The 72,089-nt window shown below is 41.8% G+C and overlaps 1 protein-coding gene across 1 annotated transcript; it reads right to left on the reverse strand.

Annotated features, from left to right (window-relative positions):
- Positions 1–27,711: 27,711 nt before the first annotated feature.
- On the reverse strand, positions 27,712–53,001 carry CNPY3 (canopy FGF signaling regulator 3). The gene is made up of 7 exons (XM_075217259.1): positions 52,914–53,001; positions 51,416–51,515; positions 49,722–49,854; positions 37,892–37,988; positions 34,071–34,193; positions 33,661–33,778; positions 27,712–28,638 (listed from the first exon to the last, which is right to left on the reverse strand). The coding sequence occupies exons 2-7, from the start codon at positions 51,504–51,506 to the stop codon at positions 28,433–28,435; spliced, it is 768 nt and encodes a 255-aa protein (XP_075073360.1). The 5' UTR covers positions 51,507–51,515; positions 52,914–53,001; the 3' UTR covers positions 27,712–28,432.
- Positions 53,002–72,089: the final 19,088 nt, after the last annotated feature.

Consider the following 72,089-nt stretch of genomic DNA (forward strand, 5'->3'; position numbering starts at 1 on the left):
AATGTACCCCAAATATTTGGCTTCTCTCATGGCTATGGCACATTTCTGTTTAGCTGTTAACCCTGCTGACCTTAATGAAGCTAAGACCGCCTCAACTTTGGCTAAATGTGATCCCCAGTCTGAATCATTTCTTCAGTCTGTTGTCTCTGCTTAACAGACAATGCTGGCTCTATGGGCACTTCAGACTTTTCAATGGCAGTACTCACTACCTGAGGAGAGGTTTCCTCATCATGCCAAGGTTTAAGGAGATTAACATGATATATTTGCTCCTCCCTTCTCCTACCTAACTGACGGACTCTTTAATTGACAGGACCGACAGGCTCTAGAACTTCATATGGCCCCTGCCAATGGGCGAAAAATTTTGCTTTCCTGGGTAGGAACCAGGACTAGGACCTTGTCCCCGGGCTTAAAAGATCGAACAACAGCACTTTTGTCATAGCTTTTCTTCTGTCGTTCCTGAGCCTCTTTTACATGTTGCTGAACAATGGGCCCTATCTTTCCTAGCCTCCCATACATTTGGGACACAAATTGTACCAGATTTGGCTCCCTGGGACCTTGCTGCTCCCACCCTTCTTTTAACATATCCAAGATATCTCCCAAACAATAACTCAAAGGGACTAAACCCTGCTGAAGCTTGAGGTACCTCACGGATGGCAAACATCAAATAGGGAATAAGAGTGTCCCAATCTTTTTTCTCTTGAGCCACTGCTTTCCTGAGCATGTGCTTTAATGTGCGGTTAAAGCGTTCCACCAAGCCATGTTTGTGGATGGTACACGGAGGTATGAAGCGCCGTAACCCCTAGCAACTGGCCCATGTCCTTCATCAGTATAGACTTTAATGGAGTACCCTGATCTGTGAGAATTTCTTTGGGTATTCCCAAGTGTGTAAACATCAATACAAGTTCTCTAGCTATGGTGCTGGACTTTATGTTTCGTAGGGGAATTGCCTCTGGATACCTGGTTGCATAGTCAAGCACCACTAGTATATATTGGTGTCCATGTGCGGATTTTTCCAGTGGCCCCACAAGGTCCATGGCTATCCGTTCAAAAGGAACTTGTACTATTGGTATTGGAATGAGAGGTGCCCTGTACATGGGTTTGGGACAGGTTCTCTGACAAATGGGACAGGACCGGCAATACTTTTTCACTGCCATATGTACCCCAGGCCAGTAAAACCTAAGCAGAACTCGTTCCCATGTTTTATCCTCCCCTAGGTGTCCCCCACAGACATGTGTGTGCGCTGCTTTTAACACTAGGGTTACATGGACCTGAGGAACCATTAATTGTTCTACTTTTCCCCCTGTACAATAGCAACTCTATACAGGAAATTATTTTTGACAATAAAATATGGTATACCTTCTGCAGGCTGGGCGGCTTTCGCTACCCCATTTACCTCAGTCACACTTTTAAAGGCATGTTCCAAAGTGGCATCATTAAGTTGGTCCGGTGCAAAGTCCTGCAGAGGAAACAAAATTGGTATTGCGGACCAGTCCGTATCCTCACTGACAGGCGGGGTGGGCTCATCTGCGACATCACCGACCAGTGCTAGTTTGGACTGTCCATGTTTCCCCGCAGGTGGATGCTTTTGTGGAACTCCCGCTGTGACACCCAGGATGGCATTCTGGTTTGGTGGTTTCCAAAGATCGATGTCCGGATGTTGTAGATTCTTAGGCGGTTCCTTTAAGACCGGGCTTCCGACCGTTGCATCAGTTGCCGGCAGGTCCGGCCGGATCCGCTCACCGAGGACCTCATTAAACAGTGGGAAGTCTCGCCCCCAAAAAAGTGGATATGGGAGTTTAGGTGCTATGGCAGCTATCACCATAACGGTTTTGTCTTTGAGTGTGACTGGTAGTATTGTTCTTTTATACTCCTCTGTCGTGCCATGTACGCAAAGAACCTTCACCTTGGGCAACCGAGAAGTTATGGTTTCGGGTAAGGCAGAGCTGGAAACCAATGAGAGTTCACTCCCCGAGTCAACCAAGGCAACAAGGTTTTGGTTGATTAGCACAATCACCCGGAACAAACAAGGACTTTCTGATGTAGGACTCATGGTAAAACAGCTTGGAAAAGCAGGCCCAATATGTGCCACGGAACAGTCCATGGGTTCTTGTAGTTTAGGACACTCTGCTGGCTGACCACATTCGAAACACTTCAGATTAGACAGCTTTGCACCTGGCCCTCTGTCCGTAGCAGTTTTGCCATTGGGCCCTGTAGCAAGGATTGTCAAACCTGGCTTTTGGCGTGGCAGCGGCTTTGGCATGAATGCAGGTTCTTTAGTCATTTGCTGTAGCGCACAAAACCTTTCTACCAGTGTGGCAAGCTCTTCATAAGTTTGTGGGTCTGATTGCAGCACCCACCTTTGCAAATCGCGGTTCAGCCCCCGGATGCAGTGATCTATCGCCAGAACTTCAATAATCCGAGAAGGCGAATTCTCCTCAGGCTGCAGCCATTTCTTTAAAATTTTAGAAAGCTCAGCCACTTGCACTCTGACCGGTTTTCCTTTATCATAGCTCCATTGGTAATAGCGCTGGGCTCGGCCCGGCCCGGAAACCCCAATGCGAGCCAATATCTCAGACTTTAGACACAAATAATCAGATGCTCTGTCCTCATCTAGATCCATATTAGCTCGCTGATCTTCCCCAGTCAGATATGGCGCCAGTCTCTCTGCCCAATCTTTAGGAGGCCATTTTGCCCTTTTTGCAAGTCTCTCGAAAGACACCAGATATGCTTCTACGTCATCAGCTGCTGACATTTTCTGCAGAACCAGACCAGGTGGTTCTTTTCTGTCATGTATCACCTGGCTTATCTCTTCTCTTAAGAGCCTTGTGTTTTCCACCTGTGCCTCGGCGACTTGTAGCATCTGAGCTTCCTGCTGTTGCTGCGCAGCGGCCACATTCACAAGGGTTTTCAGTACTTCCTCCATGTTGACGTCTGTGCGGGTTGGGTAGCGGAAACTTGCTTCCCGGAGTATCCCACTCGTGACACCACTTGTGGCAAGAGCCCGCTACTGCTGAAGCACACGCGAACAACTTCTTCTTTTTATGCAGCTTTATTGTCAGGATGATTAAAATGTATTTGACACTGTATGAATTTCACAGCAATTATGGAGACCCTAAACGCTATCTAGACATAGATCAGCTCTCTCAGGAACAGCCAGATTCCCCAGCGTTGGTCTCACTGAACAAATGATACAAACAAGCTTTTATACCTGATACTCCTCCCCCAGCCTTAGCTTGAGGGACAGGTGACACACCCACCTTCTCTTTAAGAGGAAACGCCTTGCACAAACAGACACACCCTGTCTGTTTGCTGAGAGGAAGGAGCTTTCTAATCATGTAAGTTAACCAAACTTTAAACTATACATAAGTTTTTACCTGGTTTAACCTCAATCTAGGTGCATAACTGCGCCAATGTTTTATTCTGCTTGTATGCTTTCTCTGCATCTTGTCAGGTAAATGCCTCCCTTTGTTACAATATATATATATATATATATATACATATACACATACATGTATATATACGTGTGTGTGAAATGCCTCCCTTTGTTACAATATATATATATATATATATATATATATATATACATATACACATACATGTATATATACGTGTGTGTGTGTGTATATATATATATTTATTTATTTTTATTTCTGTGTGTTCATTTGCAAATTTTATAATCCACATAGGCTTTGGATGTATCCTGCAGTGTCTTGTGTAGTAAAGCACAGCAGACCTGCACCCAAATTCAACAGTGCACGTATCTTAAGATCTGTGCTTTGATGCATTTGTGCATGCGCAAAGCAGAAATGTGTGAGTTTTAAACACAGATTGCACTCAGTATGCGTGCCTTGACGTATCAGGCTTTTAGTCTCTACATTATTGTCCCTAGATCTCTGTCCGATGGCCCACATGAACACGCTTGGGAATTAGTTATTGGAGAATCCCCGGACTGCAAGGACTGGGAAGAAATTTGGGAGCACACTGCCTCCAACTGCATTTGTGTAAACATGAAAGAAAACACTTACAAACTGTTGTACTGTTGGTACTATGTTCTAACTCGGTTATGTAAGATTATGCCCGATGCGTCTTACATATGCTGTAGAGGATGCACAGCCCTTGGTACAAGTCTACATAATTGGAGGTCTTGTCACAAATTATTAAGTTACTGGAATGCCTTGAGAGACCTAATTTGTTCAGTTCTACATTTTGACCTCCCACTATCCTCTAAATCCTATCTACACCTCAAGATACTACAAAACATCAATTAAGCTTATGCATCATTTTATTTTGGGTGTCACCTGCCACCTTGCAGAAGTCTAGAAATCACAATCTCCCCCCTCATTTGATGCAGTTTTAAAGAGAATATGGTATGTATACCATAAAGAATACATAACTGTTATTATTAATAATTCTGCAAAATTTTGTTTGAAAATCTTAACTAGTTTGCAGTAGTTAACTTTTTGAACATTGTTTGTGACTCTTTAGAGATGCATATTCATGTTTCACATGATTCTCATTTCTATGTCATTATTTCTACCTATTTTGATATGTTTATCTATGTTATTATACATTTCATGATACCTTTGTTAGGCTGCCAGTCAGATAACGAACCTGCAGAACTGGTAGACGGAGGTTGTCTGAGCCTGAAAACACCCTCAGTCCCTGCTTAATTAATAAATAAGTACTAATTAGCCCACAGGCTAGCTAAACCTTACTGCGCACGCGCCCGGCTGCCTGTATTGCCGGGACGTGGTGCTGGACTGCTTTAGCGTCCGACCGTTGCCTTAGGCCGCACCTGGAAGTGACGTCCCGGTCATCAAGGAGACGGCCGAGACGCCGGGCAAAGCAGAGAGCAAGCTGCGGCGGTTATGGACACTGCCGCGGCCCGTAACAACCTTCTTATGTTCACATGTTACTATAGGAATATTCAACCATACAATAAATAAAGTTGAACAAATTGTAATTATGATTATATTTTAACTGGGCATAAAGAGAATTATTGATAGTATACTGTGATTTTGTATTCATTTTAAGTGTCAATGTGCTATTAATAAAACTTTTAGTATAATACATGGTTTTGAGATACAAATGCAGTTTACACATTTTTGTATACTGATCTAAACTCTGCGATTCTGGAGGGGTGGGATTCTTTTCATTTGCATGTTTTAATGTTACTCCATAGTGAGCGAGTTGAAACATCTGTTGCACAATTACTATTAATATTCAGCGCCTGAACCCAATCCTTTTCCGAAATTTCATTTTGCATATCACTGTCTGCAAGGCATGTATGGGATCAGTAGCTAACAGGGAGTGTTGGTCGTTGTGGTGCCATTTTAGAGGCTTTTGTGATACCACTTGGTAAGTTAGCTCTCAATTTAAAAACACATAATTATATAACCCAATGTAGGAACAGGAGTGGGCAGGGACAGGCAAGAGTAAGCAGAGTTCATTAAGGGCATGTTCACATAATTAGAAGTGGAAACATACGAAGATACACACTTTAGGAGGCATATCTTTTGCAGAGGACTGCAGTGATGATTATGAAGCACTAGTTAGTTGCTTGTGATTGGCTGATTGCCTCTAGTTAGTTGCTCGTGATTGGCTGATTGCCCTCTAGCTGATAATTGTATTGTTTAGAGATGTAGCTATACCAATCCGTGGCCATAACTTCTCATTACTAATTTGTCATTTGCATTTGGACTAATTTAGGATAAAGATTCCAACTGGATTTTTAACAGATGCATGACAGATGTGTGTTGTTTTAGTAAAATTAAATTTTATACACACTCAGCTAAAAATGTAAGCACACTATTTTGTCTTCTGGATATGACACCATTTTATACTATAATAATAATGTTGCTAAAATAATATGATAAACAGTGTGTATAAGCTGTATACTGTGATTGTCGCATTTAAAACGAACACTGTAAACATACTATATTGTCTTGTGGAAATCACAACTGTGTAAAATCTGTGGAAATCCTACGCTCCATCCATTTGTCCCCTAACTTGTGCTCCTTCAAACGGGCACTCAAAACTCATCTCTTCCTCAAAGCCTACCAGCCTTCCACTTAACCCTCTCTCCATGCTCACTCTCATCACCTCGCTTCTCAGAAGAGAGGAGTGCTTGCTCCCTTCCTCTGACCAGCCTCGGACTGGCCCAGCGGGCCCGGCTACCTTACAGCCACACCCCCTTTTACCCGTGGGCAGAACTTACCTGGAGGCCCCTCACGAGGACCCGGCGTCCGCGCTGCTCAATTGCGATCGCAGCTGAGATCATGTGACCCCCCCCCCTCCCCCTGATCTTCCCGCTGCCGCTGAAGAAGGGAAAAGGAGCAGAGAGCCTGCCCTGCAGCAATCAACATATCGGTAAGTATATTCTTTAACCATTTGTTTGTTTAATATATATATATATATATATATATATATATATATATATATATATATATATACATACACTACTGTGTGGCATAACTTTGGGGCACTACTGTGTGGCATAACATTTGGGGCACTATGTGGCATAACATTGGGGGCACTATGTGGCATAACATTGGGGCACTACTGTGTGACATAGGGGGGCTGCCTATCTATATTAAACTATTGGGGGGCTGACTATACTAAACTATAGTGAGGGGGGCTGCACAGAACACTAGGGAGGGGGTGATGGGACCTTTAATGCTGAGGTGGTTTGGGTCTATAATTGAATGTGGGGCTGAGTGTGGGGAGGAGGGCTATCTATTAAATGTGAATATTAATTATTTAATGCTAGGAATGGTCGTGGGAAATGGATGTATTAAATGTATATGCTATTAATTTATTGCTGGGGCTGTTTGGAGGGAGGGTAATAGGTTTATTTATTAAATGGGAATACTATTAATTTAATGTTGTGGTTGGTTGGAGGGAAATAGATCTATTTATCAAATGTGAGCACTATTACTTTAATGTTGAGGCTGGAGAGACCTAATTATTAAATATGGGTGCTGTTGATTTAATGGCAGGGATGGTTGGCATTTCTAAATGTACCCATTATTTTTTTCAAATAGGGCCCTCAACATTCCAGGATCCAGACAAGCCACAACTAAAGAAACCAGCAGCCACAGGTGGTAAAAGTGACAACAACAGGTAGGACAGTCTGTCAAATGATCTGAGTCTAGTGCAGGCTTGGCTAACCTGTGGTACTCCAAATGTTGTGAAACTACAAGTCCCAGCATACCCTTACAGCAATAAGCTGCTATATATTGGCAAAGCATGCTGGGGCTTGTAGTTTCACAACACCTGTAGTACCACAGGTTAGCCAAGCCTTGTCTAGTGGGACAATCCTGATTTTTGGTGACTGTTCTGCCCAATCTAAGGGGCAGGTCAAGACTGTGTATTCTTTATACACACACTGTATGCTTTATATACTACACTAAGGTGCTAGCTGTCCTTTGTGGACTGACCACTCCCCCTCTAGTGTCAGGTCCCGCCTCTATGATGGCTGACCACACCCCCTCTGGTGGGCCCCTAGTGTTGCAGTCCCCCGGTGGGCCCTTCATGCCCCAGTCCAACACTGCCTCTGACTCCATATGTGCCAGCCTTCTGTTTGTCCTCTCTTTAGGATGTAAGCTCTTACGAGCAGGGCCCTCCTCCCTCCTGTTTCTCTACCTTCTCTTCTGCTCCAACTTCAATATATTTGCTTTTCCTGGAGCCTCTGAAGTCTTGGTATTGCCTGTTTATTGTTCTGTACTGGTATTCCCTGTACTGTCCATTGTTTGTACTGTGTACGGCTCTGCGGAAACCTTGTGGTGCCTTATAAATAAATGATGATGATAATAATAATAATAATAATAATAACTGTAATTTACCAGTAAACTTAATTGTTGCTGAGATATTTTTACAAAAATGAACAATGCTGCGCTTTGACTGCATCACGTAACATATTTCTAGGCTGTTCATTAGAGCACAACTGTTACGTTACAGCATTAGAGATTTAAGGAATATTATTAATTGTAATTCTTGGCCATTTTAGGCTTTACAGTTAATTTTGAAAAACCAATGGCACTATTTCTAAGAGAAGCATCTATATGCCCAGAGTTGAAGGGCTGAGGCCATCTGGCTCTACGGGGGACAGGACAAGTCTGCTCAAAATGATAATATTACCAAAACTACTTTATCCTCTTCAGACACTACACTACCACTGCTGCTGAAATGCAAAGGTATAGGAAACATTGGTTCAATATTCTGAAACTTTATTTGGGGAACAAAAAAACAGATGCGGGCTCAATAGTCCAAATCAAATGAAGGGATAAACATGCCAAAAGTTGCCTTTTATAGCCAAGCAGCATATATGCAGTACCTTACCTGGATTCACAACACTGAAGTGTACAGTAAAAACATCGCTAGTAAGAAATTTTATACCTGAGATTAACCTTTCTTGCATTTCTACACCTCAGTGGCCAAAGAGTATCTGATCATATGCAAAGTAACTCTCTAAGCTCATTAGTAAAACATAGGATTTCTACAGGGGTGTTTCCAAATGCTTGGTTTAAAAAAAAAAAAAAACACTACAATAATAATAAAAATAGAAATGTACAATGTATATAAGTGTAATAACATATGTTAAATAGAAAATGAGGCATAAAGCAAGCTTACATTAAAAACCCCACAGAATAAATTATTCTTGACCAAATTACCAAAATAATATAATATAATAACTTACCTCTCTATCTGTATTAATCTTTATTGTTGTATTACTGTGTTTGTTCCCAATTGTAAAGCGCTACAGAATTTGCTTGTGCTATATAAATAAATGTTGATTATGATGATGTAATACAATGAAAAAAACACTAATCTCCCACTCACATCCAATTAAATAAAACTAAAAAAATAGTGTTACTCAATTTGTGCTTCACATCACTCTCAGAAGCCAAGAAACTGCAGAACATCACACATAACTTTATTTTACTGCACTTTACTTTTTTCTAAAAAGTCACAGGAACACTAGAACCACAACTGAGAACAATCATTTTGTTGAAGCCAAAGTTCATTAAGACTTAGGTAGATCCCCTCAAAAATGGGTCTTAGACTGCAAAGTTATCATTTTTTAATGCAGATAGGAGCAGGAGGTGCCTAGAAGCCATTTCCTATATTGCCACAAGCCCCCTTTGCCATCACACACACTACATTGCCACAAGCCCCCTTTGCCATCACACACACACACTACATTGCCACAAGCCCCGTGTCATCACACACACACACTACAATGCCACAAGCCCCCTGTGTCATCACACACACACTACAATGCCACAAGCCCCCTATGCCATCACACACATATTACATTGCCACAAGAACCCCTGTGCCATCACACACACTACATTACCACAAACCCGGTGCCATCACACACACATACTTCATTGCCACAAGCCCCCTGTGCCATCACACACACACACACACTACATTGCCACAAGCCCCCTGTGCCATCACACACACACACTCTACATTGCCACAAGCCCCCTGTGCCATCACACACACACTACATTGCCACAAGCCCCCTGTGCCATCACACACACTACATTGCCACAAGCCCCCTGTGCCATCACACACACAAACTACATTGCCACAAGCCCCCTGTGCCATCACACACACAAACTACATTGCCACAAGCCCCCTGTGCCATCACACAAACACATTACATTGACACAAGTTCCCTGTGCTATCACATACACCTTATTGTGCCCTTTCATCACCATGCTGTGCCCCCTTATGATCACACTGCGCCCTCCATGCTGCTTCCCCCTTTCTTCATCACTCTGTGCCATCCTGCTTCCCCTACTTCATCACTCTGTGCCATCCTGCTTTCCTCCCCCCTTCATCACTCTGTGCCTTCCTGCTACCCCCCTCCGTTCATCACTCTGTGCCATCCTCCCCCCCGCTTCATCACTCTTTGCCATCCTGCTTCGCTAAATGGAAAATCTTCAATGATGTTTTACCAAGAACAGTGAAAACACAAATTTGGAAATGCGCTCGCCACACTATGTAGTGTAAAACCTGCTTATGTGCTCACGGTCCACCCTTGTTAATTAAACCCCATTCATACTGCACCAAAATCCCGGGTTTTTCCCGGGGCGAGCTCAAACGACCCGGGTCTTGGTGCAGTATGAATGGTACAAGTCCAAAATCCCGGGTCTAAAAACCCGGGTCTTCAACCCGGGATTTATCGAGGGGTAATTCCCGGGTCGGACCCGGGTTGCCTGCACTATGAATGGTGCAACACGGGTTTTTCAACCCGGGTTGCACAGAAAACATGATGATTGGCTGTCTGACTGTCTCTGGAGGATGATGTCATCGGTGGAAGCCTGTGGAAGATTGTAGAAGCTTTTTAGGAGAGATGGTGGATGGTGTACTCAACATCAAGCTGAAGCAGAAACGTTTTTTTAGGGAGAAAATTGCTTTTATTAGTTCACAAAAACAGTGTTTATTTACAGCAATTATGACACACTGGATGGAGGAAGAGGTGCGTGAGCTGCTGAATGTCAGAGGGGAGGAAGAAATTAGAAGGCAAGTGACTAGGACTGTGAAGGATGCCACAGTGTACTACAACATCGCCAAAATACTCACACAACGTGGCATAAAGAGGACACAGCAACAAGTCCTGAACAAATTGAAGTCCCTGAAGAAGCAGTACACTAAAGTCCGTGACCACAACAGGCGCAAAAGTGGCGCTGAAAGAATGGACTGGCCCTTTTATGACTGTCATCTTCTAGCAATGTGGATGCGGCTATACCAACACCACCAGAGAGCACACAGACAAGCGAGACCGCAAGGATAATAATAAAAGATTCTATTGAAGACACCCCAGAACTGGAGTGCTCTACCACAACAGATGACACCAACATTTCTTGGGAGGAATTGAACGATTCACAGCCATTCCCTGCTGCGCAAGTCGTTACAGATACTTCGCAAGAAACGCAGCCAGAACCAGTGCCCGTGTCAAAGTCTACGCCAGGTCCCAGTTTACGCTCCATCAGTAAGTATCTTTAATAATCTCACATAATAACCAACTATATATACATATCAATATATCTACATAATTGAAAAAAAAATGAACTGCATAAACAAAAGTGCCAAAAACAGAGAACTATATCAACAGAAATGCAAGCCAAATACCAATAAATATATCTACATAACTTTAAAAAAAAAAATGTTTGAACATAACTGGCAAAAAAAAGAGAACTATATCAAAATAAATGCAAACCAAATACCAATATATCTACATAACTTAAAAAAGAGAACTATATCAACAAAAAGCCCAAAAGACAAATATAATACACTCCAAAGTATTAAAACATTAACACGCATATGTTGCAGTGCAAAAATACTAGGCAAGAGGGAGGAGGCCTGAAGCACATATCAGCTTACAACACTGCTTTTTTGTTCTGCCACATCATATATTCTAATGTATGTTTTACTGTGTTTTTTTCTATGTACAGTTTACAACGTTCCTAAAAAACGCAAAAGGCCCAACAAAATGGAGCAAGCAACTAAAACAATGACAACTGTCATGATGGATCAACTGCGGGAGATGGACAGCACCATGAGGGAACACGAGAATACACAACTGCAGCGTTTCATGGACAATGAGCGGGAACTCCAGGACTCTTTCCTCATGCAAATCATGAACATGCAGGAACGCGTGTTACGCGAAAATCGTGAGTGTATGATGGGATTCATGGACAGACTCCTCTCACGGGTGCAGGCACCTCCTCCAAGTCCTTACTATTATGACGGACATTATCCTATGTACCAGCGGGGGCAACCCATGTTAGGCAACAATAACCCTCCAAACCCGGTACAGAATACACAACATGCTCAACCTATGGGTAACCCCAACATAGAATACCCACCTGGAAACCAAACCACTCCACAACCAGAAATGCCACAATATCGGCAATTGTAATAATCATGTTTTATGGACAAATGTTTAACAGTTAATTGTTATCATATTTTTTTTTTTTACATGCAAGTAAGCACTTTTATATTGTGTCATTTTATATTTTTGTGAAGAGACATATGAGGAAATATGTACAAAACTAAATACAATATGTGAAATAAACATTTTTTTTTTTACTTTTACATTTGTGTGGTACATTCAAACAAGTGAGGTCAAATTGGCAGTGAGGGTGGTCCTAATAAGTTCAGCAGAGGTATTGGTGCGCTCTCCTTCAAAAGTACTGGAGTCCACTGACAGCACTGGCATTTCAGATTCCTGCACATTCCACTCAGGTAGAAATTGCTCTTTTTGTATTTCGCAAATGTTATGTAAAATACAGCAAGCAGCAACCACGTGGGGCACAAGCTTGGTGTCAATGTCAATGCGCTTCAATAGACAGCGCCAACGTCCTTTCAAGCGCCCAAAAGCATTTTCCACCACCATCCGAGCCGAGCTGAGGGTATGTGTAAACCGGATCTGTTCCTGAGACAGGTGATGTTGCTGAGTGAACCCCTTCATCAGCCAGCGCCTCAAAGGGTAAGTAGCTTCCCAATGATGTGTACCGGTATCTCCACACCATCAACAAACGTAGATTTCTGTAAATAAATAACATGCAGTTTCACGTCACCATGTTAAAAATATTGGTCACATAACGCAGTACACTTGGTACTATATGGTGAAAATGCATTTTGCAAGTGGTACATCTATATATAAAAAGGGGCAGTAAATACATACAATATTGATAGCAAACAATAGTATATAAGCTTCAATTACAAAAACATCATACAACATTACACCTATATTTACCTCTCTAGGGAACAGCCAGCCATCTTGTCTTTCCTCAGCAATTTGGTAAAGGTCTAAATTTGCTAAAACTCTGGCGTCATGGGAACGTCCAGGCCAGCCGATGAAAACATCTGTGAAACTGACATAAAAAAATACATATAGCAATGTTTTACAATACGCATTACACATGGCACAGTCACATAAAAAAACCCATAAAAAATGCTTACCAATAGTTGTGGTCAACCACAGCCTGCAGAATGATGGAATGCCAGCCTTTGCGGTTGTAGTAATCCGCATGGTTGTCTGTGGGGGCAATTATGGGGATGTGTGTCCCGTGTATGGCTCCAGCACACTGTGGAAACCCACGCTTCAGGAATCCTGCAATTGTATCATCGAGGCGCTGACCTTGCGGTAAGGAGACGAAGCGATGATACAGGGCTTCCAGCAATGCCGTGGTGACTTCATGCACTAGAGTGCACACCGTGGATATCCCCACTCCAAACAAGCAGGAGATTGTCCGGTATTCTCCAGGGGTAGCATACCACCACAACACAACCACATCCACTGCTGTTCCTCAAACGCTTCCACAGTAGACCAGAAAGCTTCTCCGTGGCTACGCTCTCTGGCACGCATGGTTCGGTTACTGGCAGCACTGAATCTCAAAATTGAGGCAATGCTGGCCCTGAGAAACGCTCTCCTCCTGCGCATATACAGACACCGAGTTTTCTTCTGTTGTGCCATAAACTTCGCCTTCCTCCTCCTGAACTGGGACTGTGCAAGAGTGCACAGTGTCAGCAGCTGCAGCAAACTCTCATTTGCTGCATAAAACAGCAAAAACACACTAGTAAACATGAACTCTGGGCTACACAAAAGTGAGTCGTCGGCCATGATGAAAAGTTATGTGGTAAACAATCACCACCCACTTTTGCATCATCTTTATGCGTCAACAAACCAGTCACCTTTCAATGACATCACCTTTTTTCAGCCAATGAAAACTGCTCTGGTGATGACTCCCACAAATTGCCAGGGCACAGACTTGTGCAGTATGAATGGGGTCAACCCGGGAAATTCCCGGGTCCGAGGTGCAGTATGAATGATGTTTCTGAGCTAGGACGCTCAGAGCCCCGGCAAAAACCCGGCTTGAAAAACCCGGGATATTGCCGGGGCGGCAGTATGAAAGTGGTATAACTGTCTTAACATAAGAGAAACACCCTTTATCCATGTTGTCACTGACGCTCTCATTCTCCTCCGAGCCCAGCACTTTTCAAACACATGCGCATAGTTCCGTTGCTAGGCAACGATACACTCCTTAGAGTTCTATGTTGTCGGTCAAGGATGCCCTGACCGTCCGAATCTTCCTTGGCCAATCAGGCCTGTCTCCTCCCTATATAAGGAAGGCTTTCACACCTCTAGGGTGTTAAGAGTATCAGGCCTCAACTCCTGTGCTCCAGAGTTTCTATTCTGTGTGTGGACAGTCCATTTGGATTCATGGCTTTGATCTTGACATTCTCTTGGCTTTCGCTTTTGGTTAACCCTCGGTTCCTGACTTCTTCTCTTGATATTTTGACCTGTGGCTTGTTTGACTCTCCTTTCAGATTCTGCTTTTGCACTGCATTGCCTGCCTGGTTCTGACCCAGATCGTCTGACCACTCCTTCCGTCTAATTCGCTGGTTATTGTTCTGGATGGCTGTGACCTGCGTGTCCCTAGCGGCAAAATCCAAACTCTCTTGTGTGCGTCCCTGGTGAAGACCAGGAGCGTGTGACACTTTGCTCCTCCAGAATCAGTGGCGCCAAAACGCGCAAGTCTGCACTATTCTACTGCATGACAGATGGACATTGAAGCAAAGAGTCAAGAGGCTGCAAGTTGCTAATATTAATATTGATTGAGCTATTAAGCACTGATTGTTTTGTTTGATTTATTAAATATGTGATACTACTTATTATGACATGTATTATCACATGCTTCAATAAGAAATATAAAAAAAAAGTTAAAGAACTCAACAAAAGAAAAGAAGTAAAACTATCAATTTACGCTAGGATTCACAGGGTGGTTGAGGTTGAAAAAGGGAAAAAACTTGATTGAAAACAAAGTAAGAACCAGAGAGAACCTGTAGATATGAATATGTTCCAATATGTCCAATTTCACCACTATTACTATGGCACTTCTGTTTTTTCAACTTCTGTTACAGTACCTGAGCTTAATAAAGAAGCTACTATTTAACATACATGATTAAACTTGTTCCTCAAAATTGGGGAATGCAACAAATGGGAACAAATAATCATGTCACAGGTGAAATAGGCAATGCTGGAATGGATCTTTAAAGTGTTAAGATATGTATGAGAACGACACTGAAGATAATGGGCTTAATGAGCTTTAACACATAAAGACATTAGGGGCTAGATTTATTAAGCTGCGGGTTTGAAAAAGTGGGGATGTTGCCTATAGCAACCAATCAGATTCTAGCTATCATTTTGTAGAGGGTACTAAATAAATGAAAGCTAGAATCTGATTGGTTGCTATAGGCAACATCCCCACTTTTTCAAACCCGCAGCTTAGTAAATCTAGCCCTAGAAGTCATGCCAATATCAAAACATTATACTGCATCCCACATGTCATGGAATTCCAAACTTAAAGCTAATATCCTTATATTTTGCAGCAGGAGGTACATTATTTCCATAATTTTCACAATATGCTTCCCACACGTCACAGCAGTAGTAGGGGGTACATTATTTCTTAACATAACCATAGTGACAGTCACAAATGAATTAGTTGTGTTATGCTGTGTATTCTGCCCCATGAAGTGCAGTTCCTGCTGGGTACTGAGCTGATCAGGATCATTTTCTGAATTATCAGATCCATTACAGAGCCTATACATAAGACTGAAAACTAGAGAGGCTGCAGACACAAACTATGGCCATCTGGAGTCAGACATGCAGTCTGTATGCAGTCAAGGGCTTAGGGAGAGCCAAAATAAGTAATGAGGGATCTCAATCAATGGCCCCTCTCCGTTCCCTGCTGTACTAGTGATAAAACAGTAGTGCCCTCCCTATGTGACCTAATCAAAAGGTAGGAACAGCAATTTCCTGGTCTGTGAATAGGTTGGATGTTCAGTTATGCTACCAGTCATGCATGAAAAAAATAGTATTCCTTCATCAATCAGGGAGGACAGACAAAGATATGGGGCTGTAAAACATATACTATATTCAGCAACTGGCATTAGACTGTACCATATACATTAATATATATTACAATATATTCTGCGTGCTAAAGGTGAGCTTTCATATATTGATTCCTATTACACACAGATGCTTGTAAACTCTGTCTCCTAGATCTAAGCATACAGTGGGAACCAGCTACTATACTTGTGAGGTAGATGCAGTAAAGCAATGTCTATACAGATATCTTTATTCCAAGACTGCTTTATCAGCAGGGCAATTCAAGTACTCAGATAAGAGGTGACAATGTCATAATACTGTATGACAATATTCTAATTTTTCTTATTTATTATATTTTTTTCTTATTAGATAAATGGTGGAAACCTGTCTCAAAAATAAAATTGGGTCACAACTTTTTGAATCACCCAGATAGTGACTATATGGACCTCTGTGACAGACTGAATGCATTAGTGCAGACAGAGCTCAGAGAGGTATTCCAAAGCCTCTCTGCTCACTACATCATGTGCCATGTGACTTTGGTTGCCACAGTAGTCACATGTGCAAACCCTGCAGAATATAAATCATTAATAGCAGCCTGAAGAAACAAACAAAAATATGGTAAGTATTATTATTTATTATAGACTGCAACAATGTTTTATGTTAAAAAAAAAATCTAAATTTTTCATGGAATAGCTGCTTTAACCTAAGCTCAGCTAGAAAACATAATAACAACAGCAAGAGTTTATACAAGTAATGTATTAGAAATGATCCAGGATGTAAGCCGTTGTGTTAAAATAAACAAGCAAAAAAATATCCATTAGTTGAACAGAGGTAAAAATTAAAAAAGTAATGGGAGGTGAAGTTATAATACAAATGTATAACAAAGAGTGGTAAACCTGCTTACCTTGACAAGTTGTGTATACAACCATATCTGGTGCTACATTTAATGAGCCATACTTGGAGGTCTATATATTAAGTTGTGGTGCCAATCAATATGCATAGCTGTAAATCGCAGTAATGCATAATGAAACCGCTCTGTAAGTTACTACGCCAGGACTACTCTAGGAAAAGAAAATGCAATGGTTATTTTACGGAAATAACTGCTGCATTCTCTATTTTTATGGCTGATTGCACCTTAATAAATAGACCCCTTGGTGCGAAGACTAACATGTAGAGATATTATTGTCATAACTAATATGCAGAGCCATATTTGGGGCCAAGATTAATGTGTACACATGGTGACAAACTAGATACGCGTGCCATACTTGGTGCAAAAACAAGCATAGAGCCATATCTGGTGTCATAACTAATCTGCAGAGCCATAACTGATGCCAAATATAATTTCCTGCTGTTCTGACAACTCTCACTTTCTCATTTAAAAAAAGAAAGAAAAGAAGAGGTGCTGATTTGATATTGGTGCACTCACAAAGGGCTAGATTTACTAAGCTGCGGGTTTGAAAAAGTGGGGATGTTGCCTATAGCAACCAATCAGATTCTATCTGTCATTTTGTAGAAAGCACTAAATAAATGAAAGCTAGAATCTGATTGGTTGCTATAGGCAACATCCCCACTTTTTCAAACCCGCAGCTTAGTAAATCTAGCCCAAAGTCTCAAAATTATTCCACAATTTGATTAAAGAGATTTTCGCGCATTTAGCTGTAAAGGCTTTACAGCGAAACGCGCATCGGCGTTTGCTGTGTGTGATCTGCTCTTCTAAAATTAAAATACCAAGAATATCAATCCTCTATTATTTCAATTATCTATTCATATTAAGCAGAGTATATTTCTCTGCTATTCCTCTGATGTAATAATTTCAAACAAATGGGAAATTATCCCTACGAGATACTACATATTATTAACTGCTGCATTAGGTGGACAACAATCTCCATAGACAACCGGGTGATATACGATCGGCAATGGGCATAAATTGTTGGCTTCAATATCTTTGAGAAATATAATTTATAATTATTATTTTAATAAGCCATTTCTTATTTATTCACAGTGGTAATAAAGAGAATATCTCACATCGCTGATTCACTGTAGGAATATATATGGCACATTGCCAGCCTTGAATGAAATAACTATACAGCAATTTGTAACAATATTAGTTACATAGTAACAATAAGGGGATTGTATATTCATGTAAAAACATTTGGAATCTTCAGACAATTGGGGATTATATATTTTAAGGAAACAGATTATAAAATTACCTTTTCCCCTTATAGATTTATTCCAAACCGACCAATTTATACTAATCAGAGAATAAACCACACACAGCCTTTCTTTTAACAATTTTATTTGCACATATCACTTATTTCGCTGTTTTTAAACAATAAAAATATAAAAAAAAATACATTGACAACTACTCTTTCTCGGAGTATTAATCTTGTTCAATAAAAGTTACGTTTTAACATTAGTTTTTTGATCTCTTTAACCAAATTGTGGAATAATTTTGAGACTGTCACTCACTGGACCGTGAGTGCCACTGCGCTGGTGCGTGGTTCTCTAGCCTTCCTGCCGGCGTCTGTCCTGAGCCGCGGCCGTCCGCCATCTTGATGGACTGCGCATGCGCAGCACCCAAGAACTCTTGCTTTTAATCTAATTGGAGGATCAGGCACCTCTCCCTATTTAAGGCACCTGTGCTCATTACATCGTTGCCTGATCTTGAGTCTCATTCCCTGTGAGTCTCTGAAGGTGTCTCCTGTGTCCTGCTCGTGTTTTCAGTTTTCTGCTGATTACCTGCTCTAGTCATCGGTGGTTCCCATACCCGCTACTGACTCCTGTGTCCTGCTCGTGTTTTCAGTTTCCTGCTGATTACCTGCTCTACTCATCGGTGGTTCCCATACCCGCTACTGACTCCTGTGTCCTGCTCGTGTCTTCAGCTTCCTGCTGATTATCTGCTCTACTCATCGGTGGATCTCATACCCGCTACTGACTCTTGTATCCTGCTCGTGTCCTCAGCTGTCTGTTGGATTACCTGCTCTGCTCACCTGCGGTTCCCATACCCGCTTCAGCTGTTCAGCGCTCCTGCTGTGCCTGCTTATCCTCGTGGACAAGCTTCTCTACTCATCAGCGGTATGCTTACTTGCTATTGACTTTAAACTGTTACCTTGCATATCCGCTTAGGACAAGCTTCCCTACTCAGCAGCGGTATCCATAACCGCTATAGACTATTAGCTATAACGCTGCATATCTGTTTGGAGCTAGTTCCTCTGTGCTCTCATTGTATTCATACAATTATTGACTCTATTCATTCCTCCACTTATCCTCACCTGGACAAGTCCTCACCTCCTCGCAGTGGTACAACTTGCTGTCCGCAGACCACTGACGCCTCCTCTACCTACCTGCACCTGGACAAGTCTTCTCATCACAGCAGTGGTACAACTTGTTGAACGCAGACCACTGACTTCCCGCTACCTACCTGCACCTGGACAAGTCTTCCCTTCACAGCAGTGGTACAACTTGCTGAACGCAGACCACTGACTCTCCCGCTACCTACCTGCACCTGGACAAGTCTTCCCTACACAGCGGTGGTACAACTTGCTGAACGCAGACCACTGACTCTCCCGCTACCTACCTGCACCTGGACAAGTCTTCTCTACACAGCGGTGGTACAACTTGCTGAACGCAGACCACTGACTCTCCCATTACCTTCCTTCACCTGCTCATGTCCACCCTGCTCTCCGTGGTTGAAACTTGCCTTCCACTATAGCTGCAAGTCGCTGACTCATCTACCAGTATAGCTGCAAGTCGCTGACTCATCTACCAGTATAGCTGCAAGTCACTGACTATCATCAATTCCATTGGCATCCTCTCTCCATCTGCAGTTATATACGTTCCACTATTCACCCTGCTGCCAGAGGACCGCTGTGCAAACTCCGCCCCTCCGGTAAGCATAGTCAACTGGTGAATCCTGGGCAGAACTCCTAGTGCCCGTGACAGAGACTTTGTGAGTGCACCAATATCAAATCAGTACCTCTTCTTTTCTTTCTTTTTTAAATGACATTGCAAATTACACTGATGGTTGCACCTTAAGCGAACTTAATGATTTAATCTAACGCTTTGAACAATAGCAATATTAAATATCTGGACAACTACAAGTCTATTCAAGTACTTTACTAGTGCAACATAATAATTCCTTCTAACTCTAACTTTCTCCCCATTCCAGCTACCGCCATGTACCTATTACAGCAGCTATCAGCACTTTCGGTGTTTCCACCCTGCACTGCACTCTGAATCAGACAAAGAGAGCAGCTGGAAGTAGGGGGATTTTAGCGTTAGCTAGAACTGCGGATAGCAATGTTGTCATTCACTAAAACCATCATCAACTGTGTATTTGGTGGGCTTTAAAGCTGAGGAAATAAAACACAAACCTGATTTCAGGACATTCCTACCCCTCCCCAAATAATAAGGTATTTTAATTGGTGGAGTATCAAGGCATAGAGGAATAAAGTCCTGGACAGATGTACAAAGTCACATTTTATATACATCAAATTATTTCACCAAAGTTATAAAAAAAAATAACATTAACCAGGTTAGGCACTTAGTTTTATTTAATCTCCTATGTCTGTTTGTCAAATATGTCCAATTTCTTCTAGCGTTGATCCTCCCAGTTACATCCAGTGTGACAGAGCTCCACCTAGTGGATACTTAGTGACATTCAGAAAGTGTAGAATTCCTTCTCATTACTGTGCAGTAAGAGAAGACATCCTTATCGGTGTCATCCCAGCATAATGATATGTTTATTGTCTTGTCACTGTTTTTATTATGAATTTGCAGAAGGTTAAAACTGAATTGTAAACTGCAGATATGAACTTCCTGTTAGCCTTTAGAAATAGGTTGTAATTAGTTGGAGTTGATAAAAAATGAGTAGCAAGGGTGAATCAGCAGAGTGGAGTTTGGCTGTGGGGGAGAGTGATTAAAATGTCCTGGTTCTCAGCTTCAAAAGTGAGATTGTACAGTACATAGTTGTGCAGTAGTTGTATCTTGGCAGATTTGACTTGTGAATGTACTATGTCATATAGGACATTCTTTTGTTTGAACTGTAAAGGCTGAAGTGTCAATCTTCTTCAATGCATGCTATTTTTAGCTGTCCCTATGCCGATTAAAGTTTTGCAAATAAAAAGGCATTGGAAACATTAATCATTCACTAGTGTGGTCTATATTAAAAAGACCATGTCCACAGACAATATGGAAAGCAGCCTTGAAAACTTCTAAAAATAGCTATGCTCAGTGTGGACTATTATGTTTAGGTCTGCAATCCCATACAATGTGACAACAATCACTGTACTCTCCACCAAACTTCCAGTTTGGTGGAGAGTTTTCTACATATAGCAGGTAGGAGACAGAGCAATGTCACTTGGTGCTATCAGATGATACCACAATACAATATAATTTGCTGTTCATTTTCACTTTTTGAGAGGTAAACAATTATTTTTAATTAAAAGTTGATTCCTCTAGTTTTAGAAAACTAAGATTAACAAGAGTACAATAGTACTCTACTAGACGAAAAATGGTCTGAGATTTATGAGAAAGCTGCCTCCAGTTCCATCTGAGTCAAAATAAAAGATAATGTCTATAAGGTGCTGTTTACGTGGTATTATGTGCCCTTGCGGCTCCACAGGATCCTCCCTCATTTCTCTGATCGCTGCTGGAGGGGGTGTTCCCAGGAGGGAACTTTTCTCCATATTTGGCGGACCTGTCAAAAACTGACCTGCTTCTGGGCTAGTATCAAACACCTGATTCTATCGATCCACCAGCAGAATATCCCATTGGAGTCAAAATTTTTCTTCTCTCACTGGGAGCCCCTTTGGCAACTCGCCACCAGCATAAACTGGCTAGACATATCATCTCGGCAGGGACATGCCAAATTGCAGCGGACTGGCAGCAGCAGTCTCTCCCATCCTTTCAGGCCATAATCAATAGAGTCTGGCAGACACATTGCCTGAAATATATGACCAGCATTCTTCGTAACTCATTGAGATCCTTCACCAAGGTCTGGGACCCATAGCTCTTTTACTATCAAAAAAGAGTCAGCGCTTATCCTTTATAATGCATACCTGTGTTTATCTAGCAAAATGCAAACATTAGGTATTCGTTCATATTTTGATCAAAACATTTAAGCCTGCATCCCAGTGTCAAGGGCAGCTCATAATATGCATATTATAAGGTGCCCTTAACGCTGGGATGCACAGTGGCCTAGTGGTTAGCACTTCTGCCTCACAGCACTGGGGTAATGAGTTCAATTCCCGACTATCTGTGTGGAGTTTATATGTTCTCCCTGTATCTGCGTGGGTTTCCTCCAGGTGCTCCAGTTTCCTACCACACTCCTAAAACATACTAGTAGGTTAATTGGCTGCCATCAAAATTGACCTTAGTCTCTGTGTGTGTGTTAGGGAATTTAGACTGTATGCTCCAATGGGGCAGAGACTGATGAGAATGAGTTCTCTGTACAGCACTGCGGAATTAGTGGCGCTATATCAACATGATGATGATGATCTCCCAACTGTCCCGATTTCAGCCAGACAGTGCCAATTTTAGGGCTCTGCTCCATTGTCCTGCCCAGGGACATATTTGTCCCACGGGTGGGAATGTTGGGTGAAGGGTGATTTCTAATGGGCAGCCATTTGCTGTACAACGCTAGACAGTCACTCTGGCAGCGTTACCACGTCCCATCGTGACATGAGCATGCCCCCATCATGGCATGGCCATGCCGTCTGTCATGCTGCCACTGATATGTTGGGAAGTATGTCATACTGCAGATGACATGGAAGGCAGTGGAAGTTTCACCATTGATGGTGAACAGTCATCCCTGTCTCTTCTCAACCAACACAATCAAATATACATAATCAGCTGTTCAAAACCACAAACACAATGTCTTATCCAAGCCTTCACAGATGTGAAGAGGAGGATGCAGAAGCTGCATTAGGATTTAGCAGGCCAAACCAAAATAAACTGTGTGGTCCCCTTCCTAATACTCTGTCACTTACAACAGAACCAATGAATTTTACTGCTCGTTGCACAAACTCAAATGACAATAAAATACATTGATGTAAAATAACCTTTAAATAAAGCATTGCACAACCATAACAGTTTCATTTACTCATTGCCTTACATTGTATGGCTTGCTTTTAATAAGCTCTGCATTTTAGCAAATGTATCTGGGATGCGACTTTCAGTGAGATCATTAATCCAAATGACAACTACATTTCTGATGCAGACTTCATGTGGTTTGCCCACAGGCAATCAGTAGTGCTTTCATTACTGAAACCAATGGTTGCTGTCTGCTACACTGCTGGCATCAGGAAGAAGCCTGATGGGCTGTTGGTCTAGAATAGACCGATTGAACAGTATATAATACCGCCCCAACTGTCCAGAACAATACAGCACTAGTGTCTTCATTTTACACGGCCCCAAAACATTTTGGTGAACTGCAAGTACAAGAGAGCTACTGAAACACTGAAGTAGAGACACTTGCAACTCTATTGAAATCATGTCCTACAATTGTAATTGTCCAACATTTAATGCATCTTTAAATGTTAGATATACAGTACATTTCAGTCCAGCATTGGCCAGCACATCTTCCACTGACCCAGCAGCTATAATCCATTCGGCTATAATTTTCGTAACTCAGGTGCCCAGTATGGCCTGTATAGGCGGTCTGTCAAACCCAGTCCAGCTGCTAAGGAGGCCTAGTAAATCTGCTGGTGGGGAACCTCCAATCCATCCCCGTAGATGAATCAATTGAACAGCAATTTAATAGGCTCTAAAGTCCGGGAAGGGCAAGGCCTCCGGAAGCATGGAAGTCAACTTAAGTCTTGGCCGCTTCTCCCCCGAGACCAGAGAGGACAAATGTCTAATAAGCCTTCTTTTGCTTTTTAATAGTGAATATTTTTTTTTATTTTCAAATCCACTGTTGGCTATATAGAAGCGCCCATGGTTTGGTGAGGGTAAGAACAAATATGGACTCATCTTCACCTGGCTTAGGTTAAGGCTTAACAAGTCAATCAACAGGAAGGGTGCCCATATATTTGCACATGCAACATATTGTTTTATGCTTTTTAATCTGTTAGATCCAGCCAATATATAGCAAGTGTGCATTAACATGTGCAAATATATGTCATGTTTAAGTGTATACCATGCAGAGGTTATGTCATCTTTTTTCACTTAAAGATTTCATTTAAAATCGGACGCAAAGTCTGTTTTAGGCGCAAGTGTCCAAAATGCAGGCGGATTTGGTGCTTTCTGCACATGCATGATAGTGTTTTTTTTGTTGGATGCGCCTAAAACGAACTTTGCGCCCGACTCTAAATGAGGTCCTAAGTGTGCAATTGGACCAGGTGTGCCCATGCTTTGTCATACAATTTTATAAGAACAGAAAATGTCCAGATACATTTTTCAAGGTTTGGGGTGATCAGATGAATGCCACATTAACATTCAGCAAACATGGATCCAGTATAAAGCACTGGAAGAAATAAGTAAGTGACCTAAATTATAAGGCGATGATATAAAAAAAAGGCAATACAAATTCCACATTGTTTGTGGATGATCTATTTAACCTCCCTGTGGACAACATTATTTCCAGTATCACAGGGGGCCTGATTGATTAAGACATGCAAAACAAACGTATTGTGCATTTTTTTTTTAAAAAAAAGCACATAAATCAGGAATATGCACGTCCATATTCAACAAGGAGCAGATGTAAAGAAACGTCTGTTGATGAGTACAGGTCTACTCTAACAGACAATACACTGCAGGATACGTCCAATACATATGTGGAATATAAAGTCACAAAAAAAAAATGTTATTCAATTAATGTCACCTGTTAATAATATAGCCATTAATGAACATTAAATTAGTTTTTTTTCCATAAAATAAATTTATTAAGTTAGGAGTGTCTACTGTACATGAAATGTATTTTTACAGTTGTTTGTGATTGCAAACACATGTTCTAGCATGCATATGCGACAGTCATCACTGGTATTTGGCACTTGCACCCGAACTGTAGCTGGTGCAAGTGATACGACAGAAAAACACATACGTTTGAGGTGCCCAAAGCTTGAATCGAATGCTGCTGCGTGCGCTTGAGCTTGCCACACTCTTACTGTACATTGATTATGCGCATACGCCCATTCTGCCCCTGAAATTGTAGGCTGTAGTAAGGGTGAAGAGGGATTTTACTCAAAATACGGCATGTAACGGAATTTACATGCCTTAATGAATCGGGCCCAGGATGTCTAATATTTGCGAGCTCCTCTATCTTACAGCTATGTACAATGTCTATTCCAAAATTGAGTTCTCTTATAAGAATGTTTTACAAGGGATTTTGGATAACCCTTCTCAAGAAGACTTTCAAAATATTTTATTGTTCATTATAGGTTTGTAGGGATGAGTCACTCATTATTTCACAACAAAGAGGAAAAGAAAATAATGGGTTTTCTGGGGCACTTTAGGATGGTTTGTATTCCTATTAAAATTATTTACAATGTATGGACATTTTGGCATTTTTGTATATGGGACAGTTTGTAATGCATTACATGTGGCCCAGAACCTCAGTTCAGGTTATAAGGGAGTTTCACAACAAGAAAAAGGAGGAATATGTGTAGCAGGGCACTCATGGGGTAAAAAACATAAATAAAAAAGTTTAAATCTTTATTCAATATCAGTATAATTAGCAAAATAATAAAACCACAAATAAAAAAATTGAACCAATGAATCATATACTGCTAAAACTAGCAAGTAATTGCTAGACTGTGCCTCTGTTAATATGAATATTTATAAGTATTTCAGTACACCACTGGTTAGATTTAGTTTATCTTACATATATTAAACTTCTCAAATACCAGTTCACTGTATCTGATTATAATAACTAGTGTCTCCCCTTTCATTTCAATATATTGCTGTCGAGTAGTGTGTTATAGACTACTATGAGTCAAGGCAGCTAGTGTGGCATTCTAGAGAATTACCTCCATTTATAAACAAATATTGCAACCATCCATTATTGGTATTGGTATCATATATAATATAGTTTTAAAGATCAGACCTTCCCAAATTAAAACACCCTATACTATTTATGGCAGATTCAGGTATAGTGCCCTGCTACCTCACAGATTATAGCCCAATATTGCTGGCATGAGCATTGTACACAAATATTACTGATGGTCAGACACTATCAGGATGAGGCTCATAAACATAATAGCTAAACGCTAAAGCCTCCAATATGAAGCCTAAAGAGTAAGATCTCAAATCGGGAGATGCATAAGTCTGTGCCAAGAAGAATCGGCTGCCTAGACACTATACTCGTATTGACTAAATAAACTTATGGACACAATTAGACACTGATGAGAACAGCGTGCACAGAAACGCCAAACCTATTTATTTATATGTTTTTTGCCCCATGAGTGCCCTACTACACATATTCCTCCTTTTCCTTATTGTTATACTGCATCATATGGGAGGATGCACCTTTCTTAGCGATAAAGAATTAATAGAAAAATACAGAATAAAATAATTTTATACCAATGATGAAAGAATAAACATATCGCTAGGTCAGTGGGCTTACCCAGTGCGGTACATTTTTGTTTAGTATAAGGGAGTTCCAGCAGAGGGCCTCTATTGGTTAAATGGAAGTGGCTGTCCAAAAGTGGATAACCCCTTTACTACCTATAAATTGAATGGTCATGGAGTCATTTAAAAAGGTGTATACACTATAAAGTAAATTGTAAAACCTGTTTAACATGTTGCTCTTTCCAATATCTATTTAATCACATGTTGGGGAACAGTACAAGCTCATATTAATGTCATTGTCCTTGTTAGGCTGCTGGTCTGATAACCAACCCACAGAACTAGATGACGGAGGTTTTCACCTATAGCAGCCGCCTTTCCCTTAGAGCTTGATGCGCTCACCGGTACTCAGATGCCCCCCAGGACTTAGCTCCAGATGTAGTGTGGGTTGGTGATGCAGGGCCACAGCAGCAGGCCAGGAGACTGGTAGAAAGCAGCGGATAGTCAAAACGATAGCCAAGGTCAAGGGTCACATGCAAGCAGGGTAGTCAATAAACACGCAAGAGGTCGGAGTTACAGGCAAGGTAGCAGGGTCCAAGGTACAGGCCAAAAGGATCAGGGTCACGAGCAAACAGGCAGAGTCCAAAATCCAAGCAGGGGTCATACACAGGAAATCCGACAGAGTATCCACAGGACAGGGTACAGCAAACAGGAGCAGGTCAGCAAGACTGGTTCAGAACAGCTATAACTGGCAGTGAGGCTCAGACCTCACTGCCTTAAATACTACTGGCAGCCAATCACAGCCTAGCTCTGCAAGTGTCACATCCCAGTAACTAATTACATTATTTAGCCCGCAGGCTGGAACTTATTTGCGCGCGCCCGGCTTCCTACATTGTCGGGACGTGGCTCTGCACAAGTAGTGCAACGGTCAGGTCCTGCCAGGAAGTGACATCCCGGTCCTCAAGGGCACTGGAAGCAAGTCGCGTTGGCTGTGAGTACCGCCGTGGCTCGTAACAGTCCTTTAATATTTATTTCTGCTTTTCTGCCATTTTCTGTTGTCTCGCTTTATCGACAGCCAAGGTCCCTTTATCATGGCTTTATATGAGCACAACTCTTCATTTCGGATGTATCACCGGAGGTTTTCAGTTTTTCAGGCTAGAAGCTTCATTCTTGTGCAAGCCAACATGGTTTCTAATCTATTTATTTAATGTATTTAAAAAAACAAACACATGTAACATCCGTTAAAAAGAATGAACATAACATTCATAAGAAGTAATAAGACGACATGACCAATAATATACCTTTGTTTCAGACTTTATTTACATTCCATACTAAAAGAGTTTCTGAGCAAAACAAGAGAGGAGGCAAGGGAGGTACGAGATACACAGAGTGGTTAGGACAGTGATTAGAGAGAAGACCGTAGAAAGTATCCAGAACACAGGGATTTGTAGAAAGGGGAGCTGGGAAGTCTGTGCAACATGAGTCATGCGAGTGCCATGGGTTCAAAAGGTGACAGAGACCAGAAGCATTGCAGGTCAGAGAAGGAATTACTGCCATAAAAAAACATTTGATGGCAGATAGGTGAAAGTAACATAGTAACACTGGCAGGGACCAGGCAGATAATAAGCAAAGGACCCACCTGGGTGTCACAAAGTTAAAAAAACAAACAAACAGGGACACTGTTGGCTGGAGAACGATAAGCTTGATCCCTTTTACTCAAAGCAGACATCAAAAAGGGAATATAAAAATAGATCAAAAGTTCAGGATAGCAAATCATACAATATTCTTGGATTCAATAGTTAGATTCCAGGATACAAAGTGCCCATTCCCAATATATTTTAATATTTTCTTCTTGTCCTCCTGTAAAAATCATTTGAGCTGTAGAGGGAGGATGGGGTGTAGTTTTATTAATTAAAGGGAACAAGGACATTTAGGGACTAGAACCCAGATGTATCATGTCTGGAGTGAACAACTATTTAACCTGTCCAAGTTTGTATGAGTTGAAGAGATGGGTCGGCGTCAGAGCTCATCACTAAGTCTATTTTGGGGGATCTCTGTCTCGGGTACTTCCAATTTTCCTGGGATTAGTCTGTCAGAGTTTTTATCATTTGTGTCTTTTGATACCTTCTTGGTTTTCTTTTTTTCTCCTTTCTTGGTCATTTTCTTTTTCCCAGTTGAAGGAGCAGTGTCTCCTTTCTTACTACTCCAATTCTCTGAAAGACAGCCTGCAAACAAAAGATATTATAGCCAATCAAAATAAAGAAACAAGGACCAAAGCTTAATTACAACAAAAAAACAAGACAGATATTACAGTCAATAAATACTCACGGGGTGCATGGGCTGAACAAAGTAGAGTAAAAAGAGGGTCTTCTTATAAGTTAGTTGGCCACTCATGAGTTGTATTATATTCTGGGCTGTATGTTGGTGAATGGCGCTCTGCTATATTCTGGAAAATTTATGGCCTATTATATCCTGGACAAGTGGAGGGCTACATATTATACTGAACAAAATAGACTATTTCTTTATTACATGCTAGTACTTATTTTAAATGTCCTTATTGGCAGCATTTGACACTATTTTGAGTCCCCTTTTAAAAACTTGTGCACGATACACTGAAATATCTGTACTTCAGGTGCAAGCTTCACTCTGGAAACCAGACTGCCTGGAAACTGCCCTTCATAATACACACACAAGGTCTGTTTTACAAAGACAAATTTATGGTCATGTATGATGCTATATAGAGGTATACTGGCTATATGGTCATGTGTGATGCTATATAGAGGTATACCGGCTATATAGTAACATAGTTGATGAGGTTGAAAAAAGACACCAGTCCATCAAGTTCAACCTATTTTGGATCTCCTGCGATCCTGCACTTATATTTGAAATTGATCCAGAGTAAGCAACCGCCAATCTGTTTCAATTGTGAAAATCCCCCCCGACTCAATATTGCAGTCCTATTTTTACCCTATATCCACCACTATCCTTCATTTTAAATTAACGGTCGTATCCCTGGATACACCTTTCCGCTAAAAATTTGTCTAACCCTTTCTTAAACATATCTATTGAATCTGCCATCACAACCTTCCCTGGCAATGAATTCCATATCTTGACTGCCCTTACTGTAAAGAACCCCTTCCTTTGCTGGTTGTGAAATTTCCTCTTCTCTAACCTTAGGGGATGACCACGTGTCCTGTGTATGGTCCTTGGGGTAAAAAGTTCCCATGAAAGCTCTCTGTATTGACCCCTAATGTATTTGTACATAGTAATCATATCTCCCCTTAGACGCCTCTTTTCTAAAGTAAACATGCTTAAACTGGCTAACCTTTCCTCATAACTTAATGAATCCATACCCTTTATCAATTTTGTCGCCCTTCTCTGAACCCTTTCTAGTTCCAAATTATCTTTTTTATAGAGTGGTGCCCAGAACTGTACTGCATATTCAAGATTAGGTCTTACCAACGATTTATACAGTGGCAAAATTACACTGTCTTCCCTTGCATCTATGCCCCTTTTTATGCATGCCAATACTTTGTTCGCCCTTGCAGCTGCTGCTTGACATTGAGCACTATTGCTAAGTCTACTGTCTACGAGCACTCCCAAATCCTTTTCCAATATAGATTCTCCTAAATTAATTCCATTTAATTTATAGATTGCGTTCTTGTTTTTGATCTCTGAATGCATAACCTTACATTTATCTGTGTTAAACCTCATATTCCATTTGGCCGCCCAATCCTCCAGTTTATTTAAGTCCCTCTGTAGAGAAGCTACATCTTGCTCTGATTTTATTACCTTACAGAGTTTAGTGTCATCTGCAAAAATAGAAACTTTACTCTCTAAACCATCACCAAGGTCATTAATATATTAAAAAGGAGTGGTTCCAGCACGGAACCTTGAGGTACTCCACTTAAGACTTTTGACCAATTAGAAAATGTTCCATTTATCACAACTCTCTGTTCCCTATTCTCCAACCAGTTTTCGATCCAAGTACAAATTTTGATTCCTAGACCCAGTTCCCTTATTTTGTAAACCAACCTCTTGTGTGGTACTGTATCAAAGGCCTTTGCAAAATCTAAGTAGACCACATCTACTGTCCTGCCCTGGTCTAAGTTCCCACTAACTTCCTCGTAGAAACTAATTAGATTAGTTTGACATGACCTATCCCTCACAAATCCATGTTGATTCCCACTAATAATTTTATTGTGTACCAAGTAATCCTGAATACTGTCCCTTAAAATACCTTCCAGTAGTTTCCCCACTATTGATGTCAGGCTTACAGGTCTATAATTCTCTGGTTGTGATCTCGTCCCCTTTTTAAACAACGGCACCACATCTGCTATTCGCCAATCCCTTGGTACTGAGCCTGATGAGATTGAATCTCTGAAAATTAAGAATAGCGGTCTAGCTATTTCCGAGTTTAACTCCATAAGGACCCTTGGGTGTATGCCATCTGGACCTGGAGCTTTATTTATCTTAATATTCTTCAGTCGCCTTTGGACTTCTTCCTCTGACAACCAAGTATTAATTAATGGCATGGTTTCATTTCCATTTTTATGTATTACTCCTGCCATTTGTTCCTCTCTGGTAAATACTGAAGAAAAGAACGTGTTTAATACCTCTGATTTTTCCTTAGTATCATTTATCAATTCACCCATCTCACTTCTTAGGGGTCCTATATTATCTTTTTTAATCCTTTTGCCATTTATATACTTAAAAAACTTTTTGGGGTTTGTCTTACTTTCTTTTGCAACGTGCCTTTCATTTTCTAATTTAGCCAATCTAATTTCCTTTTTGCATGTTTTATTACATTCCTTGTACCTACAGAAGGACTCCTCTGACCCTTCAGACTTAAACAATTTAAATGCACGCTTCTTCCTTTGCATTTCTTCCCTTACCTTTTTATTTAGCCACATTGGTTTCGACTTAATTCTTTTACATTTATTTCCCATAGGAATGAACTTATACGTGTATGTTTCCAACAACATTTTAAAGACAGCCCACATTTCTTCCGTATTTTTTCCTTCAAAGGCTTTGTCCCAGTCTATGCTCTTTATAGACTCCTTTAGCATATTAAAATTTGCCTTTCTAAAGTTTAAAGTCCTAGTTGATCCCTTATACCGTTGTTTCTGGAAACTAATTTCAAATGAGACCATATTATGATCACTGTTTTCCAAGTGCTCCTTTACTTGAATATTTGATATTACGTCTACATTGTTTGTTATTACTAGGTCCAGTATAGTCCGGTTCCTAGTTGGTTCCTCTACTAATTGGGACATGTAATGGTCTTTTAGCGTGCTCAGAAACCTATTTCCCCTAGCTGTACCGCAGGTCTCAGTACTCCAATCAATGTCCGGATAATTACAATCCCCCATATATAAAATTTGACCTAGTTGTGTAGCCTTTTTAATTTGCTGTAGAAGTTGGGCTTCCTCAATCGTACTAATATCTGGCGGTTTATAACATATCCCTATCAGCAACTTCTCTGAACTTTTTCCTCCGCTGGATATTTCCACCCACAATGCCTCTATATTATCACCAATATTCTCGTATTTAACTTCCTGAATACTTGGTTTTAATTCTGGCTTAATATAAAGACATACTCCTCCTCCCCTTTTATTTACCCTATCCCTCCTGAAGAGAGAATAGCCTTCCAAGTTGACTGCCCAGTCATGTGTATCATCCCACCAGGTCTCAGTAATACCTATAATATCATACTGCTCATTCATTGCTACTAGTTCTAACTCCCCCATTTTACCTTTCAGGCTTCTTGCATTTGCAAGCATACACTTAAGTCTATTGCCTCCCTTAAGTATTTCTTTTTGATTTAAAAAGGGCCTCTCCTTATCGGCTATGCTTCCCTTTCCCCCCTCTCCACCCCCTTGACTCTTGTTAAATTCCTCCTTACTACTCTCAATGTCTATCCCATAAATACTTGCTTGCCCCTCCCCCCGGAGCCTAGTTTAAAATCTCCTCCAACCTTCTAACCATCCTCTCCCCTAGCACTGCAGCCCCCTCCTTATTCAGGTGCAATCCATCACGACAATAAAGATGGCAACTGACCGAGAAATCAGCCCAGTGCTCTAAGATTTCAAAACCCTCCTTCCTACACCAATCTTTTAGCCACGCATTAACCTCCCCTAATCTCCCGCTGCCTCCCTGGACTAGCGCGTGGCACAGGTAGTATTTCCGAAAATACTACCTTGCATGTCTTTGCCTTAAGTTTGCGACCTATGTCCCTGAAATCATTCTTCAGGACACCCCTTCTTCCTCTAACTCGGTCATTGGTGCCAACATGCACCAAAACCGCTGGGTCATTCCCAGCCCCTCCCAACAATCTGTCCACCCGATCCGCAATATGCCGAGCCCGAGTACCCGGGAAGACAACACACTGTTCGGCATTTTACTGACTGCCTGCCTAACGATTGCTGTTGTTTACAAACACTCTCTAGCAGATGGACTATCTGACATTAACTGTAGTGCTCTTCATAAGCAGGCAGTCACAAAATAGCCTGTTTTGATCAGTGTCACCCAAACACCTAAAAATATATGTACATTCTAATCCTGGCACCCGCTGCCTACAGCTAATGGAATATTGGAACACCACATAGAATTTAGAAATCATCAGTGTCAGCAATATTGGGGCAACACAAATATTTCTTATTGAATATTGATACCAATTATGGGCATGAGTTCAATTCCCGACCATGGCTTTATCTGTGTGGAGTTTGTATGTTCTCCCCGTGTTTGCGTGGGTTTCCTCCAGGTGTTCCGGTTTCCTCCCACACTCCAAAAACATACTAGTAGGTTAATTGGCTGCCATCAAAATTGACCCTAGTCTCTCTCTCTCTGTCTGTCTGTGTCTATATATAAGGGAATTTAGACTGTAAGCTCCAATGGGGCAGGGACTGATGTGAGTGAGTTCTCTGTACAGCGCTGCGGAATCAGTGGCGATTTATAAAAAAAAAAGGTGATGATGATAATGGGATTGCTTACAAAGCCAACTAAATATTAGTGTCAAGATATATTGAGGTACATACAGATACTTAGTGGTAATGACATTAGATATATTGATACCACAAATACAGCTCAATGAATATTAGTATCCACACATACAAATTATTGAATATTAATGTCAGCAGATGAATTGGGACCACACCAATTTACTGAACAGCAGTATCTCAAGATATATCAGGACCACACATATTACTTATTCAATATTGACCATTGTAGAGAATGGGATCACTCACTTTTATCTTGCCCTTTCAACACGTGTTTCACACACAGAAAGTCCGTAAGATCCTCTTTCTGGTGATTTCGATACCAATCTTCGATAACTTCTTCGTACTCCTCCATCATGACATCACACTATGTCAGGTGGTGTACAGCAAGCATCAGGAGCAACAAAAGCAGTAGAGTAATATCACATGCAGAGTGGAAATACAAGAATAAATAACTAAACAAAATCATCACTAGAAAACGGTTTCCATAACTTGTGTTAAGGAAAGGAGTGTAGATGTGATTTTATCTCTCATCACATAACTGTAATAAAAGTATTTTAAATTTCTTCATTTTTGTCTAGCTCCCCATTCTGCATACTGTAATATGTCTAATTTGCATATACTTATCCTACTAAAGATCCTACTTTTCTGTGAATTACCTGCTTCTTCATATCAGCAACCTCAGCAGATGTTTCATTCCAGAGTTCATATGGAATATCCATCACAACTTTCACACCTTTATGGACAAGGTGATGCAAAGTCTGGAAGGTTTCTGACATTCCCTAAGTGACAAAAAACCTTGAGTTAAACATTTAACACATCTGCAACTAATGTAAAAACCAATTAGGCACTTTGAAAATTAATATATAACATCAATGCTGAGTGCATAGTAACAGACTGACCCTACAAAATGAGAATGAAGCCAGAACAGAGGACTTCATGCAAGCAGGGTAAGTAGAGAACATGGCACTAGAAACTCGGGAAATCAGAAAGCAGGAGGGTAGAAATTCAGGTAAGCAAGGCAAGAAACCCTCAGGCAAAAATAGTTATAAGGAGCACATTGGGGAGCATGGCACATTGGGAGAAAAAGCAGAGGTCTGGACTACAGATGCTGGAGAACTGGAGGAGAGGAGCCCAGGCAAGCAAAGAGTGGGAGGGGAGGAGCCCAGGCAAGCAGAGAGTGGGAGGGGAGGAGACCAGGCAAGCAGAGAGTGGGAGGGGAGGAGACCAGGCAAGCAGAGAGTGGGAGGAGAGGAGACCAGGCAAGCAGAGAGTGGGAGGGGAGGAGCCCAGGCAAGCAGAGAGTGGGAGGAGAGTTATGAGTGCTCCTGCCACCACTCTGTATAATCCACCACCACCAACCTTGTTTTTCACCAAATTCCTTCCTTTGTATTACAAAAGTGTGTTTTTTAATTCACCTGTAGCTGCCCCACTGGGGCCTAGCTGAGCACTATCCCTCGCAACATCCTACCTCTCCACCCTCGTACAAGTACTACAGGCAGGTAACACATATCTCACCAAGCTGTCTCCACTCAAACCTTCAAACCTCCCTCTGGTCACCACCTAAAATATCTTTTGAAAACGAACCTGGTGACCAACGTCCTGTTTGGAGTCTCACCAATATCCCATTCTTATTGGCCCTTTTCCTCAACAACTCTTTAAACCCCTACACAAGGACATACATATAATCTCTTTATAACTTTAAGGGGTTAAACACTCCTCACAAATGAGCAAATCTTCTTGTGATCCTTCAAAACTTGAAAGGAGATCAAATGTTCCTGCAAGGAATAAATTTTGTTAAATATGTTCACCTGAGCTCCGTTCCAAGAAATTTCCTACCTCTTTCCATGCATGAGACATTAAGCTGAAGAAACGCGGGATAGTAGCATGTCATCATACATTTGACCCCCTAGAAATCCACAGGGGTAAAGAAGCTAGATCTGATCAGGTTTAGTAAACTGAAAAACCTTCTATGTACACTTGTTTATATTTACGCCCCTAATAACAATCAACATAGATTCTTAAGAAGCTGTATTCTATGTTATCTTTCTATCTCAGACGAGGAGAACTAGTAGTTGGAGGTGACTTTAATGCAGTGCTCATGATTAGCCCAGATAGGTCCTCTACCCAGGAAGGCACATCTGAAGTTAGGGATACCAAGAATTCTAAAGCCCTCCAGGAATTTCTAAAACTCTACCAACTCTATAATTCTTGGACAGTAACCTACCCCTGTCCAGAGACTACGTGTTATGAGTTGGGTAATAAAAGGTATATTCTAGAATTGATGGGATCCTGCTCAGGCATGACCCTACACTAAAGCAGACACTAACCTACTCCCGATGCTGTTGTCAGATCACACCCCACTTTTGCACGAAGTCAACTTGGAGAACCAATGAATCCCTACTAGATGATTTGAACAGCACTACATAATTATGAACAATTTCTGCTAATACTTTGAACATAAGACTACTTCAGAAACAACTCCAATTACACTATGGGAGGCCAAAAAAGAAGTTCTGGGAATCCACCTGAATGCTATGGCCTCCAGAACAAAAAGACAGAATCTGGCCAAAACTATCCAGCTATCTGAGACCATAAAAAAATTATAAAGGCCAACATAAACCCTCGATCACAACACCCTTCAGAGAATCAGAACTGTGCTACTGTCTAATCAGGCTACTAATGAACTTAGATGGCCAATACAAACCTATAACGAGAAGGCTAAAGGGTGAAAAAGCACACATCTCTTAGGACCAGATAGATGCTCTGATGTACGTCCATTTGTGCAGAGTAACTTGCATGAAATAGCTCTAGGTATACTCAGAAACAGACCTTAAGCCAATGAACACAATTGCACGCAATTCATGTCTGAACGCTAATGACACTTACTACAGTCTACTACTTGATAGGCAGAACAGAAAAGGGAAGGGGCTAACTAATGTAGGCCATTTACAGCAAGGCTGTGCTGTGTGACACAGCATAGACTATTTTTTAAAATACACATATGCATTCCACTACATAGCACAGAACATGGGTATACAAGATATAGTATAAAAAAAAAAAAACCATACTGCATGCATTAAAAGCATCTTTTAATGGTAATTTATGCATTCAATATTAAAAAAAATTACAATATTTGATTTTTATAAAGAAAAAAATCAATATGTATTAATGATTACATTGTTTAGAGTTGTTCATGTATTTTCTAATATTACATTTTTTTATGCATTCTGATGTGACCTTATATTGCTCATGCTACAGTTCTTTTTGTCAATGTACAGCAAGTTCTGGGTAGGCAGAGCGTACCTACACCTACACCCAGATTCAATCGGAAACGTAACTTGAGATAGATTTGAAAACAGTAAGAACTACATTCAAGTTCCATGCTCTTTTTTAAAAGGCATAAGTTTCTTAGTGTCTAAACTCTTGTACCCACAATCTCTTGGTCATCAGAGATTCAAGAGGAACCCTAACCTATGACCCAGACAATATTTGATAAAAATTCTAAAAATATTATTTAGAACTATATAATCTCCACGACAGATAAAGGGAAACAGAAACAACTACTCAATTTCCTGCCTGAAAATCTCCCTAAACTATCCTACACATTGCAGGATGGTCCTGCAGCACATGCAATCAGAAGACCTCTCTTGAAACCCTACGCTCCCATATTCTGCCACAGCTAGATGCCTTATTGCTAATTCCTGTAAATAGCTGGAAACCCCATGCCCTTGTTTCTTCTTGTAAGCATTACATCTACTTCACAGCTTGCATGGAAAAAAAAAATCACGTACCGCAACGATGAAAACATCTTTGATCAAGTATGGAATGCATAGCTATTCCAACAGAGCCAAACCACACAAACATGAACATAAGCAAGACTAATATCTCTAAAGCACGCTCCCACCCCAGCATCAATAACTGCATGGCAATCCTATAACAAGATAAGCCCAAGGCCTTCTACATGAGCTTTCAGAATGCACGGCATTATCTATATATTTAAAAAAAAAAAAAAAACATGGTGGCTTCTACAACCTTTCTTATCTCCAAGCTACCTTCACAGGCTTTATATATGTATTTACAGAAATACTGTAAAACCTTGGATCCTGTTAGATAATATACCTTTCATGAAACTATAAAGTAAAATAAGAAAAAAATAACTTTAAACAATATGGTACTAATCTTGAGACAGGAATATAACATTAATTCTAGTGGAGAATTACAAAATTACCGCATTCTGTTTTTTTGTGAAGGGCCACTTCCAGCACACTGATTATGAACCTTAGCCAGGTAATATTATAATGTGATTAATAGTTAGTATATTAGTTTTTATTACAAATAAGGCATGCAAAGAGAGGATTCATGAGAGCCCACCCTACATGGCTTGACGAATCATGTTTTGGGTCCCAACCTATAAGTTAAGAACCCCTATTCTAACACATTAATGTTGCCTTAAGAGTACTTTATATACGGACAATACCTTAGCAAAACGATTGCTGCCAGTCCGTTCTTTATGAAGGTTGTACTCCAACAGTCTTTGACAGAGGCCTTCTGTGACATCAATCAGTCGAATATCTCTGAGGATAACAAAAGTCTGGTGTCTAATAATCTTTGTGTTAAGTTAGGGATAGCTTAACTAAAAATACAAGTTGCGTAGTATAAGAGTTACTCGAGATAAAACAATGATCTTAGGGGAAGATTTGTTACTATGCATAGCAGACTGCTTTTCTGAGACGATAATGATTTGCGTCAATAGCCTTAGTCTGAAATTGCTAAAAACAGCAACTCAGCGGCATAGCCATGTAATACAAAGGAAATATACATCGATCAGCCACAACATCAAAACAATCTGCCTAATATTGTGTAGGTCCAGCTCAAGCTTCCAAAGCAGCTCTGACCCGTCAAAGACCCCAGCCATCCTCATGATGTAAAAGAAAACGAGATTCATCAGACCAAGCCACCTTCTTCCATTGCTCTATGGTCCAGTTCTGGTATTCACATGCCCATTGTAGGTGTTTTTGTTGGAGGACGGGGGTAAGCAGGGGCACTCTGACTGGTCTGCGGCTATGCAGTGCCATACGCAGCAAATTGCGATGCACTGTGTGTTCTTATACCATTCTATCATAGCCAGCACTAACTTTTTCTGCAAATTGTGCTACAGTAGCTCATCTGTGCAATTGGATCAGATGGGCTAGTCTTCGCTCCCCACATGCATCAATGAGTCTTGGGCACCCATGACCCTGTCTCCGGTTGTCCTTCCTTGGACCACTTCTGGTAGGTACTAACAACTGCATACTGAGCACACAAACCTGCCATATTGGAGATGCTCTGACCCAGTCATCTAGCCATCACAATTTGGCCCTTGTCAAAGTCTCTAAGATCCTTACTCTTGCCCAATTTTCCTGCTTCCAACACATCAACTTCAAGAACAGAACATTCACTTGCTATCCCACCCCTTGACAGGTGCCACTGTAACGAGATAATCAATGTTATTCATTTCACTTGTCAGTTGTTTTAATGTGTGACTGATCGGTGTATACACTATATGGACAAAAGTATTCAGACGCTTGACCATTACACCAATAGGGACTGTAATGACATTGTATTTAAATACATATACTTTAATATGGAGTTGGTGCCCCTTTAGCAGCGATAACAGCTTCCACTCTTCTTGGAAGGCTTTCCACAAGACGTTGGGAGTATTTCTGTAGGAATTTGTGCCCATTCATTCTGTAGACCATTTATGAGATCAGGCACTGATGTTTGATTTGAAGGCCTGGCTCGCAATCTGTCACTCACCGGACTGTGAGTGCTTCTTCCCGGACTATTAGGAACCGTGGACGTCCTCTATCCTGAGGGACTGCGCATGCGCAGCCCTTTCCAAACCTTCAGTGTATGTTCCTTTAACTTAATTGGCAGATCAGGCAACCTCCCTATATTAAGCACCTGTGGTCAACACCACGTTGCCTGATCTTGGAGTCTCATTCCCCATGAGTCTCTGAAGGTGTTCCTGTGTTTCCTTGTTCATTCAGCCCTGCTGATTCCTGTGGTTTCCAAACCACTTCTACCTCTGTGGTTTCCAAACCACTTCTGCTACTGTGGTTCCCATACCACTTCTACCATCTACTATATCATCGTGACTGTGAGCTGATTCCTATCCGCTGCCTCCGTGCACTACAGTCTTCTAATCACTTCAACTCTACCATGTATCATTGGGACTGTTAGCTGATGCCTATCCGCTGCCTCCGTGCATTACAGGCTTCAACCACATCCACTCACCTGTTCATGATTGTGACTGCCAGCTGATTCCTATCCGCTGCCTCCGTGCACTACAGGCTTCAACCTGCAACTCGTCTGTGTTTCATCATCGTGACTGCTAGCTGATTCCTATCCGCTGCCTCCGTGCACTACAGTCTTCAACCTGCAACCCGTCTGTGTTTCATCGTGACTGTTTAGCTGATTCCTATCCGCTGCCTCTGTGCGCTTCAGTCTTCAGTCCTTGTCTACTCTACCGTGTTTCCTTGAGTCTGCTGCCACTATTGCTACCCGCTACTCTCCGTGATCATCTGTTCCAGTTCAACTCTGCTCCGGTGTCCCATCGTTACTGCACCTGCTGGTTGCTATTGGTTACCTCCGTGTTCCCGCAGAGACCCGCTGCTGTTACTTCTCAGCGCTACTCATCCATCTACTGCTGATCCGCTCTCCACGCCTTCCTGTGTTCCCTGCTGGTCTACCTACCTGTGCGCTGCACCTGCTAGACCCCTGCTTCACCCATCCAGGGACTTGTATCCTGCTGGCCTCCTGCCCTTCAGGTATCTCTGCACTCCTGTCTGACTGCCTTCTCCTGAACCACGGTATGCATACTTCCCATTGACTGTGCTGTGTATTGCATACCTTGCTGGACTGTGTTGGTTCTCCTCTGGAGTGTACTATCCGCTGAGTCTATTGCCATCATTGACTGTGTTGGTTCTCCTCTGGAGTGTACTATCTGCTGACTCTACTGCCATCATTGACTGTGTTATCTCATGCCGGATTACTTCAAGAGACTTTCTATATTGGCAGTGTTGTTCAGTCATTTATACACTTATATTGTGCATATTACTGTGGATCAAAGTCAAGGTGCCCGTGTATATATTGTGTTGCAGTCTCTCCCCGTGCACCTCCTCACATATATATTCAGTAGTACAACTTGCTAACGCAGACCACTGACTCCCCGGATACCTCCACTTGGATTCCATTCCTTCACTCAGACAGCGGTACAACTTGCTATCCGCAGACCGCTGACTCTCATCACCTCCTCGTTTCTGTTGGACATTCCTCCTCACTATAGCAGTGGTACAACTTGCTACCGCAGACCACTGACTACCTTCACGTGTCCTTTGTCCATACAGTTCCTCGTGTATTACTACCTCCATATTGCCAGTGCTGCTAGTCATAGACTTTCCTGAGCATCTCATCATCTGCTATTTCCTGTTCCGTGATCACCCTGCTACCAGAGTACCATATTACCACCTATACTGCTCTGGTAAGCCTATCACCTGGTGATCCCTGGGTAAAGACTCCTAGTGCCCGTGACAGTAAGATCAGGCCATGACAGACCCAGATACGGAACCTACTGCTAAAGAGATGCTGCAGCATCTGGTCAGCCGTGTGGAGCAACAGGATGCTCGCCAACAGCTGTTACTTCAATGTTACCAATCGTTAACCTCCCAAGGAACATCTGGACAGACTGTTACAGCTAGTATTGAAGCTCCTGTGCTTTCCTCCGTTTCCCCAGTGCCATCCCAGGTGTCTACAGCTCCTACGCTTCACCTGCCTACTCCGTCAAAATATGACGGGGACCCCAAAACTTGTAGAGGTTTCCTTAACCAATGTTCAGTCCATTTTGAACTCCAACCTCAAAATTTTTCTACCCATCGTTCCAGAGTGGCCTATCTTATCTCATTGTTTTCTGGACAAGCCCTGGCTTGGGCCTCCCCTCTGTGGGAAAGAAACGATCCAATTCTACAAGATAGTGCCAAATTCATTTCCACGTTCCGAAGTGTGTTCGATGAACCAGGTCGTGTGACCTCCGCTGCTTCCAGCATTCTTCGTTTGCGACAAGGCTCCCATACAGTAGGACAGTATGTCATTCAATTTAGGATCTTAGCCTCTGAACTTCAGTGGAACACTGAAGCATTAGTTGCCGCCTTCTGGCAGGGGCTCTCCGATAAAATTAAAGATGCACTGACTACCCAAGAGCTTCCTTCGTCACTAGAAGATTTGATCTCTCTTTGCCATCGTGTAGACATGAGATTTCGTGAAAGAGAATCTGAGAAAACAACTTCTGCTAAAGCACCTCTTCGTTTAAACCCTCAATTTCGTCCAGTTTCACCTTCTGTGATTCCCATGGAGATAGGACGTTCCAAATTATCTTTAGAAGAGAAGAAACGAAGAGTAAAGAATAGACTCTGTATCTATTGTGCTGATTCCACACATATGCTCAGTTCTTGCCCTAAGAAATCGGGAAATGCCAGGCCCTAACTAGTTCTGGAGAGGTGAAGTTAGGGTCCCTGGAGTCCTCTCCATTGTCTATGAAATCTAAAGTCTGCGCTTTCGATGTTACGATTTCCTTTGCTACCAAATCCTTTGAGTCACAGGCATTGATTGATTCCGGAGCAGCAGGAAATTTCATTTCTAAATCACTAGTGAATCAATGGTCCCTACCAGTGATCACTTTAAAAACACCCATTACTGTGACGGCTATAGATGGATCACGTCTCATCAATGGTCTCATCACCCAGAGTACGTCTCCAGTAACCCTTCAGATTGGTGTACTACACCGTGAAGAAATTTCGTTTTTAATTCTTCCTGTTACGACAAGTCCGATTGTCTTAGGCCTTCCATGGCTTCAGTGTCACTCTCCCCAGATTGACTGGCGCACCCCTCAAGTTACGTCTTGGGGGTCTGAATGTCACCATCGTTGTCTCTCTCAAGTTATTCCTCTTAAAGTACAGCGATCTTCCATCTCATCTTCCTCCCCGGGACTCCCTCCTCAGTATGCTTCATTTGCCGATGTGTTTGATAAAGCTCAGTCTGAACGTCTTCCTCCTCATCGTTCTTGGGATTGTCCGATCGACCTTCTACCTGGCAAGACTCCTCCCAGGGGTCGGGTCTATCCTCTCTCGTTACCTGAAACTCAAGCCACATCTGAGTACATACAGGAGAATCTCCAGCGTGGGTTCATTCGACCTTCCACCTCTCCCGCTGGAGCTGGGTTCTTCTTCGTCAAAAAGAAGGATGGATCATTACGCCCTTGTATAGATTTTCGTGGACTCAACGCCATTACTATCAAGAATCGGTATCCCATTCCGCTGATCACTGAGCTATTTGATCGCATCAAGGGAGCTCGGATATTTACTAAGTTGGATCTTCGTGGTGCCTACAATTTAATTAGAATCCGTTCCGGTGACGAATGGAAGACCGCGTTTAACACCAGAGATGGGCATTACGAATATTTAGTAATGCCCTTCGGGCTGTGTAATGCCCCCGCTGTTTTCCAGGGTTTCATCAATGAGATCTTTCGGGACTTATTATATGTATGTGTCGTTGTCTACCTAGACGACATATTGATCTTCTCACAGGACCTGCCTTCTCATCACCAACATGTGGCAGAGGTCCTCTCCAGACTACGGAAAAACTCGTTGTTCTGTAAATTGGAAAAATGTTCATTCGAGTTACCCCAGATTCCATTCTTGGGGTATATAGTTTCCGGAGTTGGCCTGAAGATGGATCCAGACAAAGTAAATGCTGTACTACATTGGCCTCAGCCAACTACTCTTCGTGCCATCCAGCGTTTTTTAGGTTTTGCCAATTACTATAGACGCTTCATTCAAGACTTTTCATCCATTGCATCTCCCATTGTGGCCCTAACTCGGAAAGGGGCTAATACTAAGCAATGGTCATCTGAGGCTCTCCAAGCCTTTCAAATCCTCAAAGAGGCCTTCTCGTCTGCTCCCATTCTGCGACAGCCTGATGTGACACTCCCCTTCTTCCTAGAAGTAGATGCCTCTAATGTGGGCTTAGGAGCTATTCTCTCCCAACGCTCGGAGCAACAAAAATTACATCCTTGTGCCTTCTACTCTCGGGGTCTTCTGCCCGCAGAGAAAAATTATACTATCGGGGACAAGGAGTTGCTGGCCATCAAAGCTGCATTAGAGGAATGGAGATACTTGTTGGAAGGAGCTCGCCATCCTGTGACGATCTTCACGGATCATAAGAACTTGTCATATTTGCAATCTGCTCAATGCTTGAACCCTCGTCAAGCAAGATGGTCTCTTTTCTTTTCCCGTTTTGAATTAATTATAACCTTCAAACCAGCTGCTAAGAACAAGAAAGCTGACGCTCTATCTCGAGCTTTTGTGACGTCCTCTGATGTAGAAGAGGTTCCCAACCATGCTATTCTAGACCCCAAATGTATTTCTCTGGCTGCGTCATCCACCAAAATGCTACCATTTGGGAAGACCCTCGTGCCTCCTACTCTGAGGAGGAAAATCCTTTCGTGGTTCCATGCCTCTCGTTTTTCTGGACACGCCGGTGAACATAAGACCTTTGAGATTCTCTCTCGTAGTTACTGGTGGCCTTCAATGAGGAGAGACGTCAAAGAGTTTATTGCTTCCTGTGATTTATGTTCTCAGTTCAAATCCTCCCGCAGAACTCCAGCAGGGTTGCTGCGACCACTACCCATTCCGTCCAAGCCTTGGACCCATATTAGTATGGATTTCGTTACTGATTTGCCACCAAGTAAGAATCACAATACTATTTGGGTAGTGGTAGACAGATTTTCGAAGATGGCTCATTTCGTCCCTCTGTCCGGTTTACCTTCCTCGTCTACTCTGGCTGAACATTTCATTAAAGAAATCTTCCGCATCCATGGATGTCCGTCTGAGATTGTGTCAGATAGAGGAGTACAATTCGTTTCCAGATTCTGGCGGGCCCTTTGTAAAACCTTGGGCATACGATTAGCACTCTCATCGTCTTACCATCCGCAATCTAACGGACAAACGGAACGAGTCAATCAAGATCTTGAGACTTTTATTAGGATGTTCTCTTCAGCCAACCAAGACAACTGGGTAGAATTGCTCCCTTGGGCTGAATTCGCCCATAACAACATGTACCATGAGTCATCATCCAAAACTCCATTCTTTGTGGTCTACGGTCACCATCCGTCTTTTCCGGAATTTCCTGCCCTCCCGCCCACCCAAGTTCCTGCTGTGGAGACTGCTTGTCAGACCTTCAAAAATATCTGGTCTCAGGTCAAAACCTGTTTAAAGAAGACATCTAACAAATATAAGTCTTTCGCAGATAAGAAGAGGCGGGCTATTCCACCACTAAAAATTGGAGATCGTGTCTGGTTATCTACCAAAAATATTCGTTTGAAGGTTCCATCTATGAAATTCGCCCCTCGTTTTATTGGTCCATATAGGATCATTCAAGTTATCAATCCAGTATGTGTTAAACTTCTTCTTCCTAAGAATCTTCGGATTTCCAATGCCTTCCATGTGTCCTTGCTCAAACCTCTCATCATCAACCGTTTCTCGACTCCTCCCTCAGCACCGCAGCCAGTTCAAGTTCATCAGGAGGAGGATTTCGAGATTACTGAGGTATTGGATGCAAAAATTTCGCGAGGAGTCCTCCGTTTCCTCGTTCATTGGAAGGGCTTTGGTCCTGAAGAGCGTTCATGGATCAAAGCTGAAGATCTTAATGCTCCTGCCCTTCTGAAGAAGTTTTATTCCAAAAATCCGGACAAGCCCGGTTCCAGGCGTTCTGTGCCCACCTTTAAAAGGGGGGGTACTGTCACTCACCGGACTGTGAGTGCTTCTTCCCGGACTATTAGGAACCGTGGACGTCCTCTATCCTGAGGGACTGCGCATGCGCAGCCCTTTCCAAACCTTCAGTGTATGTTCCTTTAACTTAATTGGCAGATCAGGCAACCTCCCTATATTAAGCACCTGTGGTCAACACCACGTTGCCTGATCTTGGAGTCTCATTCCCCATGAGTCTCTGAAGGTGTTCCTGTGTTTCCTTGTTCATTCAGCCCTGCTGATTCCTGTGGTTTCCAAACCACTTCTACCTCTGTGGTTTCCAAACCACTTCTGCTACTGTGGTTCCCATACCACTTCTACCATCTACTATATCATCGTGACTGTGAGCTGATTCCTATCCGCTGCCTCCGTGCACTACAGTCTTCTAATCACTTCAACTCTACCATGTATCATTGGGACTGTTAGCTGATGCCTATCCGCTGCCTCCGTGCATTACAGGCTTCAACCACATCCACTCACCTGTTCATGATTGTGACTGCCAGCTGATTCCTATCCGCTGCCTCCGTGCACTACAGGCTTCAACCTGCAACTCGTCTGTGTTTCATCATCGTGACTGCTAGCTGATTCCTATCCGCTGCCTCCGTGCACTACAGTCTTCAACCTGCAACCCGTCTGTGTTTCATCGTGACTGTTTAGCTGATTCCTATCCGCTGCCTCTGTGCGCTTCAGTCTTCAGTCCTTGTCTACTCTACCGTGTTTCCTTGAGTCTGCTGCCACTATTGCTACCCGCTACTCTCCGTGATCATCTGTTCCAGTTCAACTCTGCTCCGGTGTCCCATCGTTACTGCACCTGCTGGTTGCTATTGGTTACCTCCGTGTTCCCGCAGAGACCCGCTGCTGTTACTTCTCAGCGCTACTCATCCATCTACTGCTGATCCGCTCTCCACGCCTTCCTGTGTTCCCTGCTGGTCTACCTACCTGTGCGCTGCACCTGCTAGACCCCTGCTTCACCCATCCAGGGACTTGTATCCTGCTGGCCTCCTGCCCTTCAGGTATCTCTGCACTCCTGTCTGACTGCCTTCTCCTGAACCACGGTATGCATACTTCCCATTGACTGTGCTGTGTATTGCATACCTTGCTGGACTGTGTTGGTTCTCCTCTGGAGTGTACTATCCGCTGAGTCTATTGCCATCATTGACTGTGTTGGTTCTCCTCTGGAGTGTACTATCTGCTGACTCTACTGCCATCATTGACTGTGTTATCTCATGCCGGATTACTTCAAGAGACTTTCTATATTGGCAGTGTTGTTCAGTCATTTATACACTTATATTGTGCATATTACTGTGGATCAAAGTCAAGGTGCCCGTGTATATATTGTGTTGCAGTCTCTCCCCGTGCACCTCCTCACATATATATTCAGTAGTACAACTTGCTAACGCAGACCACTGACTCCCCGGATACCTCCACTTGGATTCCATTCCTTCACTCAGACAGCGGTACAACTTGCTATCCGCAGACCGCTGACTCTCATCACCTCCTCGTTTCTGTTGGACATTCCTCCTCACTATAGCAGTGGTACAACTTGCTACCGCAGACCACTGACTACCTTCACGTGTCCTTTGTCCATACAGTTCCTCGTGTATTACTACCTCCATATTGCCAGTGCTGCTAGTCATAGACTTTCCTGAGCATCTCATCATCTGCTATTTCCTGTTCCGTGATCACCCTGCTACCAGAGTACCATATTACCACCTATACTGCTCTGGTAAGCCTATCACCTGGTGATCCCTGGGTAAAGACTCCTAGTGCCCGTGACACAATCTCTGTTCCAGTTCATCCCAAAGGAGTTCGATGGGGTTGAGGTCAGGGCTCTGTGCGGGCCAGTGAAGATCTTCCACACGGAACTTATCAAATAATGTCTTTGTAGTCCTTGCTTTGTGCACTGGGGCACAGTCATGTTGGAATAGAAAAGGACCTTCACGAAACTGTTTCCACAAAGTTGGAAACATTGTCCAAAATTGCTTGGTATGCTGAAGCATTAAGATTACCCTTCACTGAAAATAAGGGACCTAGCCCAAACCCTGAAAAACAGTCCCATACCATTATCCCTCCTCTACCAAACTTCACAGTTGGCATAATGCAGTCAGGCAGGTAACATTCTCCCGGCATCTGCCAAACCCAGACTCACCCATCTGGCTGCCAAACAGAGAAGCATGATTCATCACTCTGCAGAACACGTTTCCACTGGTCCACCGTCGGTGTGCTTTACACCACTCCATCTGACGCTTGGCATTGGTCTTGGTGATGTGAGGCTTGCATGCAGCTGCTCGGCAATGGAAACCCATTCCATTAAACTCCCGCCACACAGTTTTTGTGCTTACATTAATGCCAGTGGAAGTTCGCAACTCTTCAGCTATGGAAGAGTCTTGGTGAATTTTACGCACCATGCGCCTTAGCGTGCGTTGATCCTGCTCTCTGATTTTATGGGGTCTTCCGCTTCGTGGATGAGTTGCTGCTGTTCCTAAACGCTTCCACTTTCCAATAATAATCACTTACAGTTGACCATGGAATACCCAGCAGGTACGAAATTTCACAAACCATCTTATTGCAAATGTGGCATCCTATCACAGTACCATGCTTGAAGTCACTGAGCTCTTCAGAATGACCCATTTTGTATCACAAATGATTGCAAATGGAGACTGCATGGCAACGGGTTTGATTTAAACACCTTAATTCCATAATTAACTGGAGTAGCAAAATACTTTTGTCCATATAGTGTATATTAGGAACAATTAAGGTACAGATCGGTGACACAGCAGTTGGCACTGCAGCCTCACAGCATTTGATCCTTAGCTGGCTAGCTTCAAAACAGGGCTCTATGTGTGCAATTTGCATTCTTTTCGTAGGTTCACATGGAATTACTCCCACAGTCAAAAGACAAGGTGGCTCAGATTTAGCATGGATCATTTATAATGTGCAAAATTAATCCGCTACATTATGTTCACACAGCTTAGGGTATAGTTAGGCTTGTTTGTGTTTAGTTAGTTAGACATAGAATGTATGTCTATATCTTGTGTTTGTAAAGAAAAACCAATAAAAATACTTTATTCAAAAAACATGGTGGGCCCGAGTCATTAAGGAATGCATACTGACCGCATCGTGCGTTTGTTTTAAACAGCACATAAATCGACTCTGAATACTCCTGAAGTAAACAAGGAACTTATCTAAAGATATGTGTGGTTTTGACAACGGGTGTAGGTTTACTCTGCTCGACTAGTCCAGACACTGCAGGATACCTACAATACCTACATGGAATATAAAATCTCAAAAGAATGCACATAAACAAAATATTAAGCAATTAATGTTACCTGTCAATAATAAAGTAATTTATACATGGAAATTTTTTATTCTTATTTTTTATTCCCTCCTTGGAAAAACATTTATTAGGCTGTAGTTAATGTCTACTGTACATACAGACATTTTTACAGTTGCTCCTGATTGCAGACAAGATATAATATGCATACAATACTGACATAACTAGGACTCAGGCTAGCTCTGTAGCTGGAGAAAGAGATACGGGTGAAAAACAAGTAGCTTTGAGACACCCAGAGCTTGAATCGGACATGACTGCATGCGCTCGAGCTTGGCACAGCATTACTGTAAATTGACTAGAGCCAAACGCCCCTTCCCAGCCCTGTTCCCTCTCCAAAATCGTAGGCAGTAGTAAGTGTCCTTTGCATACTAAGACAGAGTGGACAGGGCTATGCTTTCTGGCGTACGGGCCAGCTGCGGGCATGCGCAGAATGATTTTGCGTATAAAATCAGCAGATACATAATGACTCAGGCCCGGTATGTGTGTGTTGGAAATGGGTAATAACATTTTTGAGTGCTTTTAAAAACTGCAACTTATATTTTGAGTTTAATGATCCTTTAAATTAAAATTTAAAAGAACTTACTTATGTTCTCTTTGAATATCACAAGTTAAAACCATTTGATCCCCAAACGATATAAGATGGCCATACACTGTAAGCAACACTCATGTAAGAAATAAAATACTGATATAAATGTATGGTAGACCTGAGCCACAAGAGAACGGTGTAGTGTAAACTAGGTTAATACCACATGACAAAGAGACAGGTTTCACAGTGTAACAAGATGAAGGTGCAGTATAAGATAAACTAGAGCCACATGAGAAGGGACCTGTTCACAATAGATTAGTGGCACAAGATGAGGATGCAGTCTATACGAGACTAGCACCTAATGAAAAAAAAAAAAAGTGTACACTATAGTCACAGGATAAAGGATAGTAATGACAGGCCAGTGTTACAAGACAAGAGTAAAGTGAGACAGGTGTAATATAGTGAGGTTGCAGTGTGCGTTATGCTACATTTACATGACAAGGGTGCTATGTGCACTAGACTAGTGCCACATGTCAAGAGTACTGAATAATCTAGGACTGTGTTATTTTTTAAGAGTATAGTGGAAGTTTAGTTAAGGGTAACTCACGAATTTGTGTACTTAACACTCTTTTGTTTTTTCTTGTTATCATCCAGTAACCCATAGCGAGTATCGATCACTTCATGTGTCCGAGAGGTCTCGTCAAAGGAAGATTTCAGCTCCACAGCAACATACTTACAAACTACAACAGAGGAAATATTAAATAATTATCTTTTATTTATAAGGTAGTGACATATTACATTAAGAGTCATCATGACACAAACAAATACCTACATTGGCATGAAACAGAAGGCAAAGATTTGCCTTGCCCAAATGAGCTTACAATGTAACAGGTGTGGGGAGACTTGATACATAAGGTAGCGGAATAACAATTGTGGCATCTGGCGGGCAAAGTGCTTATGGCTACCGTTAGGCAAACACATTGTCACTAATACTGAAGCAGTCATTGTCAACTAGCATTTCTGTGCAGCTATCGTTGGTGTGGCACAGTTGCATAAAGGATAAACAGTAGAAGGAAAAAGACATGAAAGATGTACTAGTCACTGTAGAAACATTCATCTGCTGACAACCTTGACTATCCTTCACCATTTATCTCAACTGATCTTCTTTCCTCTTCTGATTCTGGAGAAGGCTTTTGCGTTGTACAGCCGCTTGTGCTTATCCGCCATCTCAAAGTAGTCATGTACCCAGTGTTATTCTTTAGCATCATACTCGATGTTGGGCACAGAGCCAGAACACTTGTTCCCCATGTTCAGCAGCGGAGATCACCAAAAGGAGGAACATAGATGGCAGCAGTAATGACAGCAAATAAATAACTGATAGTTTCCACTAAATAAACCCGTCCATTGTTACTGATGTAGAAAAAACAAAAAGAAAAAACAAACACAAGTGGGTGCCACATAGAGGAGTATAGTAGGGTCAGGGCAGGTAGCAATGCTGGCTTGAGCGATTGAGATTTTCAAATGGGTACTCACAATTAACAATATCCAAACACAGGGATATTACATTTTCAATGTCCATATTTAGTGGATGGTGGGCAACAACTTCCTTCGATACGGACTGTAGCGGCTGAAACTCTCAGGACTGTGAACAAGTATGCCAAAAAAAAACAGAGGGCACCCCAATGTTCTAGCGAACTGTAGCAAAAGTGCAAAGATACGTATGCATAATGCTCACCGAGTGTCTTTGTTGACTAGGCATTAATGTCTCAGACACCATGTAAAGCTTATAGTGAGTAGAAATAGCAGTGCACTTGGTCGATTGGTCGGCAGTGTTTCTCTGGAACTGAACAAGTACAGAACACAGCAACGACATTCTTTCAAATATCTTTTATAATAAACTATACTTCAAATCTTATCATCAATGTATATTTTTGGCATCCAGTTCTAAGAAACACAACATCTGATAAAAAAAACCTCAGAATAAACAGGCTGTCCAAACACTGTTATATGAGACTGACCGATTGGGAGTAAGCGCTACAAACAAGAGGTGCAGCATATTTCATTGCATTCCATCTATGTGTTCCTAAAAGGAGGACTTAATTTGCTTCATCTTCCACTAAATTTTGTGGGTTTACAACAGCCTGGATATATACAGTATGCTATAAGGAAGAGCTAGCACTAGATGATCCCACCTGTCAAGCCCCCATATCTGGGCTGCTAATTATAATTTGACAGTTTTTTTCTTCATACGCCACTGTGAATCCTGTAAATAGTCTAGACATGTGTACACAGTGATCATACCTTCACATTTATTAGGAAGATGTACCCATTCACTTTCCATTGTGCTGGTCAGTCTGACAAAGAGTAGAAGGAGCACGTGCAGGAACCACATGATGGATCACTGAAAGAAAACAAATCAGTGGTAGAAGCATCCTTCGTAACGTCTATGCAGTAACTATAAAAATGTGTGTGGATAGATATATGAATAGAAAGGAGACACACACACACGTGACAAGAATATATGTACATATTCTATAAAAATATATTCTTATATTTAGTGAGTAGTGATGTCCCTTGTGTCACATGACTCATTGTAAAAGTGTTCAGTGATGAAATGTATAAATGTCAGTGAAAGCAAACTGGATAGGAGGTTCCCCTCATACAACTAACTAGCTCCGTTTCATACTGAAACTTGTGTGTTATAAGAAATAATGTCCCTCCTTACAGCAAAATATAAAGGAAATTAAAGGTCACCTTAATGTGAAGTTATTTTTTGTTTTTAACATGCAAGAGATGGCTATCATTTAAACTTGCAGATATAGGTGAAATACATGCCCTTGCGCTAATTAGTCAGTGCTTACTTAGTTTGCTATAAATTGATGTTATGATGTGAGGTCTGCATGTAACTTGCAGCATGCACATATGCAGAGGATTGAAAAGCTGATCATTGTGAAATGTAAAGGAGAAAAGTAATCACTAGAAACAGGGTTCTGCAAAAAGTCAGATCTAAGGCATCCTAAAACAGGTAACATAAGCTCAAAAGATAATCAGTTAATTTTAGAAAAATAAACAGCAAACAAGCATAAGAAATATTTTACTGATTTAAATAACTACTCATGAGATGCACAGTAAATGATTAAATACTTGACCATAATAATTACACTACCATGCATTAATGTTTACACAGTCACATTATTCTTATTCTTTATTTATATTGCAACACTATATTGTGATGTGTTGAACAAAGGCTGTTAATTTATTTACACCAGTCTGTTCCCCAGTAGAGTTCACAATCAAATGTGTCAAATGTATCTACTACAAACTATTGCACACAGGGTCAATTTAGTTACAAGCCAATTAACCTCCTCTATGTTTTTGAATTGTCTAAAGGAAGCAGAGGAAACCCAATTCCACCAATAAACGTATATGAACTTAGCACTATGGGTGATATAGATGTATATCCCATATCTTCCATCTGTCCCCTATTATGTCCCAAATTCCCATGCTCCATATTTCTTTTTAAATAGTCTTTCTTGGGTCTGCTGCATATATCTGTATGGATAAACTCCTCCATGAGAGTGTCTATGACCATATGAAAAAGTGCATGTGTTTGTACAACAAAGTCCGTGTTTAGCCTTTCTGTAATGCTGGGATGTGTATGTACGGATTACATAACTGTAATTCAAATAGCCAGAGGGGAACACTATTTAGAGATATTAAAATATAATATAAATGAATGTCACATTATATGCCTGGAGATGTAATAAAATTATTATAAAATAAATATTCATCATCTCACCCTTCCTTGCTTCTCTCCGGTAACTTCTGCTTTTTGGTATCACGTGGCCCTGCAGCCAATCATAGAACACGAGATGTCCTCCAATCACAATGACATCGTGAAGGTTTAGTTTCCATTTGCCAGAGCTGTAAATAGGTATACCTAACACAAGTCAAAAATGTCGTCAACTCTATCTCAAAGAATAGAACGGCGGCCATTTCTTTGTAGTCTACAATATTTTATAAGCCATGTTTTGCAGGTAGCAGGGTGAAAATTAGTCGGGCGACTTGTGAAGAATGTATAATATGTGATGTTTGATGTGTTAGCCCTGGATAACATTGTAATCTATTTTGTTATAAAGATAGGTACAGGGACGTTACGTGTATAATGTCTGTGGGCAAATACAGACTTCTTTTTTACAAAATACAATTTTTTTTTAATATTTCATTTAAAAAAAACTGGTGACCAATATTTTTGCCACATTATTTATAGGATTCTAAAATGTATCAAAATCTGAAAGTATTAGCGTCAAGAACAGAGGTGCTGAAAGAACCAAAAGTTGGCTCCCATAATTTGTGTATGTGGTCAGATGTCCAATTCTAATGGGAACTACCTCTCTTGGGTATTCTGTTCACGCACTGACACTTTGTGCTGCAATGGTTGAGCACCACTGATGTACGGGAAAATAGATTTGTTACCCTTTTCAGTACCCAGAACATTGATGCTGTGTATTGTTTAGTAGTGTTAGATGGTGTTATATAGTTTACTGATCTCTGTTTTTTTTACCAGCAAAAATGTAATCTTTTTTTACTCAGTAAATATACTGACAGTTGGCAACCATTGCCATAGAAAATGACAAACAATATTAAATGATTATTATAAAATCTCAAAAATTTTATAGACTTGTCACTAGCTACTCTTACTGCCTGCACTAACAGAATAGGTTGGAGTGAATGTTTTGTACACAATCCTCTAACAATAGAAGTCTTTATTTTATTCTAGCCACCATAATGGTGGGGAGTTATTGTACACTAACCATTAGGAATGATCACTTTGTATTGTACACCTGTCATCATTGACATCACACTAACAGCCACAATTGTGGATCTATATTGCATATTAGCAGAGCATCGGGGATAGTGATTATGCCCTCTCCTGGAACAGGTTGCTGGTCATTTCCACAGTCATCTCCTTAGCAGGATCTATCTTGCTGTTACCCCTCAGCTCCATCATGACTAGCTGGGCAGCCGAGAGTGTAGCAACAGCGAAGCACTCGGTCCTCAGGACAGGGGTGATCTCCCTCCTGACATAAGTCAAAGAGTCACGTTGGCAAGGTGCCTTCCAGAACTAACACTCAGCCACCATCTCTCCTTCTTCCAATTCAACATATGGGAAGATGTTGGGTGCCTCTTCAGTCACCAGCCGTTCTTCTACCGATTGCTGCCAGCAGTATGCCCATTTCACTGGGACCACTGTCTTCTCCCAATAACCAGATAGAAAACCAAGGACAAGCGCACAGATCAAATAAACTTATATATTGAAGAAAAAAACACACACATAGATGCAACTGTCGATGAGGGAATTACCAATCCCAAAATGTACAAGAAAAAAACCCCAAAGGGAAATAGCGCAAACTATATGTATTCTTACCTTACACAAAACCTTATATGTATCAAAGTAATTACGGAATATACAACTCTGTCTCCAAAGAATGTATTTAAAAACACTTATTATGCATCATAATCACTCTAAGTAATAACTAAAATGCAGCCTAAAATTGCCAAAATAACAGATATGTCATAATACAGATTCAGTCCATTCCACATATAAAAAGAAAAATATTAAGGTACCCAAGTCCCACGGTTGAATAAGGAATCCGTAACAAATCCACATCCAGTATTAATCAGGCTGCCGACAACAGTTGTATTAACTTGGAAATCTATTTCAATTCAATTATTATCTATTTCAATTCAACTGAATTATTATCTATTTCAATTCAACTATGGACCTGTAATAATTGTAATAGTCTCACAAACACAGATAGGTCTTTTTCTGGGATAGGATTATTAGATATCTGCTTTGTTCAAAGCAATAGATTGTAATAGTGAATCTCTCACCATAGCAGCACTGATTACCTCCCAATGCTCCAGCTGGCAAAAACTGTTTTTTAATATGCCATGCAAAAGACAATCAATAGAGAACTCACAGTCTGCAATTCACCTCCTCAATGGCCTGTCTCTGTTAGTAAGAACTTGCAGTCCTAGGTCCCAAAAGTGGTCAACAACAATTAAGAACACCATGGTTAAAACATCCTGACTAGTTTTTTCAACAATCAAGCTCATTTCATTAAAGGAGAGGAGTGAAAGGGGACACTTTCTAATATTTATGACCCTCCTAGCCAATCACAATAGCTAGATTAATTTCACACACATTCCTAATTAAAACCATACTTGCCAACTCTCCCGGAATGTCCGGGAGACTCCCGCATTTTGCGAGAGTCTCCCGGAATCCCGGGCGAGTGTGGCAATCTCCCACTTCCTAGTGAAGTGGGCAGAATTAAATCCCAAATGCAGCGATTCCCAGTGAATCGCGGCGTTTGGCCCCGCCCCCGCTGTCAAATGACGCGTTTTGCGTCATCACGTTATGGGGGCGTGTCCAAAATGATGCACATTTTGGAGCCCCACCCCCCGTTATGCCCACCTCCTCCGCAGGCTCCCGGATTTGAAGAACAGAAGGTTGGTAAGTATGATTAAAACACCTGTTACAATAATTTGGGTTACCACTCAAATCTTTTAAAATCAGCCCCAGAAGTGCTGATAGGAAACTTTTGTTGATACCAACATAAAGATTAAATAATCGTTCAGAAAAATCATCATTTAATTCCTGTTCACATCAAGTGCAATGTATTATAACAAGAAGTTTGCACTGTTAAAGCTAGACAGTGTCTTAAACGCATTACTACCTGATAAGCCAACTGTGATTTTTAGAAAATCAGACAGGTTAGCTCGTAGTTTCTTTGAAAATAAGAGTAACCATCCAGATGAGGGAATGAAGGGGAACCCTAGGGCTGGTCACTTTTGGATACCGGCTAAACCGATAGACTATTTTAAGTGCAATAAAAATAAATGTATAACCTGTAATTACATTAGACATAGGAGACACAATTTTAGATCATTCACAGCAGGTGATGGGCTTAAAACTGAAAGTTATATTAATTGGCAGTCAAAATATGTCATTTGTCTCAATGATTGTAAGTGTGGGCTACAATATGTTGGCCGCACAACACGTACTCTTAACATACAGTTCCTTGAACTCCGGCGTGAAGTCCTGAAGACAGGAGTGGGAAGAGGTAATAAGTGTGGAAGTGAGGCAACAGTTGTTGGCAGCAAAGGCGTTGCCAAGGAGTGTGGGTAGAGATGAGCTTGGAGATGTAGGGATGGGTGGATTGGCTGAGAGCTTTGTAGGTGGGAGTGAGTTTAAATTTAATTCTGTAGGCCACAGGGAGCCAATTTAGAGACTCAGGGAGCAAGGGCACCCACTTCTGATGGAAACAAGGTGTAGCAATGGTGGGGCAAGGTTAGTCCCTCATTTTATGCACTGGTGATTAACAGTGTTCAGAAAAATAGACCTGCGGCCTCTGCATTGGAGGAACATGTGTTGTGCCCCTATATTGTCCTACAGGATCTTGATTAGAGAGAGACTGAGCTACAGCTGGGTGATTGCTTGACTTTCAGTTGTTGGTCCTGCTAATATTTGTATTTATTCTGTACGAATGGGGCATGCAGGCGGAAGTTAGAAATGGCTTTACTTTAGTTCAGCTCTATACCCTACCTTCCAGATATTCATAGCTTAACAAATATAAAATAAATTTGTAAACACAGTGGGAAATTTCAAGATGGTACCGAGAAGTGTCAGCACACCCAAGTACAGGGTTGTTTTGAAGATCTACTGAAATACTATCTCAGTTCAGTTACTGTCCCCAGTGAGTTCATCTGTCGTTTCTGTTGCTCTTTTGGTGATCTATGTAGTATTGGTGGGGCAGCTGTCACCACACGTTCTGTAAACATGGGGAACAAGTGTTGGCTCTGTATCCAGCAACATACTGACAAATATAACAGACACACAGCGGGGGATAACCCCAGGCGCCCATACAGCACAAAAGAGAAAGCCTTTTCCAGACCCAGAAGAGGAAGGAGGTTCAGTTGAAATAAATAGCAAAAGACAGTCATGGTTGCCAGCAGCTTAATTCATCTTCCATGTCTCCATCTTCCACTGTTTCTCTTAATTACAAGTGTACCACTTCACTCGTAGCTGCACAGAAATGCCAGGCACCAGCATCTGCCGTAATATTGGTGGATGATAATGGTATTACCTTACAGTAGCCACCCAAACTCCCCCCCTGCCCGACAAGATTTAATTGCTATTCCACTACCTTATGTATCAATTGTTCCCCACATCTCTCTACATCCCTGATTTTCGTGGGTGGTAGTTTCTAAATTGGGTTCTTGTGCATGCAAGTTTGAAACAAGTGAAAAGATATCAACAGATCAACACAGTTCACGGTAAGTTGCTATAATTGTGGCCACAAGGTCATTTCTCAATGCGATTCACACTTCATTTACATTTCCTTTACAATTGTATATGTTGTAATGACATCTCACAATGCGATTGTGTTATTCCCAAAGAGCTAAAGCTGGGTACACACTACAGACATTTCGACCAACTTTTTATGCCGAGCAATTTTACATGCGATCGATGGTCCGATCGCTTGGTCCATGGACTGCATACACACTATCCTTGTTTAGGACAAGAAAGGGAAGAGTGGACGTCCCTTTAGCGACTTTTTACAGCCATGTTGTCATGAACAATGATTTAAATTTCGTACACACTGCAGCGACATTTGCGGGAAATGTACGAGATACCAAAGACATTAGCATAAAGGGGCAGAGCTTTAGCTATAGTTAACTCCCTTAATTTCTATGAAATAGAAGTTTAGTAATATACATTAAATTTAGAAAAACATTTAATTGCTAAAGTGGAATGCAATGAATATTCCCTAATAATAAAAACCCCTTCGTATGTAATGGAATGCTCCATTCTCAGCGTGCATCATCGCTGATTGGTCCACAGCAGAAACAAACGCCCATGTCTGTGTGTATAAAATGACAGAGGAACCTGTTTGGCGCCCAGGAGCATCAGAAGATCGCGAGTGAACAAGTGGCAGTGGGGGTTGCGGGTGAGGAAAAGATGTCAGTGGGGGTTGCGGGTGAGGAGAAGATGTCAGTGGGGGTTGCGGGTGAGGAGAAGATGTCAGTGGGGGTTGCGGGTGAGGAGAAGGTGTCAGTGGGGGTTGCAGCTATGGAGACGGAGATAGAGTCAGAGATGGTGCTGGAAGGGCCAAAAAATGTTTGAAAAGTTAAGGTGGGGAATGGAGATACTCGTGAAGAGGAAAGAGCAAATCCAATGAGCCCAAGAGAGGTTGAGATGATGGTCAAAGTACTGGACCAGGACGACAACGACATTAAAAAAGGTCAGTAGCAGATGTAGTGTACCTGTAGTGTAGATGTAGTGTCGCATAAAGCAATGTAAAATGCTAATTTATACCCTAATTTTTTATATCAGAACGAAGATTTAACGGTGAGAAGGCCTGTTTAGATACCACTGATACCACAAATGTTAGCAAACAAGGAAAAATTGAACAAGAAAAATATACTAAAGAAGTTCTACACTAAGGTATTTTAGTGAACATGTGTAGACATGTAAATACTTTGGGCACATACCTGTACCGTTATAATATCCAAAATGGCGCCTGTTTTCCAGAATGTACGGAGGTTAAGCCCGCTATTATTGCGATTTCGCCACAGGGACCAAAATATAAATATAAACTGATCTCGAGCAGTGTGAAAGGTGAGAAAATGAGAGTATTTATGTCGTAGAATATAAATTACAGATATAGAAGTTAAATGATAAACATTTTTTCCTTGTTTCGTAGATAAAGAAATCAAAGGGAATAGAAACTACATCAAAACCTGTTCTGCCACAAACCAGTAGCACCTTTAAAAATACCTTAAAAATAATACTCTGCAGTATTCAGCTCTCTGATTGGTATGGGCGCGCTCACTTCTCATGTGGATCTTTCTGACAGCTGTGTGTGTTAAAATTTTTGTACCTTTTTCTTGCAATAAAAATGTTGCTTGAACACTGTGTGGTTTATTCTGGGTATTTCACAATTATAAGTTAATAAAGGTTAATATAGCTTTAATAGGTTATAAAGGTATAAGTGTATAAAGAGTAAATATGAATACATTGCCATCATAGACGCAAAGGGTAATAACACACGTGCTTTACACAAGTGTAATGGTCTGCAGGCTGTTATGTACGTTTTGTCGCTATCCAATAACGATTGTCGAATCTCGATTTGTGTTTCCAACGCACAAATATTTATTCTCAAAAGGTAGAAGAATAATTCAAGCGAAATAGTAGTAAGTACAGCCATTACTTATCGCAGGCGCTCTGGATCCAGTGAACAGTCATTCAGTCCTGAAGTCTGTGGACAAGATGTCTGAACACTAGATAAAAAGCTCCTGCTTATATGCAAACAGAAATACAGTGAAACAATGCAGATGGTATGGTTTGGTTCTATTGGTCCAGGCTTCAGGAAGGTCCAGGGGGTTGCAGATCATAGGCTGGTTCAATCTAAGGAATTCAAAGGTGGGGGTCATCTCTCCAGGGGATGTGCTCCGACTTTCCCTCCAAAACTCCAGTTACAACCAGTCCATTAGCATTTTACAGTCAGCATCATATTAAAGGTTTATGCCCTAACATCAATAACTAGAGTATGCAATGTGCGATCTCTTCGCCGAATGCACCGGACAGCTGCTGATGTAAAGGGGATTAATATGATATCAGACATGACACCTTTCCTTTAACCTGAACCATATGTATCACTAATATGCATATAGCTTATAATATTACACATAAACACTACTATATTTCAACATAAATAACTATGTGTTGCAACTACGATTAATGTGTACTATTTACAAATGTGTGTGTTGGTGCGAATGTATACAAAAGTGTAAAAACTGTTATTGCCACGTGTTGCGGCTGGATACGCCCTTCCACGCTGTAGCGTGCTCTACGCATAATTTCAGACAGAGACAATCAAGTTTGCTCGTTATTAATTGAAATGACTTTATCCAATTTGTTGACTTCGACAGCTCCACCCTTTGATAGTGTTATAAACTATCACCTAATAACCGTCTCAAGTTCAGGATTATACAACACTTCTTCACAGACCATGATCTCGGTATCTCTCACCACCCTTTCAGTCTCGTTCTCAGTGATTCTCCCAGAAGACTGTTTTCCACACTTCAACACAGTAGGAACACATTTGAATTTCGTCCATCTTCCGGTCTATAACCTCTTTGGGGTCGTCTGTATTATTGGTGATGTACGTGCAACACTTGACACCAAACTGGGTGGCCAAAGTCACACAGTATCCACCAGTAATAGAGGTGAGATAATTCAGTACCAACCTATGTTGCACCAACTCCTTCTTGTACGCTTGTAGCTCCCTTCCAGTATACCTGAAAGTGTCATCATATATCTCGGTGATATTGTCTATTAATTTAGCTAGGTCTTGAATATATTTAAAATTTAACGTTCCCCGAGCGGTCCTGGTGAGGTCTAGAGCAACCATAACTTGAAAACCAGCGGTTTCACTAATCAATTTTGTAGCTATGGGCTCCTCACCAGGAATCGTATTTCTCTTGCCACAGTGTTCATACGGTGTGTGTATGTATGGTGGTGATGTAGTCTTGTGAATACCAACCATTTCTTCATGAGTAATAGTCATGAATTTAGAAACCAGTTTAGCTAAGAAACACAAACCCTTGGAACTCAGAGTCACCCAGGAATAAGCTTGTCATTCACCGGACTGTTCGTGCCTCTAGGTTGTGATATGGGTCTCTCTCGCTCCTGCCGGCGCCTCTCCTGAGCCGCGGCCGTCTGCCATCTTGACTAAGATTGCGCATGTGCAGAAACCCTGAACTGTTAATACCTCGCCTCTAGTCTCATTGGTTAATTAATTACCTTTCAGTACTTAAGGCACCTGTTGCCCTATTACCTTTGCCTGTTCTTGGTTCTCATTCCTTAAGACTCTGAGGTGTTTCCTGTTTCTGCTCGTGTTATCCATTTTCTCTGGACAAGTCTCCTCTCCACATCGGTAGTAGAACTTACCCGCTGCAGACTACTCTCGCTACCTATGTTACCTGCCTGCTTCTGGACAAGTGTCCTCTCCACATCGGTAGTAAAACTTACACGCTGCAGACTACTCTCGTTACCTCCGTTACCTGCCTGCTCCTGGACAAGTCTCCTCTACACATCAGTGGTACAACTTGCCTATTGCAGACGACCACTCACGTTACTCCGTTCCACTCCTGCTCCTGGACAAGTCTCCTCTACACATCAGTGGTAAAACTTGCCTATTGCAGACCACTCACGTTACTCCGTTCCACTCCTGCTCCTGGACAAGTCTTCTCTACACATCAGTGGTAAAACTTGCCTATTGCAGACCACTCACGTTACTCCGTTCCATGCCTGCGCCTGGACAAGTCTTCCCTTCACATCAGTGGTACAACTTGCCATTTGCAGACCACTTACGCTATTCTGTTACATACCTGCGCTGGACAAGTCTTCTCTACATATCCGTGGTGAAACTTACTAGCTGTAGACCATTCATGTTTCCTTGTGATATAGCTACTACTCTGTATGGTACCTATTAGCTGGACTAAAGTCTACAAGTGCCTCTGTATTGTAGCTGCAAGTTGCTGACTCTTCTACTATATTGTTGATTGGTCTTTGCCTAACGTTATCCAGTTATCAAGTACTGGCCTGCTATATGCTACCTGCGTGCTAAGGCACTTGGACTCTTTCCTCATTTTATCCTGTTTACTAAACTGCTGTACCATCACAGTTCCATGGTGCCAAGACTCAGCATTTTCTTCAACTAGGGAGTCACAGAACTTACAGATACAATACTCATCAGACAATAGCCCCTCACACTGTCTCCGAGTTCCCATGCTAGCAGACCTTTTCATAACCCCTGGACCAAGCTTGATAATTGGCTGCTCTGGGTATTCTAATAACTCCATCTCTTCTGTATCACTACTAGAGCCTGCCTCTGTCCTCCATCCTCCTTCACAAAAATCGAGTGTCCTAGAAAAAGTAAAAACAAGGGAAATCCTGGAACAAAAGAAAAACAAAAACCGCCACTCCATCGCTGAAAAGATAGTTCTGAGGCAACGTCTCTGGTTCAGGTGTCTTGACTGCAGGCTTTATGTCTCCTGGAACAGATTTACGAGTGACAGATCAGTGTCGTCGGTCTCAGCTTTATCTCGCACTTTCTCCGGGTTACTGACTCTCCTGCAGTGGGTGGAATGGACCCAAGTGTCTCTCTCTGCAACCTTCAGTGATGTGGTACTGGTCAGCAGCACTTGGTACGGGCCTTCCCAACGGTCTGTTAAACAACCTGAGCGTAAGAAATTGCGGATCATAACACAGTCCCCAGGTTCAACATCATGACAGTTCATTTCTGGCATACCAGGTGACAGCATTTTGAGTTTTTGTTGTTGTTGTTTTAGCTGTCTGCTCATTTTGATAAGATATTGTACAGTCACTTCATTATTACACTTTAAGTCGTCTTGCGGACTCACAATCAAATGAGCTTGTGGGCCGAACAGTATCTCAAAGGGGGACAGATTAAGAGGAGGTATAGGAGTGGTTCGGATGCTATGGAGGACTAGTGGCAAAGCTTCAGGCCACGCTAACCCAGTTTCAGCCATTACCTTACCAAGCTTGTTCTTAATAGTACCATTTACTCTTTCCACCTTACCACTGGCTTGTGGTCGGTAAGGGGTGTGAAGTCTGCTACTGATTCCCATGAGCTTACACATATTTTGGAAGATATCACCAGTAAAGTGGGTACCCCTATCACTTTCAATGATTCTGGGGATGCCGAACCTACACACAAACTCCTGTACAATTTTCTTTGCAGTGAACACAGCAGTATTAGTGGCTGCCGGATATGCTTCTACCCAACCGGAAAACACATCAATACATACTAAGACATACTTTAGATTCCTGCACGGTGGTAATTGGATATAGTCAATTTGTATTACCTGAAAAGGTCCGTCTGTAGGAGGGATGTGGGATGGCTCAGTTGGAATAGTTTTCCCGACATTTTTCCTAAGGGGATTAATATGATATCAGACATGACACCTTTCCTTTAACCTGAACCATATGTATCACTAATATGCATATAGCTTATAATATTACAAATAAACACTACTATATTTTGACATAAATAACTATGTGTTGCAACTACGATTAATGTGTACTATTTACAAATGTGTGTGTTGGTGCAAATGTATACAAAAGTGTAAAAACTGTTATTGCCATGTGTTGCGGCTGGATACGCCCTTCCACGCCGTAGCGTGCTCTGCGCATAATTTTAGACAAAGACAATCAAGTTTGCTCGATATTAATTGAAATGACTTTATCCAATTTGCTGACTTCGACAAGCCAGACAGGTGCAATATACATCGATACAAAACACAGTGATGTGCGGATTCCTCACCACGTGGGACGGGGATTGACATAAAAATTTACATACACACGCCCCCCAGGTCGAGGAAGTATCGGAGCATTGTCGTGGATTTGTCGGAAGTTTATTCATACTACACAGTGGAAACGAGATTGGAACGAAAATATTAAACGGTATGACCAACCAAATGAGGCGAGAATCGTCCATTTGGGCAGACTTTCGACCATCGTGTCACTGTACACACTGACCCGACTTTTGAACGAGCGGTCGTATGTCGGCTATTTGAGCCGATTATTGGACGAAAACAGTGTAGTGTGTACCCAGCTTAACCCTCATACCTTGGGGAAATTACATTCCCACCTGTTCTGGGTACTGTTCCCTGTGACAGCATTATCACTTAATTTATCTCAATTTAACTATTTACACTTCTCAGTACATTTCCTCAATCCTCATGCTTTAGGGTATAAGTCAGCTTCCTTACCATAATCTTCTTTTTTTTGTAATGCACCACAAAACTTTGCAATGTCAGACAGTCGGTATAACAAGTCCTTCATAAAACAAGTCAAATGTAACACACAGAAAAAGTACAAGGTTGATGAAGAAGACCAAGAGTAGAGATGGCCCTGCTTGTGAGAGCTTAAAATATAGTCACATGTCCTTACTTAATAGGTTAGTGTCTCAAAGGTTACACTTCAATCAAAGCTTAATTTGATATAGTGGTTTCGAGTTTGGCACGCTATCAGTCCCTGCATACCCACAAATGCAATCAGAGCCCCTTTGGCCCCTATAAACTCTATCTTAACTCCCAGGCAGCTCTGTCTAGAAGGTCTAGTGACTCTATATGGATCATCAGCTGGACAGCTTTATTTTAACTGTGATTTAGAGTTAAGCTAGGACACACCCCCCCCCCCCCCCCTCCCCCTCCCAATCCAACATGATATAGGCTGTTCCCACATATAGAACATTTTGAGGACAACACTCAAACAACAGCAAATAAGTTTCCTGGTGGAGATTTATCTTAGACCACAACTATTTCTGGTTTGAGGGGGTGAGCTCAGACAGGTTTGTGGGACTACAATGGGAATAAAGTTTGCTTTGAGTTAAGCTAACCTGTTTGTAGAATATTGGGAAAGTAACAAGATCTGGAACAACAACACCTTTCTTGAGAACATCAAAGTCTGGCTCCGACATATAGACGATGTGGTCTGCACATGGGAGGGAGACCATAACACCCTCACATCATTCATCAACTACATAAATGATAATGAAGTAAATCTGAAATTCACCATCTCGATCAGCAAGGAGAAGGTTGCATTTCTAAATTTAGAAATTATCATAGATGATGGCAGGATAAGCACCAAAACATTCATGAAGGAAGTAGATTGTAGCAACCACATATTTGCTACCAATAATCACCACCCTGGCAATTGAAAAGGCTGTGAAGAAACTGCACAAACATTTCAGTCTTCCAAACACAGGTTGAAAGCCTAAGTGTTAAGTTCGAAGAAAAAAGTGTGATTAGGGCAGCAAGAGAAAAAAGAAAAAACCTAAAGATACACAGGAACAGGAAAATGTGAGGTTCATCACACAAATAGTGCACACTCAAAGAAGATTAGTAATATTGTGTCAAAATACTGGCCCATACGTCTGTAAGATGAAAAACTTAAAGGACTGCTAAGCCCAAAATCACTTTCAAGAGATCACAGAATCTCCAGAGCAGTCTAGTCCAAAGTCTGATGCCACCTGAAACATGCACTTTGCTGAACAATAATGTAGGAGGCTTTTACTTTTGCATTAAATGTTCCACTTGCAGAAGTACAAGTGTTCACACCAGCAAACCCGTCATAGAGTTTATGTCCAATCATATTGGCAGGAAGTTTAAAATTAAGGAGAAAATCACATGTCAGACCACAGGGGTGGTCTCAGCAATGTCCCTGTCAAAAACAATATGTAGGGAGAATGAGAAGAAACCTCAAAACCAGACTTGCCGAATACTACAGAAACATCAGAAACAAGATTGAAAATGACAGTGTATCAGAACATTATGCAAAATTTCACAATGGCAACTTTTTCTAGGAATTAAAAAAGTCAAACAAGATAGGAGAGGTAGCAATTACATAGCTAAAATCTCCAGAAAAGAGGCTAAATGGATATATGATATGGGAACCTTAGCGTCACACGGTCTAGACTTTACCTTGGGAAGTTTCCTGTAAAATTAAACTAAGTATGATTTAGTGCCTGTGACAGGATGGACCGCCTATGCCACCCTGTCTGCTGTTGCTGGGAACCGGCTTGGCTTACTTTGCCACCGTTACCTTTCGTTATCCCAAATGCGCCCTCTTGCCGCAGTCGGAGGGACTTACAAGTGCTGCCACCACTGGACTCCTTACCGGCATCCAGAACCGTGTTTCTTCGGGGTGACTTGAAGCTGCTAGCATACCCTGTTACTGGTGTACCTGGGCTGGTACCACTGACCTCGTCCTACAGATCAGGGTTGCTGTAGATGGATCCCCCCTGGCATATCACACTGGCCAGAGCTGCTGGTACTGGGTGCTGGGTCCAAATCTCAGAACAGTCGGGAACGGATTAGAGTTGGGTCTAATCTGTAGGTCACAGGATATAGAAGTTTCCAAGCAGGTCTATGAAGCAAGTGATGTTTATTTGCAATCACACTGATTGAAGGTATCAGTGCTCAGGTCAGATGATACAAGAAGAACAGCTTTTAATACAAAACAGAGCCTTTTTTATACACATTTGAGACTTGTCCTAGCAGTAATCCATCCTCCTGTCCCTTTAACCAATCTGGGCTGATTCATGCAGCCTGCACGTGAATCAGCCCAGAGAGTTTAACACCTTTAGCATTGCTGCTAGTGGCAGGGGGGAGTAAACATTTCCCCCTGTCCACGAGCTGCCAGGGAGAGGGGGGCTCAGCCCACTCTCCTTCCCTGGTGCCTCTCTGTCTGGGGCGAGAGATTTATCTTTTAAATGTCCCACCCAAAGTTACTTCCAGGGACCCCAGTGCAGCAATCCCTGCCCTGTTGCTAGTTGAAGCTATTGGAGCTCCAACTAGGAACTTAGCTTCCTGGGACCCCCAGGAGGCGCTGCACTTCCAGGACCTATTTGCTTCCAGGAGTCTGGTTGTTAAGTCCCTCCGGAAGCAACTGAAGTTGGCTGCCAGAGGTTTAAAGGGATCCAGGGCTGCCTCTGCAGCCCCAGCACAGTGTAAATACTTTCTTTAATATACACATATACATTTTACATTTCATACACTTATAACTAGAGATGGGTGGGATCGGTTCCCCGAGATCCGAATCCATCCGAATTTAGCCTATACGAGTACCGAGCCGAGCACGCTCGGTACTCTCCCGCCCATTCGGAATCGAAGTCTAGGCAAAACGTCATTGTGACGTATTCGTATCTCTGAGCTTGGTTCTCGCGAGATTTGAAAAGCATAAATACCAGCCTCCACAGCAATCCATCACCATTTGACAGAGGGAGAGAGCAGGGTTAGGTCACAGGCTATATCAGTGCAGGGACAAAGCAATAATTGCACACATTATTGTATCTATTCTATACAATTCTATTCTTAATACCAATTGTTACAGCAGTAAGAGGAGGATAGAGGAGGGTTTTGTTTTCAACTTCTGGCACTCAAAGTGCTTTTGGGGTGTCCCATATTCCCCAGTGTTTTACTGTAATTTTTCTGGCTGTCAAAAGTCATATTTGTTAGCAGTATCTAAAAGAATTTTTAGCACTACAAGTGCATTGGCCTCATTATAATGGATTTAAAGCAGTCCACATATGAGCAGAATCAGCAACCAGGTTCTGTCATCAGTCCTGATGGTAGTGTTCCCAGTACGTCATCTGGGAAAGGCGATGTCAAACTACATAGTCTTTTGGAATCAGGCAAAAAAACACACACCCAAAAAAAATTTACTGTGTTGAAGCGAAAAAGAAGTGTAACTGAGGAAAAGTTAACTGCCGATAAAAATAAAATTGCCAACATGCCATTCTACACACGCAGTGGCAAAGTGAGAATGAGGCCTTCGCCTTTCTCTATTAGTGGCAGATCCAAAAATGTTACCGAGCTATCTTCTTGTACAGTCACTCGTGACCAAGCAAGACCAAGTGGTGCACAACTACTGTTACGCGTCAAACCCGAACTAAGGCATTAGAGGATTATGTATGCTCTGAATCAGAAATGACAACAATCCCTGTGGAGAGTCTATCCAACAGTGGGATGTCTAATCTCGAACATTCTGTTAGTGTACCCATAAAGAAGGGCCCTTTCAGCAGTTCTACTGATGTGTGCCTGAACAGCGTTGCCGGTGATACACAAATTGAGGATGCCACTTTGGAATTAGAAGAGGATGAGGGGAAGATTTGTGTAGGACGAAAAAGGTGCTAATGAGGATGTTGATGAGGATGAGGTTGTTTGTGTAAGTCCTGCACCAGTGGCAGCAGTTCTGGCACGTGACAAGAAAAAGGCCTGTCACGGTTTGGTATTTTGGACTCTGGATCTGTTCATAGATGTTGTGGGAACAGATCCTCGGGGAGTGAGAATATGGTAGTACACTGGTAAGTGGTAATGATAGCCTGAGGTTCAAATAGATGCCAGATGCAGGATAAAAGTACAATCAGAGGTTTAATGATGACTGGATGAATATACAGGAAAGTCTTGATATATGTATATATATATATACACACTAGGAGTGTAGTACAAGGTGGGCGGAGCCACCGGCAATATCATATGCAATATAAACAATCAGCATGTAATTAGATATGGTTTTGAATGCACAGTCCAGCAATAAGGTGGAAAGAATAAGGCAGCAGGTATATGGTATCACAGTTGAGCAGCCCACATAAGAGGAGAGATTAACTGTCCAGGTAGCAGTATATGCACAATAGATGCGGCAGCAATCAGGAACCAAATAATGCCTTAATGCTTTCAATAATACATGAACAGTTCAGCCAGAGAAAAGAACAACAAGCAGCTTGATGATACGACCTGTGGAGTGTCATACAGCAGAGATAGTTGCAGCATGAGCTGAATAGTCTGTGGAATAGTACACAGCAGAGACAGTTGCAGTTTGATCTGTATGGTCTTATTAAAGTAATTTTATCGTTTTAAAGTAAGCATTGCCCAATCAATTGTATGTGTTTCCAAAGCACAAAGTGATTTATTTTAGCAGATGTAAATAGTCAACAATTCAATACATTATTATATTATGATAAAGTACAGTACAGTACAGCCAATACCAAAAGATAAATACATACCAATGCTATTGCATGCGCTCGCTGCGCACCCACGGGACCCGGTGGACAGTATATCTGTTAGAATACTGTGTCAGAGTTGACTGAGAGCCAGGAGGTGTGCAGCTATGATTATATACAGTACAGTGTTACACAGTGAACAATAGAGATGACGTAGATTGTTTCTATAGGTCCAGACGTTGGGTGGGTCCAGGGTAAACAGATCATAGGCTGATTCAATCTAAGGAATCCAAAGGTGGGGGTCGCCTCTCCAGGGAATCTGCTCCTTTAATAGCCAGCATCATACAAAGGATTATTCCCTAATATCAATAACTAAAGTATGCAATGTGCGATCTCTTCGCCGACTGCACCGGACAGCTGCTGATGAATAGGGTTTCAGTATGATACCAGACATGCCACCTTTCCCACAACCTGAACCATATATATCACTGAAGCGTACGTATAATCATTATATATATATATATATATATATATATATATATATATATATATATATATACACTACTAATAAACCAAATATTATCTGCTCATAAATTACAGTGTAACGGTACCAATATGAATATGAATTATATAAATAACTAAATGTTGTAATGCGAGTGTGTGCGTGCTTTACCGTGCGATCGCACCACGCCACGTGTTACGTGGCGTACGGATCGCAATTACACGGCAAAACAATATTAAACCAATATACTTTCGTTCATCCAATTATACGACTTCAACAGTCTTTAACAGCAACACAAGCAGCTTGATGATACAACCTGTGGAGTGTCATACAGCAGAGATAGTTGCAGCATGAGCTGAATAGTCTGTGGAGTAGTACACAGCAGAGACAGTTGCAGTTTGATCTGTATGGTCTTTAACAGCAACACAGCAAGGCACTGACGATCCAAGTGAGAGCTCACAGAGTAGGTAGGAACCTAATCAATCTGGTAACATGATCAAGTCTGGAGCCAACGCAGGAACCAATAGGAATCTTAATTAGAAGTAGACAGGTAATCAGTCTGCACCTGTGCAGATCAGAACTTGGAGGTTTGAAGTCTGTTAATGAGACACCTGTGAGTGTCTCAGTCTTTGTCTGTGGAAGCCAAATGAGCAGCGTGTGACAGTACCCCCCCTTTTAAAGGTGGGCACCGCACACCTAGGATTCGGCTTAGAAGGAAAGTTCTTGTGAAAGTTCTTAACCAGAACTGGAGCATGAACATCCGCAGCACGGATCCAGGAACGTTCTTCAGGACCAAACCCTTTCCAGTCTACTAAATACTTCAAACTTCCTTTAGAGATTTTTGAATCCAATATTTGTTTGACCTCGAATTCTTGATCCAAGTGAACTTTAGGTGCTGTAGAAGAAGTATGGGTAGACGAAAAACGGTTAATGATCAATGGTTTCAACAAGGAGACATGAAACAAATTGGAGATCCGAAGAGCAGCTGGTAAAGATAATTTTACAGAAGCTGGATTAATAATTTTTGAAATAGTATAAGGACCAATAAAGCGAGGAGTCTTGAGACGGATATTCCTTGTAGAGAGCCATACTCTATCACCTATCTTGAAGGCAGGTGTGGCCCGACGTTTTCTATCCGCCGCAAACTTGTAACGTTTGGAAGATTTCTTAAGACAGCTCCTCACTTGATTCCAGATAGAAACAAATCTCCGTTGAACGAGATTAACAGCAGGAACCTGGGTGGGCGGGTGGGAAGTAAACCTGGGAAAGGATGGATGAATCCCATACACAATAGAAAATGGTGATGCAGAAGTTGACTCATGAAGGGCATTATTATGCACAAACTCTGCCCAAGGTAGAAGATCCACCCAATCGTCCTGATTGGCAGCAGAGAACATTCTAATAAAAGTCTCTAAATCTTTGTTTACACGTTCAGTCTGTCCATTAGACTGGGGATGGTAGGATGATGAGAAATTTAATTGGATACCAAGAATTTTACACAAGGCTCGCCAAAACTTAGACACGAACTGAACTCCACGATCTGACACAATTTCTGCGGGACAGCCATGCAACCGGAATATCTCTTTAACTAAATATGTGGCAAGAACAGATGAGGATGGTAGGCCAATAAGTGGAATAAACTGAGCCATTTTTGAGAACCGATCTACCACAACCCAGATGGTATTATATTTGTTGCTAGGGGGTAGGTCGGTGATAAAGTCCATGCTCAAATGAGTCCATGGTCTGTCCGGAATAGGAAGTGGGATTAATTGTCCAGCAGGAGATTGGCTAGATGACTTGTGTTGACTAAAAACTTCACAGGAAGCAACAAAGTCCTTAACATCACGATAAAATTTTGGCCACCAATAATTGCGGGAGACCAACTCAATGGTTTTCCGTATACCAGTATGGCCAGCAAAACGAGTAGAGTGGAACCAAGTCAACAGTTTCTTTCGTAAATCCGGTGGTACAAAAGTCTTCCCAGGTGGTGGTGTACAGGCAGGAGACAAAGTAGAAGTAAATATACACTTGGGATCTAGTATAGGATGAGGTTTCACCTCTTCGATCTTGGAATCACAGGAAAAGGCTCGGGAAAGAGCATCTGCACGTTTATTCTTCTCACCAGGTTTGAATGTAATTCGAATATTGAAGCGAGAGAAAAAGAGAGACCACCTAGCTTGTCTAGGATTTAAGCATTGAGCGGATTGCAGATATAATAGGTTTTTATGATCCGTAAAGATGGTAACCGGGAATTTGGCTCCCTCTAGAAGATAACGCCATTCCTCCAATGCTATTTTTATGGCCAGTAATTCTTTATCGCCGATGGCGTAATTCTTCTCTGCAGGTAAAAAATCTTCTGAAGAAGAATGCACAGGGATGGAACTGGTTAAGATGAGACTTCTGAGATAACACAGCCCCTACTCCCACACTTGAAGCATCAATCTCGAGTAAGAATGGCAAAGACATGTTAGGTTGTTGAAGAATAGGTGCCGAGGAGAATGCTTCTTTTAGAAATTCAAAAGCCTTTAAGGCCTCTGGCGGCCAGGATTTGGGATTGGCACCCTTCCGGGTGAGAGATACAATGGGTGCCACTATAGTTTGAGTATCCCTTGATTAAACGTCTATAATAAATAGAGAACCCTAAGAAGCGTTGCACAGGCTTCAATCCTAAGGGAAGAGGCCACTCGAGTATAGCTTGAACCTTCTCTGGGTCAATGTAGCCAAGGAATGACATTTGGGACTTTTCAAATAAGCGTTTCTCTAGCTTGCAAAAAAGTTGATTCTTACGAAGACGTGAAAGAATCTCTGCCACTTGAAGGCGGTGAGAATGAATGTCCTGGGAGAAGATCAAAATGTCATCCAAATATACAACGAC

Source organism: Mixophyes fleayi, chromosome 6 (genome assembly GCF_038048845.1).
Source record: "Mixophyes fleayi isolate aMixFle1 chromosome 6, aMixFle1.hap1, whole genome shotgun sequence".
Lineage (NCBI taxonomy): Eukaryota > Metazoa > Chordata > Amphibia > Anura > Limnodynastidae > Mixophyes > Mixophyes fleayi.

Coding starts and splice junctions, on each gene's coding strand:
- CNPY3 (XM_075217259.1), bottom strand. CDS start 51,506: ATGTGGTTCCTGCACGTGCTCCTTCTACTCTTTGTCAGACTGACCAGC. Junction 49,855..51,415: donor TCTTCCTAATAAATGTGAAG/GTATGATCACTG, acceptor CCTCTGTTGTAG/TTTGTAAGTATGTTGCTGTG. Junction 33,779..34,070: donor TTGCTGATATGAAGAAGCAG/GTAATTCACAGA, acceptor CACCTGACATAG/TGTGATGTCATGATGGAGGA.